A 72,089-nucleotide genomic window follows, 5' to 3' on the forward strand; every position below is an offset into this window, starting at 1 on the left:
TTTTCTTTTTATAGCATATCTTTTTATTTACTCTATTACTTCCAACCTTGTGCTCTATGTTGTAAATAATAATATATATATTTTTTTCTTTTTATTTTTAGGGCCACACCTGCAGCATATGGAAGTTCCCAGGCTAGGGATCAAATCAGAGCTGCAGCTAAAAGCCTATGCCACAGCCATGGCAACACCGGATCCAAGCCACATCTGCGACCCATACCACAGCTCATAGTAATTCTGGATCTTTAACCCACTTAGCAGGGTCAGGGATTGAACCTGCATCCTCATGGATCCTAGTTGGATTTGTTACAGCTGAGCCACAATGGAAACTCCTATAAATAATTATTTTATATATTTTACATAAATTTATTTCTGATCTGGTACTTTTTACCTTTTAATTGGAGCATTTAGCCCATTTATATTAAATTTACTACAGATGATTCATGTTAAACCTAGGTTCTCAGGTGTTTTCTGTTTTACTTGTTTTCTGTTCTTTTTCCTTTTTTGACTTTTATTTTTAAATGCTAATTTATTGAATTTCATATAGAATAAAAATTAATGTAAATGCAATGTATATCAATTAAATTTAAATAGAGCAAAACAAGTTTATTAATATTTTTAAAGGAAAGGGTAAAAAAGAAAAATCTTTTCACCTTATTATTCATATTTTAGGTGTACATTCCTTGAATTGTCACTTTTTTTCTTATACTTAAAGTAATGAATCCATTAAACTTAGGCTATGAATGATTAAATATTATTTGAAAAACACAAATGCAAACAGATTCTAAAACTTAAGAATTTACAAATAATCACAACTGGTTACTGAACTCTTCCCATATTTAACACATCTAAAAATGTGGAATATGAATTCTATCTGGAAATAACTACCCAAATACCAAGTATCTTAAATAATATTCGGCTTCTAAGATGGTATTATAAAGAATACATAGAATTTGAAGTAAAAAGTTTTTGTGCACAAATGAATTTTGTTAATTACTTTTCAAAACAAAGAAGCTGCAATTCCTCAGATTCTTCTTATTCAATACTGGAAGTTAAAAGAACTTTTAACACCATCAAGGACAAAAAACCCCAAAAAACAACAAACCAAACTTCTTTTAATATTAAAATTACAATTTTCTTTATGAATTTACAAAAATTTACATTCCAAAGCTTCTAGAGAAGAGCTAATATTTATACATTTGTTTTCATTGAAATGTAAATGTTTATATCTGGGGATTACTATTAACTGCTGAAAGAAAGTAATAGGCTCTGGGAAATTCCCAAAAGAACTCAAGCTTTAGCTTTTATAAACAAGCTCTTTAAAACCATTATTCTGAAGAAAAACCTACTCTGTTAAACTACTGTATTCACTTCCCTTGCTCATTCAAAGTAAGTTCTTTAAAATTTTATTTAATTTTTATTGAAGTATAGTTGATTTATAGTGTTGTTTCTGCTGTACAGCATAGTGATCCAGTCATTCAGACACACACACACACACACACACACACACACACAGACACACACACACACACACACACTAGGACTTCATTGGTTATCCATTCTAAATGTAATAGTTTTCGTTTGTAGTCACTTAGCAATGAACCATTTTAATTTGGATTGTATTTTCTAAACATATACAGATGCCAGGCAAAGGAGTAAATACCTATTTGTAGCTAAATAATTTCAAATTAGTGAATTAGGATTTTATTTATTTAACTTTTTAAAGTTAGCAATTGGCAATGTATACACTGTTTTTATAAAATTGTGTTCAAATTTCACATATCTCTCTCTTCACAAAGGGACTTTAATCTGACCTACATAAGCTATAACTGTAGTTAAACCTCAAACCTCAACTTTGAAAAATAATCATCCTATTAAAATAGTAACAAATTTCTTCATTTTTGATAAAAAGAAATTAGTCAGAAACATATGTGTGTATATGTGTGTGTGTATATATATATATATATAATACTTAGAATGACTTTCTAAAAAAAGTCACTAGGAAGTGCACAAAAATATGCTTTGGAAATATTTATTCTAAGAAACTAGCCACATTAAAAATAATGGTCTATATTTTTTACATCATTTCTTGTCAAAGACTTTCTGATGTGATACCCCTATTACAATTTCAACTGATAATCTGGAACATGGAAAGAATAAGTATTTTATCATTACTTAGTCACTTTTAGTTTCTTGTTTCCTTTCAAAACAAGAGACAGTAAAATTTTAAAGGCCATCTCACATGTAGAGCAAATAGAACAAAATTGCAGAATATTGAACACAAAAACAGACAACAAATTTCAAGGATATTTTGATAACTGAAGCATATAGTCCTGTAGTCACCATGAGCTGCTGATGAAAATTGAGATCTTTGGCCATAATCACAAAGGAAAACCCAGAATAAATATGGCAGAATAGAAAATACCTGAGGCGCCTTACGGAGTCCAGTCCTCTGTAAGGTTGAAAGATGCTCAAATCAGAGTCTGAATGCTTGATTTCATTTGCTGGTTTCCTTTAGCTTCCTGAGTTTTCTAAGAATGTAACAAAGTACTTAGGTGAATAGTCCTGCCACCAGATTTTGTGCACGTTGCCTCTTTGTGTCACTCTTGGTCATTAACACTTTAATCTCTTCAGGAATAACTTAATTTGCTGCTATTACTGGCTCCTATTTTCCATCTTTACTTTCTAAGAAGTTAAAATCAGGAGGAGTATTTCTAGGGTCTCCCTAAGAAGTCTGCCTATCTGCTATTCTTTTCCAGAATATAAGAATGTGATGTACTTGAATGTGATATGCTTATCATAGCAAGGTTTTTGAAATGATTCATGAAAAACTGGGACATTTCCCATATCATCAGAGCACCTATAGGTGGTATGTATTTGGGACTTTTCAAGGGACTTTTTGAATGCTTGTTTTCCCCAGCAAACTGACTTGGTATCACCTCTGATAGATGGAGACCATAGTGGCCTCAGATCCTTAACAGAGAATCTGAGAGTCCTGTGGTGTTGCAACTTTTGACCTTCTTGACTTCCAATATTGATTTTTAAAAATCGTTTTTTTGTGGTTTGTTTTCTTTTTGCTATATTTTAATTTATATTATGCTCTTTTCCATATTCTTTTAGCATTAATCCTAGAAATTAAAAAATGTAACATTAACTTATCAAGATCTGACATTAATGGATAATTTTACTCTCCTCCTGCTAATACAAGGAGCTTAGAACCCTTAACTTCATTTACATAGTTCTTAATGTACATATTACTATTTTTTAATGAGTCAGAATTTATTGAGATTTACTCACAAGTTTCCGACTTTCTTTTCTTTCTTTCTTTCTTTCTTTTTTTTCTTTTTTTCTTTTTTTCTTTTTAGGGCTATATCTGCAGCATGTGGAATTTCCCAGGCTAGGGGTCGAATTGGAGATGTCACTGCTGGCCTATGCCAGAGCCACAGCAATGCGGGATCCGAGCCTTGTCTGCAACCTACACCATAGGTCATGGCAGCACTGCTGGATCCTTGACCCACTGAGCGAAGCCAGGGGTTGAACCCGCATCCTCAAGTATCCTAGACAGGTTTATTAACTGGTGAGCCATGAAGGGAACCCCCCATGTTTCCAACTTTCTTTTTTCTTTATTCTTTTTGGATTTTTTGCCTCCTTCTCTTTTCTCTAGACAAATTCAATGAGAATTTAACAACATAATGAACAGTCGAAGAAATTAGTGAACTGAAAATATCTTTTGCACATTACTTTGGGTGCAGGTCCCCTGATGATGAACTCTTTCAAATTTTTATTCATCTAAAAATGACTTTTATTTTTGCTAGTTATGAAGTCTAGGGTAGCACTTTCTGACTCCTGTTGATGTTCATTAGAAATCACCTGTCAGTCAAATGTTATTCTCCTGAAGGTGAGTGGTTCTGGATGCACTGAAGTTTTCTTTGATTTTTATCCAGTTTCATTTTATCAGGTATGGAGTTCTTTTTATTCTGTTTGGGATGTATTTGTATGCCTAAATCTGAAGACAGATATTTTTCTTCCATCTTGGAAAATTCTAGGCTAAAATCTCCACAAAAATGACCAGTGTCCATTCTTTCTTTTTCTAGAAGTCACAATGTAAGGATTTATCATGGAATTATGGATCTTTTACATTCTCTTGCATGTTTTCCACCTTTTTGTTATATGCTGCATTCTGGAGAGTACCTTCTGACCTATTTTCAGTTCACTTACTGTCTCTTCCACTGTCCAATATATTGTTAAATTCCCAATGAATTCTTAATTTTCAAAATGGATTTTTCAGTCATAGAATTTCAATTTGTTTCTTTTTAAAATATGCTAAGTCATTTTTTTATAGTTAGTTCTTTCCCTTCTGAAATTTTCACAGCTTCCTTTTCTTCTCCTTGAAAATAGTAAGTATAGTTTTATTGTATCTAATAATGCCTGTGACTCACTTGGTTATTTTTATCACTCGCGGCTGGTTCTTGCTCATGGTGTATTTTTTCTTTGTGCTTTTGTGAGCTGGGTATTGTGTTTGAAAAAGTATTTTTTGAAATAATTTGAGATTTAGGATTATATTCTCTTCCTCCAAAAAGGAGTATTGATAATCTGGAGTGTACTTGCAATCTCACAGCCTGAGATTTAATGGGCTGTTGATTTTTTTAAAAAGAAATGAGACTAATTAGGAGTTTGAAATTACCTATACAGACTACTGTGTATAAAATATATAATCAACAAGGACCAACAATATAGTAGAGGAAGCTTACTCAGTATTCTATAATAACCTATGTAGGAAAAGAATCTGAAAAAGAATGGGTATATGTATGTATATATGTAACTGAATCACTTTGCTGTATACCTGAAACTAACACAACATTATATATCAACTAAACTCTAACATAAAATAAAAATTAGAAAGAGAAAGAGAAAGAAAGATCGAAAGGGAGAACAAAGTGAGTTTACTGTCTGGACAAGGGTTGGTTGATTTTTGTTTTATCATCTCAGGGTGTAGCCTTTTGGGGACCTAATTCTCAGTATTGGGTGGGTCCTGAACTGTGACTTTTCTCTTTTCCTCTAAGATGATATCAAAAGCACATATCAGCTAGCTCTTCCAGGTCAGCAAGTGCTCACAGGGCAAATCTTTTCCCAAGTCTTGAATTTCTGGCCTGGAATTCCTTATTATCTTATTATACCATGGATATTTGTAAGAAAATTTAAAAATAATATATGTAATCAATATTTGTATATTTTTTCCCAGAGTGTGGTTGTATTTGGTTAAACAATTTAGTCTCTCATTACCTAAAGCAGAAATCTTCTCATGCTTTTCATTCCATGTTCTTGGCTTCTCTTTCCCTTCCCTCCTTCCCTCCCTCCCTTCCTCTTTTAAAATATGACTGGAATACTTTACTCAAAATAGTACATGGAAGGTAAACCTTCAGAGTACTTGCAGGTCATTCTTTTGCTTTCATATTTGACTAGTAGTTTATGTATAGAATTATTGATGTAAAGTCATTTTATTTCAGAATCGTGTAGGTGTTATTTTACTCTTTTCAGAATGTATTGTTGCTAATGAGAAGACTAAGATCATTGTATATTTGGTTCCTTTATAGCTAAGGAAGCCTCTTGCTTCCTAAGAAAACTAGTACCAGAAAAGTCCACTTAATATAAATATATTTAAATTGGATTGTTTAGGGGGTACTATTTTCTGATAAAAATAAGTGATAGTATGACATGTTTTCCAAGTTCACATTTCACTTTCCTGCACAATCACAAAGATAGTAACTTCTGCAAAAATATTTCAAGATTTCTCAAAGGGCCTGTCTTAAATTCTTTGAATTTTAAATAAATCTCTTTTAAAGACCTTTTCTTGTCATTCTCCTGATTGGTTTTCTCTTCACCCACCCTTAGCTGATCTAACTTGGCTAGTTCTTATTTAGCAGTGGTTTTGTTGGTGACTGAAGCCACCAACAGTTTTATTAACTCTAGGAAATCTAATACCTTTTCAAGATGGGCAATTTTACTTTAAAACCAATTTATGCTATATATTTATTATTACATATTAATTAAATATTTGTTTACTTATTTTAATCATATATTTATTAAAATTCAATAAGAGATTGACCAAAATAGACTCTGATGTGATTGGTGAGGACAGACGGTGTGACATGCGGTGGATATTTGAGTCACAAGTGGCCAGTCCATTAGTGAATATTTTTGAGCCATGACTGCTTTCCTGTGCAATCTCATGGCTATAAAAACTCAGATAATGAATACATCAGACAACAAAGAACTTTCATAATTCTTTCCTGAAAGTTTCTAGGATATTGTCTTTATCTTTGGTGTGTTAGAAAATTTCATGGAGATAATTCTAGGCATTGGTCTTTCTGATTCATTCTGCTCAATGTTCACTTCTTTTCAGAGTGAAACCAGGTATCTTCAGTGCTGGAATATTGGCTTCTTTCCTTTTATTTTATCTGACAATGTGATTCATCTACTTACCATTTTCTAGAGGTTTTAATAAATCTCTGATCTGCTGATGGCTCTCTCTCCCCTTTTTAGTGCAGGTATATGTGCTTATTAGTTTCTGTATTTCTTGACTGTCATTTTTACAGAAATTTTGGAGGAGGAGAAAGTAAATATCTATGTAAATAGTCTGCTATGGAGAACCAGAAGCTTCAGGATTATTTATGTTAGATACAGAGTATTTTATTGAATGGAAATCTCAATATGTGTATGTGCGCATGTGTGTGTGTGTGTGTGTGTGTGTATCCTTATACCAAATCTCTACTGCTGGATATTTTAGGTTATTTATATTTAGGTTTTTTATGATATCTAAAAATTATTTTAAGTGCTTCCCATTAACTTTTGCTGTTTCTGATTTTAAAATCTCCGTTTTTTATGGATGCACATAAATATTTCCGTAAATACTGTTTTTACTTGCATAAATTTATGTTCTGTAAATAACAAATATTCCACTCTTGATGAGTGTGATAATAATTTGAGCACCAATTAGGAGAGATTGGCTCTTTCGGGGCCAAATAAGGAGAAGATTCAACATAAAGGGCTTTTGACAGCTGATCTGGAGAGGCACGAATACTAAGATAGAGGTCTCTATTTCCAGTACAGTGCAACCTAGCCCCAAAGGAGAGGATGATACAACTGCCGATGTTGAGAGGCTTACCTGCTAAAGCAACCAAATTTAACCTCCACCTTATAGGCTTAGGCAGTCATCCTCAGGAACAGTTGAAAATGGAGCAAAGAGTGGCAATCTCTATTAAGGGGAGTTGAAACCAAAGGTCAGTAGAAGGGGGTTTTGGCTGCATATTAGGAAATAGACACATTTAAAGATATCACGCATGGATAAAATATTTTGTGTGAGTCCCAAATCGGTTATGCTAAACAGTCTAACATTGGTTCAGGTTTTGAAGTTTTTCCTCATTGCTTGGCACAACACAAAGATGAGCCTGAAAGTATATGTTGTTCTAATGTTAAGGTATTGTTGGTGCTAATGAATAAACTGCTGAAATCTTTATTAGTGGAGTGAGGTTCAGAGCTCAGATATTTTAAAAATAGCACCGGAGCCTCTAAAAGGGCTTCTCCGTGGGATATGGAACATTAATCCTCCAGATAGCACCTGTTTGTTTAAATGCTCCACTGCTGCAAATTAATCAGAAGAGTAGATGTACTGAACCTAGAAGTTGTAGCTGAGGTTTTTCTCCCAGGAGGAGCATTAGATGGTGTGTTCCAGGACAAAAATTGGCCAAGATTTATTCCTTTGTGTCCACATATGGTCAAAACTGCCAAAGATGGTATATAAAGAAGTTTTGTGGGGTTTTTTTTTGGGGGGGGGGTTGCTATTTTTTTTAAGTTTTTGTTAACAAGTAAAAATTACTATTGTTCTAAATTAATAATTAAAATTATTGAAATTGAGCACAACTCTAGCTTTCATTTTCATTTTTTCCTTCAACCTTATTTACTTATTTTTTCATTTTTGGCCACCCCAAATCATATGGAGTTCTGGGCCAGAGACCCGATCTGAGCCACAGTCATGACCTAAGCTGCAACTGTGGCAACACTAGATCCTATACCCTCTGTGCCAGGCCAGGGATCGAACCTGCAACCGATTGCTCCCAGGAGGCCTCTGATCCAGTTGCGACACAGGGGGATCTCCCCTTTTTTATTAATAGCTAATGGTTCGCCTGACCAATGGCAGGTAATTTGCTTGTCTGTTAAGAGTCTAGTGCTTTGAATCCATGCTAGGCTTCTCAGAGATGTTTTAACTGTGGGAAAAGATCTCCAAAGCTACTCTGAGTCAGTTGGCATGAGGTGCAGTGAGAGATTTGGGCTGAGAATCAGAACATCTAGGTCTAATCTTGGCTTAGCCACATTCCAACACTTCTGTAAAATGAGACTAATAATACTAGTTCTGCCCAGCTACAAACTTGTAGAATAAGCAGGACTTTGTATTTGAACAGCATGCAAGATCTTTGTATTTTATATACATGGGGAAATTTCTGGGATCCCACTTTGAGAAAGAGGAAGAAAATGTGTTTTTGTTCTCTCCTTCATTGATGAGTTCCAGGGTGTGTTACTTGGCTCAGGCTGCTATAACAAACTACTGTAGTCTGAGTAGCTTAAACAACAGGAATTTATCTTTTTAAGTACTAGATGCTGAAAGTCTAAGATCAAGGTTCTGGCAAGTCAGTTTCTGATGAGAGTCTTCTTTCTAGCTTGCAGATGGCTGCCTTCTCAACATGTCTTCTTGTTGCCTTTAATTTTCCATGCTTTTTAGTGTCTCTACTTATAAGGACACTAATCCTATCAGATCAGGACTTCACCTTTATGACCTCATTTAACCTTAATTACTTGAGTCCAAATACAGCTGCACTAATGGTTAGGGTTTAAACATATGAATTTAGAGGTTTAGGGACACAAACATCCACTCCATAACATTAGGAAAGATTGTATTGATCCAGAATTTCTGGAATCTTTAGTCCTGGGCTCATAAGTGTCAGTGCCTCAGCTGAGGCATCAACAGAGAAAAAATGACCATGTGATAAAGATCTGCTTTCCAGAACCTCTCAATTAGATTTTCCATGAAGACTCTTTCATCTTGGCTGACACTTGAATAAAGAACAAAGTACGTAAATTTTAAGATGCCACTGCCAAATATTTTCATATAACTTTGGATGTTATCAAATCCTTTTGAGAAAGAGTGGATTCAGGACATCTGTACTGGAGTTAATTGTTTTTATTGATTGTCCCATTGTAAGTTTCTTAAATAACATTAATTACATATTTTATGGTTATGGAACCTATTCTCTAAGAACAGAAAGGAAAATGATAGTTTTAATTTTAATCAAAATAAGGCAGTTACTCCATGTCAGCTCTGTTAAACACTAGAGAAAGATTTATTCTTTTAAAACTAAGAAGATCATAAAGGAAATACTGTAAGCAATACATTTTGAAAAGATGAATCCTTTTAGCCCAGTAAGCACCATTTGGCATTCATATCAATATTTCACATGCTTTAAGATCCTGGGGTAGGTTAGGTGCTCTGATGAAGTGGCCCTGGACCCATGTCCTGTCTACAGTAAGGGAAAAACTAACATCTAACATCCTGAAATGGTGGGGTCGCTGAGAAGACAGTGGTTCCAGGAGCATAGGATATTCATGACACAAGTTGCTCACTTCGGAGAAGTCTGCCAGCACTGGTGTCCTCAGGGTTGGCTTAAATAAGACAAGAGTGGGTCCTTGTCTTTGGTAGGAGAATAGTCCTAGATGAACTTGTCTATTACCCCAGTTGACAAGGTGAGGAATTGGCAAAGAGAACAATGTAGAACTCAGTGATCAGAACTGGGACACAAGCTCAGATCTAGAATAGGAGTGACTTGTTTCTGAGTTTGGGAAGGTGAGAGTTTTATTTCCTTCTAGAGAGGTAGAGCACCATGTCAGGAATTTGGGCTTATTCTAAGGCAGTTCTCCAGCTGCTCTCTGGCTAATTTTTAGTTTTCTGCCTATTTTCTAGGCTAAGAAGATTGATGTATATGAGCCTCCTCTGACAGAGCTGTGTTTTCTTCAACTTTTCAACAAATTTTAAATAATTTTATAATTCTGTATAATTTTAGGTGAAGATACTGAGGACTACTGATTTACTCAGGTTCAGAAAGCATTTCTAGGAGCAGAGTCCGAATTAGAAGGCAAACCCATTTTCTTTAATGGAAAATACTTGAAAATAACCATATAGAGGCAGACAATTCTTGTTGTGCTGTACATCAGTCTGGTGAGCATCCTTCTTGGTGTTTCTGAAACAGAATGTTGTATGAGACTCTGTCCTTGTTTTGGCTGAGGCCTCAAAGACTGAGAATAAAACATTATTTGCTGAACATTCCTGTATTCCAAAGTGAGATGCTGGGGCACCTATGTTAGACACGCCGAGAACATGGTCAGCTGGGCATGAGAGCATTGAGTGTAAGAAATAGAATCTCTGGGTGTCTGAGCTGGGGTGTCCCATCCCCTCATGGAGAAGGATGGCCAAATGCTTCCTGATCCCTCAAGCCTGTGGGAGGCAGAGCTTAACAAGGAAGAATCAGGGGCTCAGGTTTAAGAGCTCTGAAGGTGAGAAGCCACTGGGCTGTGTTGGAAAACTGCACTTCCACCAGTGGCAGGATGGTGGCATTTCCTCTGAAGGTCAAGCAAAGGAAGGAAACATCATTTGAGCAAGTCTTCAAAGGGCCTGCAGAGAGTGGTGATGATGTGTGGCTGTTGATAGGATTTCAGCAAAAGTCTGTGTGGGATGGGTCACCAGAGCCTTGGGGCTGAGGCTGATGTTTGGAAGAGGCCAATGGAATTACAGGTATCACCTCTGTCCTGGGACATGCAATGAGAGGTTTCTTAAGGGATTCTGAATTTCTGAGCAACCCCTAGAAGCACCTGTGAGTGTTAATATCCATCAAGCCCAGAGAACAGTCCTCCCCTTGCTCCCAGGGATTCAGACACCATAGAGTGGGTGGGAGGAGTGGAGGGCAAGGCAAGGAACTGAAGCAGGTGCCAGCAACCACACTTGTCTCCCTCAGTGCATGCTTCCCAGTCTGCAGCTGGCTTGAGCTGGCAACCCTTTAAATTTGAGGGATGTTCAGGGTTTGATTATTGCTCTAAATTACACATTTCAGATATTGAAAGAGAAAGTTCTTTCGGCTAAAAGTAACCTGAGGAGTTTTTAATATTTGAAAGTAGTCAGGAAAAAGTTGTGAGATTTTCTTAAGATTTCATCTATTGGCAGAAGAAGAACTAGCCAAAAGAGCATTTCAAAGGTAGGTGTGTGTGTGTGTGTGTGTGTGTGTGTGTGTGTAAATGTAGGGAGAGGGCAAAGGATAGTAGTGGTGCAAATCTGTTTGTTTGTACCATATGAGGTGACGGTTAGTCAAGTAAATGACTATGCTTCTGTAGTGCCCTGGATAAAATCTGCCCAGTACCTATTAAGCTGTCTTGTTCTTATACATAAGATAACCACTGTCACTATAAAGTGAGCATCCTGAGAAATCAATTTGATGCTTTTTCTGTAACAAATCATATAAGATCTGTTATATAATAGGTGCTCAATGAGTATTTGTTGGATGCGCAGCTACTTGGAGGTAGTAGCAGTACTTAAGAGCTTAGGTTCTGGATTTAGAGAAAGTTGGGTTCAAACCCCAGCTCTACAATTTGCTAGCTCTGTCATTTTAGACAATTTCTGTATGTTACCTTGTGCCTCAGATTCTTGTGCTTAATATAGATATAATAGCAGCTCTACTTCCTTGGTCTTTTTTTCAGAATTAACACGGGATAGTGTAATAGGATATAAGAACATGGCCTGACTCGTTTGATGCTCTCAATATGTAAATAGAGCTTATCATATTCTTAAACTACTGCTGCATTTCAAACTTCTGCCATAGTTTATACTCTGCACAGATATTATGTATTTGAGCTAAATTTTAGCAAAACTAAACTTGTTATTTTTAAGAGCCAATTAAAATCCTTCCTCCCTCTTTTCCTCCCTTCCTTCCCTCCTTCCTGCTCCTTTTCTTTATCTCTCCCTCCCTTATTTAGAGCCATATTACCTTGAGTGAGGTATGGTGAGGCCAAAACAGATCAGTAGAGAGAAGTCAGAAAGGGTTTTATGGTTTGTTGGACTCAGAGTTCCCTGGGAGAACACAGCACATCATGTGGGGCCACTCAGGTGAGACCTGGGGTCAGTCACAAGGCAGAGGGAGAGGGGGAATTGTGGGGAACTTTATTAAGATTTCTGAGGAAAATAAAGGGCAAAACATGCAAGCAGGTTTAGGATAGGCTAATTTGAACAATTTCAACACACTGCAAGGCTTAGGGGCTGTCCCTAGTGGTGGTCTGCTACCTGGCCTTGGGGCAATTAGAGCAGGTGTAGAGTGGCCCAGCGTGTGAGAGTTGATTTTGGAGGTGATTTAGGTTGTGGATGTAATTGCCTGCTCAAGAGGCAGAAATGACCAAGCTCTAGACAGGGCCTCAAAACTGGGTCAAGACGGCATTTAGAAACCTATGTTACACTACTTAGAAGCTACTGTTAGCAGGAATTGAGGCCAAGATTTTTGCTAAGTAGGAGGATTCATCCTGTGCACACTGTAAATAGTGAGTGCTACAAATGCCTCACCAGGTCAAAGCTTGAGCAGCCTAATGTCTTTATCCTCAGTTCTCTTTTTAATGTGCGAAAATTTCTGCCTAAGGGGTGAGCAAAAGGATTATTGTTACTTAATGTTTGCTTAGCACACACATTTGGGAAATGTTTCAGAATATCTTATGAATGAATTCTGAAGTACTTAGAGGTTATAAGTATGTCTAAATATTCATGTATATTGCACATTTTCCCATTAAAACCATTAGGTTAGGGTAAACCATAGATTGGCTCATACATATGGAGCCTCTCAGTTTTTCAAGACAGAGTCTTCTTTCTGCTGTCCTGCTAGAATATATGTCACCAGGCAAAGGGGGCATTGAGGAAACATGGAGAGACTCTTATACACAGTTTTTCTTTTGTTTTCTTTTTTGTTTTTATTTTTTTGTAAAATTGAGACAACAAAGGAGGTGGGGACACGGAGTTCAAAGTTTGGAACAGTGTGTAGATTTGTGGTATTTACTGACTATGGCAGAAAATATAAGTCCTCTAGTTTATTATTTAAAAAAAGATCTTTGAGTGTGTCTCCCGTATTCCTATGATGACTACCTACCACTCTGATATTCCAAAGAAAATCCTGCTTATTGGGTTTTTATAGTAAAGACTTGTTTCAAAAGACCTTACTTTGCTTTTTAAGACTCTTTGCAATGTTGATACATTTTTATATTACTGGCCCTAAATTACTTTTATTACAACTGGCCACAGTTGAGAATAATCCTAGATTTGGTTTAAATATATATTCTATTTAAACATCTAATTATATAGCCAGTCCAAAGATATGGTCTATGGCTTTTTACATAAAATATAGTAAGAAGGAAATTCAAATATTATGAGACCTATTTTATAAGCTTCCTGTTACCAGAAAGATATATCAAGCTCATACATGTAAAAATGTATTTTACCTCAAAATTGAGTCACCAAGTACTGTTACAATATGCAAATAAAGATAAAATGTATACACTTAAAAATATTCTTACCTACCAAATGAAAACTTAGAATGAGCTACAGTAATAGGTGTAATAACAAATATAGACTGTATATTCGTGGAGAACTTTTTATTCTTCAGGTTTGAAACATTCAGAGAAGCATGAAGTAGAAAAAATATTGACAGGAGCCTTTTCTTAGTTGTGATCTTGGGCAGATTTACCTTTCCAGAGTTCAGGTTCCTCTTCTGCAAAAGGGGAGTATATTAAATAACCTCTATAATTTATTATAAATTTCCATGATTTTCTTTTTATAAATTATTTCTCATTTAGGAAAAATTAGGTAAAAATGTGTAATATAAAATATGCATTTCATTGTATACATAATGGACTTTGTCTTGGCATGAACTTTTTTTCAAATAAAATGTGCAATTAGAAAAGTTATGCACCTGTGAAATCAGCACCACAGACTTCATGTCTTTTGTATAGTTCCTCTCTTTCTCTCCTCATCCTTCTCCTGCCCCATATCCAGGCAACCATTGATCTACTTTCTATTGCTATAGTTTAGTTAGCATTTTATAGCATTTTATATAAATGGGATCATACAGTATTGCACCTGTCTTCTGTCACTCAGCATAATTATTTTGAGATTTGTTTGTAATTTTACGTCAGTAGTTTAATTCTTTATATTGCTAAATATTATTACATTGTAAAAAATGTCAGTTTGTTCACCTTGTTGATGGACAACCACATTTTTTCCAGTTTTTATCTATAACAAATAAAGCTGCTATGAATATTCCTATATGCCTTTGAATGGACATATGCTTTCTCCAAGGTAAATATGTAGGAGGGAATTGCTAGCTCATATGGTATATGTGTATTAAGAAACCACTAAACTTTTTTTCCAAAATGATTTTTACATTCCCACCAGTAGTATATGAGAGTTCCAATTCTTCCACATCCTCATGAACAACTGGTATGGTCAGTTGTTTATATTTTAGCCATCCTAGCAGGTATGAGGTGGTATCACATAGTGGTTTTAATTTGCATTTTCCTAATGGTAGATGATGTTGAACATCTTTTCAGGTACTCATTTGGCCTCTATGCATCGTCTTTGTTGAAGTGTCTGTTCTGATATTTTTTCGCACTTTTGATTGTTCTCTTACTGAGTTTTGAGGGTATATGATTTTTTATATGTTGTCAGTGTTCTTTTAAAACTTATTAGGTGTGACCACAGCAGTGCTCAGTCTAGGGCTAATTATCCTCCTATATTGAGGTATGATCCTTCCATGTTCTCTACCAAATGCTCTGTGAATTGTGAGGTTCCCTGGGATGGTTGGTGGGAACAGGCACCATCCCCAAGCCTGTGTGAAAACCAGGCACTGTTACTTTCAATTCTTTAGAGTTCTTTCCTCGGCCTTGGGTAATTTCCTTAAGAACATGTGTTAATCCATAGTCAGCTGAACTTTTGAGAGGAACTATCTGCAATTCCCTGGAGTTCCCTTTCTATGCACTTTTCTCCTCTCTGGTACTCTTCTTGAGACTTTTGGCAGCTTTGATCCTGCCAACTCAGGGGGTCTGCGGGAACTTTTTGATCCCTCTCCCTACTGCACTGTTGGAAACAAGACAGTAAGCTGGTGCAATTTGTGGGCTCACTTTGTTTGCTTCCTGTTTCTTAGACATCACTGTCCTTTATTATCTGATGTCTAGTGACTCAAAAAAACCCCTTTTTTTTACACGTTTCTGTTTTCTTGCTGCTTCAAACAGGAGAGTAAATTTGGTCTAGAACTGGAGGTATTTTTAGTTGCTTTTTTATTGAAGTTTGCATAAAGTATTTTTTTTTTTTTGGCAGCAGCCAATATTTATGAAGCACTCTAGTATCAACAATTGTCCTGAGAGCATGCAGTTTGCTTAAAGTCTTAACATGAGCCACTGGCCATATTTACTTACTCGCAATCTTTCTATCATTAACATTTTGGAATATGTTTCTCTGGCTCTCTCTCTTAAATAGGTTTATTGAAAAATAATTCACATACCATATAATTAACCAATTAAAGCCATACAGTTCAGTGGTTTAAAATACAGTCACAAATATATACAACCATCACAATTTTAAAATATTTTCATCACTGTAACAAGAAATCCTTTATTTATCGCCCTTTTTATCTTCCATCCCCCCACCCCAACAATGGCTCTAAGCAACCACCGATCTATTTTCTGTCTCTACAGGTTTACATATTCTGGATATATTATATAAGTAGAATCACACAATATCTAATCTTTTGTGATTTGACTTCTTTCACTTAGCATATTTTCAAGGTTTATCCATATTGTTCATGTATCAGTACTTCATTCCTTTTCATACCCAAATAATATTCTATTGTGTAGATATGTCAACTTTTGTTTAACCAGCCATCTATTGACATTTAGGTTGTTTCTTTTAGCTGTTATGAATGGTGCTGCAGTGAACATTCATGCACACATAATCATTTGAATACCTGTTTTTAATTACTTATGGTATATATATTGATGAGTGGAATTGCTGGTTTGTATGATAATTTTATGTTTAACTTTAACGGAACTGCCAAACTTGTTTCCACATTGGCCGCATCATTTTGCATTCATTCCAGCAATGTACAAGTGTTACAATTTCTCCATATTATTCTTATAAATACTTTATTTTCCATGTTAAAAAATTATAGCCATCCTGGTGCATGTGTAATGGTATTTCACTGCAGTTTTGATTAGCATTTCCCTAATTACTAATCATGTTATACATCTTTTCATATGCTTGTTGGTCATTGGCATATCATCTTTGGAAAAATGTTTAAGTGCTTTGTGCATATTTTAGTCAGGTTGTTTTTTGTTCAGTTATAAAAGCTCTTTATGTATTCTGGTTACTAAACCCTTATTACATATATGACTAGCAAAAATTTCCTCCCATCCTGTAGGTTGTCTTTTCACTTTCTTGTTAGTGTCATTATTATTATTATTATTTTTGTCTCTGTGGCATATGGAAATTCCCAGGCTAGGGGTTGAATAGGAGCTATAGCTGCTGGCCTATGCCATAGCCATAGCAATGCCAGATCCAAGCTGCATCTGCAAACTATACCACAGCTCATGGAAACGCCAGATCCTTAACCCACTGAGTGAGGCCACGGATGGAACCTGCATCCTCATGGATGCTAGTCAGATTCATTTCTTCTGAGCCATGATGGGAACTCCATTGTTAGTGTCATTATTTATTTTGGGCTGTGCCTGTGGCAAGTGGAGGGCCACCATCGATCTTCCCAGTAGTGTCCTTATTGATGCATGAAAGTTTGTTTTTTTTTTAATTTTGATGAAATCTGACGTCTCTATTTGTTATTTTATTACTTGTGCTTTTGGTGTCATATCTAAGAAACCATTGCCAAATCCGAGGCCATGAAGGTTTACTTCTGTGTTTTCTTCTAACAGTTTTATAGTTTTAGTGCTCACATTTAAGTCTTTGACTCATCTTGAATTCATTTTTGGAAGTGGTAGGGGTTAAAAATCCAACTTTCTTCTGTTTTGTGTGGCTAAATTGTCCCAGAACCATTTATTGAAAACATTCTTCTTTCTGTATTAAATGATTTTGGTACCCTTGTTGAAAGTTGGTTGATCACAGACATATGGTTTATTTTTGGACTCTAAATTCTATTCCATTGGTCTAAAGGTATGTCCTTATGCCAGTACCACACTATTTTGATTACTGTAGCTTTGTACTAAGTTTTCAAATTGAGAAGAATGAGTATTTCTATTTTATTCTCCCTTTTCAAACTTGTTTTGGCTATTCTGTTGTTTTTTTTTTTGTTTTTTTTTTTTTTGCCTTTTCTAGGGCTGCTCCTGTGGCATATGGAGGTTCCCAGGCTAGGGGTCTAATCAGAACTGTAGCCACTGGCCTATTCCACAGCTCTGCAACGCCACATCCTTAACCCACTGAGCAAGGCCAGCGACCAAACCTGCAACCTCATGGTTCCTAGTCAGATTCATTAATTGCTGTGCCATGACGGGAACTCCCTATTCTGGTTTTTTTTTAAATTCTTTATGAATATTAGAATCAACTTGTCTATTTCTATAAAGAAGTCAGCAACTGGCCTATTCCATAGCTGCATCTGCAACCTATACCACAGCTCATGGCAACGCCACATCCTTAACCCACTGAGCAAGGCCAGCGACCAAACCTGCAACCTCATGGTTCCTAGTCAGATTCATTAATTGCTGTGCCATGACGGGAACTCCCTATTCTGGTTTTTTTTTAAATTCTTTATGAATATTAGAATCAACTTGTCTATTTCTATAAAGAAGTCAGCTTAAACACTAATAGAGATTGCATTGAATCTGTAGGTGAATTTTAGGAATATTGTTATCGTAATAGTATTATGTCTTCTAACTTTTGAACATGGTTTGATTTTATTAATTTAAATATTCTTTAATTTTTTTTTAATTTTTTTTTTTTTGTCATTTTAGAGCAGTACCTGTGACTTATAGAAGTTCCCAGGCTAGGGGTTGAATTGGAGTTGCAGCTTCTTGCTTACACCACAGCCACATTAAAGCCAGATCTGAACTGTATCTGTGACCTTCACTACAACTCTTGGCAAAGCCAGATCATTAACCCACTGAGCATGACCAGGGATCAAACCCACGTCCTCATGTGTACCAGGTGGATTTGTTACCACTGAGTCACAGTGGGAACTCCATGATTGTAATTTTCAAAGCATAAGTTTTATACTTTTTTTTGCTAATTTATTCTGAAGCATTTTATTCTTTTTTGATGCTATTATAAATGGCATTTTAAAGTTACATTTTTAGATTGCTCATTGCAAATATATAGAAACATAATTGAGTTTTATATAATGATCTTAGACCTTGCAACCTTGCCGAGCTCATTAATTAGTTTTACTATTGTTTTACGGATTCCTTAGGATCTTCTACATAAAAGATGACGTCATCTGAAGTTTTATTTCTCTCTTTTCAATCTGGGCAACATTTTTTTTCTCCACTTCCCACCCCACGCTTTATTGCCTTCTCTAGAACTTCTAATAAAATGTTGAATAGAAGTAGCAAGAGCAGACACACTTATCTTGTTCCTGATCTTAGAGGGAAATCATCCAGTTTTTTACCATGAAGTATTATGTTAGCTGTGGGGTTTTTGTATGTGTCCTTTATCAGGTTGTGGAAGTTGCCTTTGATTCATAGTTTGTTTAGTGTTTCTATTATGAAAAGGTGTTGAGTTTAATCAAATTATTTTTCTACTTCTATTGAGATGACCATGTGTTGTTTTTTTTCCTGTTGATAGAGGCTATTACATTAATTGATTTTCAGATGTTAAATTAACCTTTCACAATTGGGATAAATTCCACTTGGCCATTGTATATAATTCTTTCTTTATGTTGCTGGAATCAGTCTGCTAATATTTTGCTGAGGGTTTTTACATCCATATTCATAACAGATATTAGTCTGTAGTTTTCTTTCCTCATGATGTCTTTGTCTGGTTTTGGTACTGGTTTGATAAAATGAGTTGAGAAGTATTCCCTCCTTGTCTAATTCTTGGAAGAGTCTGTGTAAAACTGGTATTCATTATTCTTTATTTTTTATTATTAATTTCTTTATTTTTTATTTTCCCAATACCTATTTTTTTTCCTACTGTACAGCATGGTGACCCAGTTAGACATGCATGTATACATTCTTTTTTCTCACATTATCATGCCTCATTATAAGTGACTAGACATAATTTCCAGGGCTACACAGCAGAATCTCATTGCTAAGCCATATCAAAGGCAATAGTGTGCATCTATTAACCCCAAGCTCCCACTCCATCCCACTCCCTCCCCTCCTCCTTGGCAACCACAAGTCTGTTTTCCAAGTCTGTGGAAAGGTTCTGTGCCATATATTAGTTTACAGATATAAGTGATATCATATGGTATTTGTATTTCTTTTTCTGACTTGCTTCACTCACTATGAGAGTCTCTAGGTCCATCCATGTTGCTGCAAATGGCATTATTGCATTCTTTTTTATGGCTGAGTAGTATTCCATTGTGTATATATACCACATCTTCCTAATCCAATCATTTGTCAATGGACATTTGGGTTGTTACCATGTCTTGGCTATTGTGAATAGTGCTGCAGTGAACATGTGGGTACATGTGTCTTTTTAAAAAAAACATTCTTCTTTAAATGTTTAATAGAATTCAGCAGTAAAGCCATCTGGGACTGGGTTTTCCTTCTTGGGTAGCTTTTTGATTATTAATTCAATCTCTTTATTTGTTATAGGTCTATTCAGATTGTCTATTTTTCTTGAATTGGTTTCAGTAGTTTGAAATGTCACTTAAATATAAATATCTTTTTACATATGTTATGGATTACTTGAGGCTTTCTATTCTTTTATATAATGACCAATCTACCAATTATTAAGGCAAATATCACACTGCTTTTATTTCTTATTATGTTGGAATTTTAAAAACCTCTACCAACTGGAAAAGCAAATTCCTGCTTGTTATTCCTTAAACTTTTCTTGTTGGCTACTTCTGTCAATTTATAGTCCAGCTGATCATTAGATCACTTTGTCATGTTGCATCTATTCCTTCTGCACCTCCTCCCCAAATTTCTTTTTAGGAATTTATTTGATATGATATATATTCATATACTATTCTGTGAAGGATTAATAGTTTTCAATGTATTTTTTGTCTTTTAAGGGCTGTACCCATGGCATATGGAAGTTCCTAGGCTAGGGGTCCAATCAGAGCTGCAGCTGCCGGCCTACACCACAGCCATAGCAATGCCAGATCCTTAACCCACTGACCAAGGCCAGGGATCAGACCTATGTCCTCATGGATACTAGGCAGATTTGTTTCCACTGAGCCACAATGGGAACTCTCGCTTTTTAACTTACTTTAGACGTTGCTGGTCACTAGACTCCTGGGCTTCTTGAGGTGTAACTGTGTAATGATTCTTGACTCTTTCCTTATTGCAGCATTTCCTTAGCTCCTCTCTTTCTCCTTCCCATCCTCTTCCACTTGGACTTTAAACAGTCTGTTGTCAATCTCTCTCCTTCCCCTTTAAGCTTCTCGTAGAATAATTATTTTTGTCTGTTTTCTTCCTAGAACCATAGTGACTACTGGTTGCTGAATTCAATCAAATAGGGCTTTACTCTGATTCCAAAAATTTCTTCAACTGTTATCTAGGATCTCTGGCTCACTCCTACTCTGAACCCATATACTATTCCTCAAAATTTGTATTTCTCTCCTATTACCTATTGGTTTATAATTTCTACTTTAGCAAAGCATATCTATTCACATTTCTTTATTTTATAAAAGTGAAATCAACAATTTTTACCTACAGAAGATCATGCAGACATACTACCTTGTAGTGTGTTACTTAATCTCTTCCACAAAAATGCATATTCGCTCCATTGTCCAACCTCTGCTCAAAACACCCTTGAGATAGGAAGTGTGTTCATTTTAATGCTACTGTAGTCATTCTAACAGTTTTTTGTGATGTTATTTATTTAACTGTGATTGCACAGAGATGCCTCATTTAAGAAAATACAATTTACAAGCATGTATAATATATATAAGATTATGATTGCTTTCATAAATATGATTCAGCACTGGATTCATTTAAATGTTAGCTTATATTTCTGGAAGCTATAAAAATTTAAACAGGTAACTTTTGTTTCCAAGAGTGTGAAATCTCTATGTTCTTATGAATTAATACTTACAAATAAATAAAATGAATTTCTTCAAAGACATGGAAGAATATAAACCAGTATAATTTAAAATGTACAAAAACGTGGTATTTTATGCTTTGGTATTATATCTTCCTTATAAAGCTATTATTGGGTATTCATGTTTGCAAAGACTGCTGGGGTAGTTTTTTTTTTTTTTTTTTTTTTTTTGTCTTTTTGCCATTTCTTGGGCTGCTCTCGCGGCATATGGAGGTTCCCAGGCTAGGGGTCAAATCGGAGCTGTAGCCACCGGCCTACGCCAGAGCCACAGCAACGCGGGATCTGAGCCGCGTCTGCAACCTACACCACAGCTCACGGCAACGCCGGATCGTTAACCCACTGAGCAAAGGTAGGGATCGAACCCGCAACCTCATCATTCCTAGTTGGATTCGTTAACCACTGCGCTATGATGGGAACTCCAGCTGTGGTAGGTTTTTTTAAAAAATTTTTTTAATTTTTATTTTTCTGTAAATTCAGTCCTTGAGGGATTAAGATCATTGTGCCCTTAGAGGACTATCTCACCTCAATTCATCCAATGTGGGTGTTGAAATAGTGCAGAGGACAATAAGAACCAAGAGGGACCTGCTCCATCCTATGGAAATGGAGAAGGCTTCCAAAAGATGTCACTTATTCTGAGTCTTGAAGGAGGAGCTAGACAGAGGGGTAGGAGAGGGGAGCATTTCAAAAATAGAAAGGGACATGGGTGTGTGTGTGTGTGTGTGTGTGTATGCAAAGACTTGAGAGAAAGTGCCAAATAGGAGAAACACCAATAATTAGCACTGCTGGAAAAAGGATGCCTGTGAGGTCATAGGGGAGATATGACCAGGAGGCCAAGCTGGGGTCATGTCACAGAGAGGTTTGCCAACCATACCTGGGAGTTTGGCGATTAACCTACAGGCAATGGGAACTTGCTTGCTGTGTAATTTCTGTTGGTGTGTTATGAAGGGAAAAACTAAAATTCTACTTCTTATATAATGGGCAAGACAACCTTTTACTAAAAAGTAAAAAAAAGCATTGGCCCCTTCTTAGGAGAAGAGTGTCAGCAAATCAGGTTCACGATTGACTTCAATTTTTCTGAGTTCCTTAGATTTTGTTCCTTCACAAAGTACTTTTATCTTGTTTTCAAAGATCCAAAGTATAGAATTGTTTACTTGTTTCGAGCAGCTAGGTTTTTTTCCCTTTGCAGATTGTTCCTGTCTTTGAATGTGTCTTTCGAAAATGGTGTTTTCCAATTTGATTCTCAGGAGTAAGGCCCCGAGCATGAAAAACATAAATTTTTTTCATAGAAGCAAGTGAGCTTTTTTCTATCCTCATGTACACAGATGGTTTCAGGATGTATCAATGCTGTGAGGCATTTACAGTCAAAAGTTTTTTTGATCTTCTGTAAACCCTAGAGGGAAGAGGAGATTAATGTTGCATGTCATTCCTAGCATCAGATTGGAGGAAGGATGTGTAACTATGATGAATGTTTTAGTCTCAAATTTAAGAGAAACTTAATACCTCTGGCCACATCTGTGCACTGAGACCATGATGGCTGAGAAAGCCCTCAGGGCCTCAAGGAGGGGCCGGGAAGCACACTGCTTGCATTGCGATGATGCAGTGGCAAAGGAGTGGTGAGTGAGTGTTCCTGAGTGTTTTAAATTCATGAAACCTTTAAAAGTTACTTTGTATAATTGTAGAGTTATTTTGGAAGGGTTTGTTTATCTGTTCTTGGATTTGGTGCAAAGTCAGGGAGACTGATAATGAAAATATGAGGAAGGAGGAGTTCTGTTGCAAAGCAGAAAAGGAATCTCACTAGGAACCATGAGGTTGTGGGTTTGATCCCTGACCTCCCTCAGCTGGTTAAGGATCCGGCATTGCCATGAGCTGTGGTGTAGGTCGCAGAGGTGGCTCAGATCCCAAGTTGCTGTGGCTGTGGTAGAGGCCGGCAGCTATGACTCTGATTGGACCCCTAGCTTGGGAACCTCCATATGCCATGGGTGCTGCCCTAAAAAGAAAAAAAAAAATGAGGAAGGAGCTCCACTGAGGAGCGAGGGATGGAAACTTATTAGGCTCCGGGGTCTTCACTGGCAAGGATGTATGTGCTCTTGGTGGGTATAACATGACAGTCACATTGCACATCAAAATCACTGGCTATTCGTTTCCTGAGAAGGTCTGCATGATTGACATTCCTACCCCACACTGTGACTTGGGAAAGTGACCAAGATGAGAATGGAAAGAAGAGTTAAGCCTGCAGGTTCAAAGGGTGATTTTATGCTTCCAGCTGATGTAAAATGGAACAAATGAATGAATTAGCTAGTTCAGGAGTGGAAATGCACTTTTTGTAAAATGGGCCGTGCCCCTTGATTTTTTCCTTTGGATTGTTTCTTTTAAGTTTCACATAAAGACTAGCTCAAAATAAGCAGCTTAATATATCCAAAAGAAGATAAGGGAAGAAATTTTGTTTGAATTGAAACCTGGGCCAGAGTTTTCAAAGGAGAATGGTATATCCTGGGGGTCCTGGCAAAATAATGGTCTCACCACAGTGAGAAAATTCTGCAAAGGTAGTGACGTTTTGGAAGTGAGTAAGGATTACTTATACAGTCATCCTTGTGCCCAGAGGTTCTCCCCCTGAGCTCTTCTCTGCTCAAAACTAGAAGGGATTTGTATGAATAGGGGAGGCTATTTCCTTGGAAGAGCCTCTTAGACCTTAAGCAACTTGCAAGAGACTTGTTTTGACAAGGTTCATGAAAGTAGTGTCAGGAAAAGGAAATTACTTGCTTTAATAACTCTGACATTATTGGTGTTAAGGATTTTGCATTCTCATTGGTGCTTTGCATACAGATGGGGCTGTGTGGACGCAGAACTCTATTCCTTGGTGTTTATTTCCATTTCTACCACTACAAGAAAATGAGTCAGATATGCAGATCCAGTTGCTCTAAAAGAGCCAGTGATTTTAATTAGTTTGGAGAGAGAAGTTAACCTAAATACAGCACTGGGATTAAAGTTCAAAGGTTAGTGTTCTGCCTACGTCATTATTCTGGCCTTGCAAAGCTTTTGCATTGCCATGGATTTTAGAGCCGATAGAGGCTAGAAATCATGTAGTCTAGGTGGATCAGGACTTCAGGGTCCTGGCTTGGAGTGAGGTTTTCCCACTATATTGGACTTCATCTCTTCTTTACATAATGTAAAATACAGTGGCTGTGAGTCAAATTTAGGGAACCTAAAAAGCGGATGGCCATGGCAAAGAAACTCATCCCTTCTAATATAGAATATTTCAGTTCTCTCAATGCTGCAGTAAATTCATGTGTTATTACTATCTGAATCTGGAAGTTATTGTGTTGGACATCTCTGAACCTGTCATATAGACATGAGGACCCTTGAATCTTTGAAGCCTTTAGGAACACATCTTAACATTTCAAACATGCAGATACAGGATCATACCAGTGTCAGCTTTTCTGAGGCTCAAACTTCTCTTTTTGAAATGGAATATTCAAAACTGTCCTTTCCTCTTTTAAGAGTCTGAGCTTTTTGTTCATTATTCCACCTGTGTAGAATGCCCTCTGCTTCTTTGCTTCACCTTTTGTTCCTTGAAAACTCAGCTCAAATCCCAGTTCCTCGAACTTTACTCATTTCCTCAGCTTTGTTTATATGATTATTCAATTCTTTTTTATAATTCAGTATTTTTGTAGATTTTACTCCATACAAAGTTATTATAAAATATTGACTCTATTCTCTGTGCTGTACATTATTTATTTTATGCCTGGTAGTTTATACCTCTTAATCCCCTTCACCTATTTCACGTGTCTCTCCACCTCTCTCTTCTCTGATAAGCATTGGTTTGTTCTCTGTATCTGTGAGTCTGTTTCTGTTTTATTTGTTAATTCATTTTGTTTTTAGATTCCACATAGAAACACACAGTATTTGTCTTTTTCCTTCTGACTTATTTCACTAAATATAATATCTTTTAGATCCATCCATGTTGTATTCAATTCTTTTGGCAAGTAATGTCAGTACGTTTGTTTGTTTTTTTTTTTGTTTGTTTTTTTTCCACTGTGATCATTTACTGTTAGGTAATGTTTAACATTTTAATACCTTATTTAAGCTCCAGATTGCAAGCTTTTAGAGAGTGGGAACTATGACCTCTCCTACTTTGCATTTAATTTAATGTATCTCAGAGTGCTTAGTACATACTGTATTTTAAATAAATAATTGTAATTTTGATTCTATATGGTGATAGGACTTTTTTAACAAAAAATACTTTAATAAAATCTTAGAAAATGGAAGTATACATTAAGACATTTCAAAGTGCAGCACATTATTTTCTCATCTGGATCTTTTTTATTTCTTAGTTTGAAAGTATATAATATACATATATAGAATTAGTATCTATAATATTTATTTTGTGTCTTAAGCTTTAACATTATAGAAATACAGTTAATTATTTTTGGTGACAGTTTCTAAGTTCAAAATTTTAAAAATTCTTGAATCTTTTCAAATATGATAATTTTGCACTAAAATTAAAATTCTGACAATAAAATATGAACATAAGAAATAATTGTATTTTTATTGAAGAGACTCTAGAAAACAAGTCACTTCAAAAGAGATCAAAATCAGAGAATATTTTGTTCTATACCTACTGGATAAAATAAGTACTATAATCAATACAAAGGTACATAGTACCTTTGAGGACTTAGACTCACCTGAAACTTTGTGAGGTGATGTGTCCTGAATTTTTTGGGATTTATCACCCAGCCTCTGGTTCACATATGTTTCATTAAGGCATCTAAAGTACTTGGCATTTTTTGCTCATTAGATTCATTCAGCATAATGTCATCAATGTAATGGACCAGTGTATTCATTTCCTATTGCTACTATAACAAATTACTACACACTTAGTGTACTCATAGCATACAAATCTATTTCAGTGGCTTGAAATCCTTAAATCAAGGTGTTGGCAGGACTACATTCCTTCTGGAGGCTTTAGGGGGAAATCTACTTCCTTATTTTTTCCCCAGCTTCTTTAGGACGCCTCCATTCCTTCACCTTCTGTCTGCTTCCTCCACCTTCAAAACCAGCAGGACAGCATCTTCAAATCTCTCTCCCTCTCTTAGATCTCTCTCTCTGACCTTTTATTCCATCATTTTATCTTGACCCTCCTGCCTCCTCTTAAAATGACCTTGTGATTACATTGATCCCACATAGTTAATCCTGGTTCAACTCCCTTCTCAATATCCTTAATCACATCTGCAAAGTGTCTCCTGTCACATAGGAATAATATTCACAGGTTTAGGGGATTAGGATATGTTACTGCAACCAGTGTGACATTGCATGGAATGTCAAGAGACCACATTAGGACAGTGAATAGATTTGACATAGTTCTGAGGTATACTGGTGTCCCTTCTAAGCAGCAAATTATTTTTCATGACTCTTAATTGGTATAGAGAAATAAAGCATGTGCTAGGCTAAGAGCTGCATACCAGGTACCAGAGTTGGTGTAATTTGCCCCAATATGAATATTGTATTTGGAGTAACCACTGCAATAGAGCTAACACCTGTTTAAGTTTATAATAATCCATATTAATTCTCCAAAGTTTATGCATCTTTTGTCCCAAATGGACTAAATTAAATGAAGATGCCCTTTTTCCCACATAGAAATCTAGATATGCGTCTAGTGACAATAAGGGGTTGTTGGGATAATAGGCATTTGACACTGGGGGATAAGCCTTGAAGATAATGGGAGCCCTGCCTAGGCAGTGTTTCTAGGTGAGGTTATTACAGTGTTTTTTTCTTTGTTTGTTTTTGTTTTTTATGTCTTTTCTAGGGCCACACCCACAGCATATGGAGGTTCCCAGGCTAGGGGTCTAATCAGAGCTGTAGCCACCAGCCTACACCAGAGCCACAGCAACGTGGGATCCCAGTTGTGTCTGTGACCTACACCACAGCTCACGGTAACGCTGGATCCTTAACCCACTGAGCAAGGCCAGGGATGGAACCAGCAACCTCATGGTTCCTAGTCAGATTCGTTAAGCACTGAGCCACAACGGGAACTCAATTACAGTGTTTTTAAGCAAGGGAAGGCTACTTTCCCCAAACATAGGAGAGCAGGCTTCTTACTCTGGCAAAAGAGGGTTTACGTGACTTGAGGTTTCAAAGTTCTCAATTTCCTCCAAGTCCAAAGAGATGTTCCTTCCCTGAGCCGCCAGCATCACATTTAAAGACTCAAGCTTTTCATTTGCTTTATTTAAGAGAATTGAGCTTACATCACTGTCCTTGCCGTTGTCTCTATTGATCTCATGCTCAAGTGCAGGAACCTCTGGGACCCCTGAGGAACAATCATCCAGATGTGATAATTTAACTGTAATGCCACTGTATGTCTTGCATTACCCACATCCCATTTACCTTTAGCCAGGAACTCAAGTATTACATTCAAGTCTAAAGACAATATCCAAACTGAATTCAAGACCAGAAGCCTTCTCTTTGTGGGAACTTGTTAGGCAAATTCTTGGGGCCTGACCCAGACATGCTGAATCTGGTAGGAGGGCCCAGAGATCTGTGATTTATAAGCTCTCCAGGGGATTCTAAGGCATATTAAAGTTTGAGGAGGAGGAACCACTTCTAGGTTTGCTGAAAGAGCAAAGGGAAAAAGTTGTAAGAAGAAAGAGGACAGAAATGGCCCTGCCCTTAAGAGAAGATGTTTTACTAGGGAGGCATTTTAATTAACATGTATCATGTTATTGCACCCCAAATCTTATCACCTATACTGTTCTTTTGTGTGAATGGTGATTTTAAAAAACCATGTAGTGAAATAAAATGCAAAAATACCTTGGAAGCAGAAGCTGGTGAAATACTATAACTGATTTGATTTCAACTCTTCGTGATTATCAAAAAAAGTTTCCTTGTTCGTAGTGATTTTAATAAGCAAATGTCATAAATCTATAAATATGAATAAATTTAATAGTAAAATACTAAGAATACATCAAATGGATGTGCTATAGAAGCTTTGTGACTTCAACGGTAATTTCCCAGTACACATATCCCTTAAGTTCTTGTATGAGGTCTTGCATGAAGAACCAAAAACACACTTGGAAATAAAGATTTCAGCATTCACAGTCCCTTTATAAGGAAACTAAATAATCAATAAACTAATTGTATTCCTACATCCAGTTCCCTGGGGAGGAAGATGAGATTGGCGAAGGGGTCGCTGTGGGTGCAGGAGGTGATTTCTTACATTTTGTTTCTAAGTGGCTCCAAGGATTTGCCTTGAATTTACAATACATGTTTAACTGAAACCCCCAAAGACAGATGTATATGAACGTTTTTCTATCATTTTGTAATCAAGGGGGAAATGAGCTGCAGATTTTCTGATTTCTTTGCCAGAGGCAGTAACGTTACTCTAGCAACATAAACACAGATGCAAGGAACCATTCCATCTAAACCTCTTCAAAAGTTTGTGGATATTTTCCCTTGAGATGACTAGTTCTGGTGCTTAGTTTGGGTTTAAAATAAGTTATTTTTATATCTATTTCAAGACAGTGAACTTAGTTTAAGAGTAAAGCCATCATGGGTAATAAAAAATGGACTTTAACCTTCAGCTCCAATAAACTATAGTACTGTTCCCTTAAAATGATAAAGCATTGTGATATTCAAAGCACATTTTATGCATTAACTTTTTTGATTATTAAGGTAATCCTGTAAAATAGAAAGGACACCACTATCACCATCATTTTACAGATGAAGAAACTGAGTCTGCAATAGGTTAAGTAATTTCCTAAGGACATAAACTGATAAGTGATGGATTTAAAACTGGGTCACAGAGCCAAGTTTTTAAATACAATTTCTGAGTATTTTGCAATGTAATTTTAATAAAAATAAAGAAAAACTGAATGTGTTCTTTACTCAGTATAGAATGAAATCAGCAAGAACACTGAACCAGTGACCTGGATCCAGTCCTAGGTTTGCCACTGACAGATTTTGGGGCAAACTACTAATCTTTCAGGACCTCAGTTTTATCACCTATTCAAAGACAGTATTGAACTAAATTACCTCTAATGTCTTTTAGACCTAACGTTATATGATGTCATTGCTGATAAACTAAGTTCTAGATTTTTTTTTCTAACTGATTATCATCTCCCTAACTGAAGAGATAATTTCAGACATATGAATTGGGCAGACCTCCGAAGTCTAGCTACCAAACATATGTCCCTACAAGCTTATCACTGTACCCCTGTCTTATCTAACTTGGCCTGAGTTTCCCCCCAAATAGAGCCTCTTTTAAGTTGGCAGATACAATGCATTAGTCTGCTAGGACTGCTGTAACAAAATACCACAGACTAAGTAGCTTATTTTCTAGTAGACACTAGTACCAAATTCAGGCACATTCTGAGGTACCAAGAATTAGCTCTTCAGCATTTGAGTTATGGGTGGCACAATGCAGCATATAACATACTGACTCTAGAAAGGCTTCCTTAAAACTTTTTCTTGGAGCAGGGGAGGAAAGCCATAGGATAAACTACCAAAGTGGGAAGTGGATATGTTTGAGGAAAAAGGTATGAAATACAGAACAGAGTTGCTAATGAAGTGGATAAGGGGCACCCAGAATACCTTTGCTGAAAGGAGGTCTTGCCCACTGTAGTCCTTGTATAGGTGATAACTTGGATGGAAAGAAATGATCTTGTCTTACTAGTGTATCTTAAGAATTATGACCCTCTGTGTCATTGCTTTAGAGGGACCAGTCAGTAAAATGAGGCAGTTTTCTGTGTTTTTAGTTTCAGAATTACCTGTTTTCCCTCATCCAAAAGACCTTTACTTGTGTTAAGTTTAGGACCACAAGCAATCTTTCAGCTGAAGATTTCTCTCTGGCAATAGAAACAATCTTAAAACTACTAAAATAATTTGGCTACTTTTTTTTTTTGCAGTTTTTGGAAGATTGCTGTACTTTTTTCTATGCTCATGCTGAATAAGAGATAATTCACTTGCTTCAAGGAGGTTTATGCAAGTTTCAGTTTCTCATCCCAAACACAGGCTTGACATGTATGTCACAACCCACAAAATGTCTAGATTGCACTGTCCAGTATGATAGCCACTAGCTACTTATGTTTAAAATTGAATCAAAGAAAATTCAATAAATTTAGTGCCTCAGTTGCACTAACCACATTTCAAGTGCTCGCTTGTCATACATGGCTACCATTTGTACAGCACAGATATGAAACTTCTCCATTATCCCAGGAATCCTGTTGGACAGTATTGATCTAGATTATTCTTCAGATGACACCTTTTGCTAAAATACTATCTCATTTAAAGGACCCAAACTTGTACTATAAAATGTTTTGTTCTTGCATTGGTTAGCAATGCATTCTGCTATAAATAAAAAGAAAACAGAGGGAGGTTAAACACAGCCTTCTGTGGCTTAAACAGAAATCCTGTAGATTCAGCTGCTCAACAATGTCAGGACCTCATGTCATCATGATTTTCTTGGCCTTTTCTTCCTGGTTAAAGGTGGCAACTTTGGCTCCAGTCATTACATCCATATTTAAGGTAAGAAGTAGAGAAGAGGAGTTCCCGTCGTGGCGCAGTGGTTAACGAATCCGACTAGGAACCATGAGGTTGCGGGTTCGGTCCCTGGCCTTGCTCAGTGGGTTAACGATCCGGCGTTGCCGTGAGCTGTGGTGTAGGTTGCAGACGCAGCTCGGATCCCGTGTTGCTGTGGCTCTGGCATAGGCCAGTGGCTACAGCTCCGGTTCAACCCCTGGCCTGGGAACCTCCATATGCCGCCGGAGCGGCCCAAAAGAAATAGCAACAACAACAACAACAAAAAGACAAAAGACAAAAAAAAAAAAAAAAAAAGAAGTAGAGAAGAAATGTGTAGCATCTGTCAAGAAAGCCAAAGTTTCTCCAGAAATCCCTTAGCCAACTCTGGCATGTATCTTATCCACAGGATTTTTGGTTCCCACTCATGGAAGATGGTTAGAAAGAGTGGATTGGGAATCATGGTTGGGGCAGCCAACCAACAAACAGCATCTTCCATAGCTTTCTAATAGGATTTATGAAAAATATTTTCTGATATCACAGGGATATTAGCAGGAATCAAGAGATTATATTTCATGGTTTCTCTGCAGAGGAGAAGATCTGGGTTTTCTGCCTATTCAACAATCCATATTCCTAATATTGACAAAGTAGGAAGGAGTGGCTACTTCTGAGTTATGTGTGCTGACTGTGATAATAACTTTGAGCATGCAGTTATGAAAATATGTCACTGAGAAGCAGTGTGATAAGATGGAAAGTGGGTAGATTTTCTTTTGCCTGGGGTTGTAATTAGTAAGTTGAGCAGGTCACTTACACTAAGTGATCATCTGTAGGATAGAAGTTGTGAAAATCAAATGAGCCAACATATGTGAAGTATGTTTGGTGTGAAAAAGCTACTTTACAAATATTACTTCTGCTTCCTACCTCTTTTTATATGTTGTGCAGAGTGGTCCCCAACTCTGGTCTCAGAAATTATCAGTGTCATGAAGTGTGAAGCAGTAACATGAAGTATTCGTTTGATCGTATACTCATAAAAATATGTTGCAAGTCCTTTGTTTAAATCTAGTGATGTCAAACTGAGCATGGTGTGCTCTTTGTTTCCCTGAAGTTAAAAATTACTAAGGAGGATTAAAGTCTTAATTTTTCCCCTTAAATTACTTTTACTTAGTTAACTTGCAAATCACATAATTTACAATAAAGTTGGACTGTGATTAGTGAGCTTCAGAAACTAAATTGCCTCAGAAAGGAAGCAAATGAGGAAGGAGGAACAAATACAGGGCATGATGACAGGCAGGCTTTTCTGTATCCTGAGCAACTTTAGAAAAGGAAGATGGTTGTCAAAAGAAACCAGCTAGGTCCCAGAAGAAGCCTTGCTGGAGAAAAAGGAAAGGGATAATGATTTACAAAAGAATAAAACCTTGTCCAGTATTAACGGCAACAACCTTGAAGCCCTATAGCCATCTTTAGGGTGAATGGTAGAGAGAAAAGTATATGGTTAGAGCAATCATTTTAAATTGATACTGGATTTTTTTCCCTTGGGTATAGTGGCCAGCTGGGGTTACAATCAGCTTAATCATACCTACATCAAAAAGAGTAGCACAAAGAAACAGGTCTGTCTGAGGAAAATCTCCTGTAAATAGTTGCTCTGATGGAGAGGAATCTGAGAATTCTAGGTTTCCCCTGTGAAATTATAGCTTATAAATGCTCCTGGCTCTTGCAATGCAGCACGGATTTGAAAGATGGTGGAAAATGAGCTATTTCTTTTTTTGTAGCTATTGTTCAAATTGAAGTCTTCCTGAAGCCTGTCTTAGGCACCCTGCTTCTGAGATAAGACTCTTTACTTGGAATCTTTGGTATATATGGACAGCAAGAAGGAATTCACAGAAGGGTAATCAGAATGACTGAATGATATGAGATTAAGAGGAGTGATGAGTAAGTTTGGCTAGATAGCAAGGAAGAAAATGGTAAGCACATTATTCTATATTTGGAAAGCAATAAACAGCAAGGGCCAAAGGGAATTATTTGCTGCGTTACTTGGAGCATAATGAAGCATAACGAGGTAAAATGAGAGTAAGGAGAATTCAGTGAGTATTTGAGATGCCTCCTGCCAGGAGCAACTACAGGTTAGCCTTCTTAGAACAAGCCTCATTTAGCACAATGGGCTTCCTCTAGGATTGAATGCCACCTGCCACACTGTAGAATCCTTTTGTCTAGAGAGGTACCATGAACACTTTTATCAGAGATTTAAGATTATTTTAGGCTGCCACTAGAAATAATGTTGCAAGAAGCAATTCTCCATCGCTTTGCATACTCAACAGTTTAAATTGCTTACTTTTTCTTCTTTGTTAACAAACATTGCTTTGGTTTAGATACCTGCAAAACCAGAGCTTGAAATAAGGATTTAATTGCATATAATTTATTTGGGAAGTGATGTCATGAAGAGGAGGGAGGAGAGTTAGATGGGAGAAGGGAGAGTGAGATGCTGCATTATAAATGTACTCTGCTACTGTAGACAATGGGGGTTTAACTCATAGAATGCCTTCCAGAATTCTCTCTGTTAGGTACAGGAGGCTGGAGCATTTGCCCCCTGGCTCCCATTGCCATTGGTTGAAAGTTACTGTCAGAGATGTTAACTTCCCAGCATTTCCAGGGGCTGGCTTCCCATAGCTTTAATCAAAAGATCCAATGCAGAAAAACAAAGGTTACGTGGGGTGGGAATCTGTCAAGGTACATGGAACTGTCCAGCACAGATGTGGCTATAATCAGAGGTGGGCCAAGGAGATGGGACTCAAGGCACCAGCAACATCTGCTACAAGCCCAGTTTACCTGTTTCTAGCTCATTGGCTTCAGACTTGGCTAGAAGGAGGACAAAGCACTTTATATGGAAACTTTAACTGTGCAATGTCAGAGATTGTTCCCTTCTGCAAAGCCTACCTTTCCCCATTCTTGTGGCATCTACATACTCATTATGACCCTTTGGGACTTCATTAACTGCCTGACCATTTTTCCAGTTTTGTGCAGAAATTATAATTCTATGTGTTGCCGCTATCTTATCTGAATCAATGCCAGACAAGCAGTTACTCCATGATTTTTCATACAACTGTGTACCTAGGAAAGTGATTTGCATTCAGTATATACCCTGCAAAAGTGGGTTGATTAGTTTGTTTTTCATTTCTATTCATTTTGTTTTAAATGGAAAAGGCATTATATGCACATGATAAAAATTCAAGCAATGAAGTTTAAGCAATGAAAGGTCATTCTTCTTTCTCTGGCCTTCTAATCTTTCTTCCCTGATATAGTAATTGTTCATAGTTCTTTATTCATTCCAGAACTTGTCTGTGGATATGCAATCTATTAAACATGAAAATGGGATTATGTTTTCTATATGATCTGTACCTTAGTTTTCACTGAACAAATATGTCAGAGGTGGTTCAGTAACAGCACACACAGACTTACCACATTCATTTTAAAGGCTAACTGGTATTCCATTGTGCAGATGTACCATTCATCAATCTGAGTTTTCTCCTTTCCAAAATATTTCCAGCACTATAATAATCACAGCATAGTAATTAATTTTCCCACTTTATCAACTAGGATAGGCTCAGTTGTGTGGGGGTATATTAATTTTTCTATTATGATAACAAATTACCACAAACTCGGCAGCTTAAAACAATACAAGTTGATTAGCTCCCAGTTTCTGTGGGTCAGAATTCTGGGTATGGATTTGGAGGGCCATGTGTTCTGTGTCTCACCACACTAAAAAGATGTCAGCTGAGGCTTAAGGTTCCCTTCCACATGAACTGGCTGTTGGCAGAGATTATTTTCTTGAAGCTGAAGAACTTAGATTGGCCATTTTCTTGTTAGTTATCAGCTGGGGACAGCTCTAAGCTCCTGGAAGCTTCTCTTGTCCACAGGCAGTTAATAACATGGCTGTTTGCTTCTTCCAGGCCAATAGGAGTGTCTGCTTCTGCTTTCTGTTTTTTCATTTATTCATTTGTTTGTTTTTTAAGGGCTCACCTGATGAGGTCAAGCTCACCGTGAATAATCTTTCTTTTCATTAACTCAAAGTCAATTGATTAAGGATCTCGAAAATACCTGCTTTCTTTTTTTTGCCATATCATGGAAGGGATATCCCACCACATTCACAGATCTTGCCCACACTCAAGAAGACAAGATCGTGGAGGTCATTTAAAAAACCTGCCTACCTTAGGTAGTAAGCACCTTCAAAATATGAGTGGTTAAGGAGTTCCTGTTGTGGCTCAGTGGGTTAAGAAATTGACTAATATCCATGAGGATATGGGTTTGATCCCTGGTCTTGCTCAGTGGGTTAAAGGATCTGTCATTGATGCAAGCCACCATGTAGGTTACAGACACTGCTTGGATCTGGCATTGCTGTGGCTGTTCTATAGGTCTGCAGCTGCAGCTCTGATTTGACCCCAAGCCTGGGAATTTCCATACGCCACAGGTATGGCCATAAAAAAAGCAAAAAAAAAAAAAAAAAAAAAAAAAAAAAAAATCACTGCTTTGAAATAGTGGAGGCTTGTTCTGCACTTAAGCTGTATATCCTTCATGAGATCTCAAGGGAATTTTACTCATTGTCATCATACAGGGACCTATAGATATGGAACACTTGCCCTTTGAACATTGCTGTTGGCCATGCTAGTGGGAAAATAGAGATTGGGGTGGGTCTTGCCTTATTCACTGGCCAGAATTACATGACCCACCCCAGCCACATGAACCAGGAAGTGCAGTATTTTGATATGCTTAAGAAACTAAAATGTCCACCCAATCATTTTCATCTATTTGTGTGCCTAAGTTGTCATAGATGGGCTAATGCGATCTTTAAATAGCTTCCTCAGAAAAGTCAAGTACGCACATTTGAGCCCTTGTGCTCCATTTTGAGACCTCTCGTGATTAACTAGTGGTAGATTTCAAAGGGTAGCTTTAAGGAACGTGAAATATTTTGATTCTCTGATGAACTATTTTTATATGTGAAAGTTTGATGTGCGAAAGAATTGAGAGCTGTTTGAGAGCTTTGGGTTTCTCAGCTATAGGCTTACTATGTGCGTTTCTACTGTGTAGTAATTGACCTTGACAGCATCCAAATCTTGAGGGAGGAGGTAAATGATACAGAGGCCAAAAGAAGGTAGCAGGTAGGAGTAGGACTTTCAGGCAGCAAAAATCTCTCAGTAACAAAGGGCTGGGTAGGGGTTAGCTTCTTCTCTGAATTACTTTACAAAATATTGCTGGCTACCTTTGCAGAATCAGAATCTTAGACTCTTAAAGGCCAGCACTCTGTTTACTCCGTGATATCCTTTCTAAGTGAACACCCATTCTCTGTCCACAAAATATCTAAAAACAGGGACCTCACTACTGGAGGCAATGTATTCTTTTTTGGCTAAGTAAACATTTCAGTTACATACAAATGTAGAAAGAATGATACAAGTGATCCCTGAGTATTCATCATCTAGCTTAAGCAGTCATCCATGTTTTGCTATTCTTGTCCCAGCTATCTCCCTTCCACATTTTCTTGTTCTATTTTTAAGCAAATCCAACACATACCATATTTAACTCGTAGATACTCCAGTCAGTGTGTCTGGTATGCAAGGACTTCTTTTACCCATTACTTACCAACCATTTAACTTTTGGGTAATTCTCCTTTTGAGAAATTTCATCCTTGAACATTGTGCAAAAAGTTGGCTTCCTGTGAATTTGACTCATTGATCTGGATGTGTCTTTTTGGAACAATGCAAAATAGCCACTCTCTCTTGCAATCAGCAAATATTTAAATTCAGTTTGTGTGGATTATGATATCTACCTTTCCTCCCCACCCATTCTAAAATATATGTTTGTATGTCACCAAACTTAGTACGTTTTTTTTTAACCATCAGGCCTATGATGAGAATTCTTTATTAACTTAGCCAGGCTTTTCTGAAGATATCTTAATATGAGATATTAGAGCATAACTCAATCCTATAGAGACGGTCTGGCCACTGAAAAGTGCAGTCTCATTTCCCTTGGTTTGGAAACACGTGCAGGGTACATTTCTTTTTTTAATGATTTTTATTTTTTCCATTGTAGTTGAATTACAATATTTGTCAATTTCTACTGTACAGCAAAGTGATCCAGTCATATGTGTATGTGTATATATATATATATATATTCTTTCACATTATCCTCTATCATGCTTCATCACAAGTTACTAGATACAGGGTACCCTTCTTAGTAGGATCATTGTTGACTCACATTAAGCTTTTAGTCCTCTGAAACAATTCAGTATGTTTTACATACATTTTTTTACCAAAGGACTTCTTTTTACTTTATGGAATTGATTTTGCTGACTCTAAATGCAGGCTTAATATTTCTTCCCTGTTTGAATTTTACCTTATTAGTTTCCACTTGCCTCAGTTCTGTTTTTCAACAAATTAGCCAGTTCTCTTAGTTTTATGTCATACACAAACTTAACAAGCCTGACTTCTAGATCTGTGCATAGATGGTAGAGGGGCAGGGGAGTGGAGTAGAAATAATCCTGGGCTAGAGTCAGACAGCCTGGAAAAAAAATCCTGGCTCTAGGCATTATCTGTGTATCATGAATGGGTGCCCTTGTCTTTCACCATCAATTCCTCATCTTTACAATGGAGGATATAATAGTACCTACTTCATGCAAGGTTTGCAAGTTATTAAATCATTAATATAGAAAGTGCTTGAAATTCCTAACCCTGGCCCAGAGTAAAATTTAATATATGTTACTTAGTATTATTATTATTTTTTTTCTTGTCTTCTGTCCTCTTAGGGCTGCACCTGCAGCATGCAGAGGTTCCAAGGCCAGTGGTGTAATTGGAGCTACAGCCGCAGGCCCACGCCAGAACCACAGCAACGCCAGATCCAAGCTGCGTCTGCGACCTACACCATAGCTCACGGCAATGCCAGAGCCCCAACCCACTGAGCAAAGCCAGGGATCGAACCCACAACCTCATGGTTCCTAGTCAGATTCATTTCCACTGAGCAATGACGGGAACTCCTGTTACTTAGTATTATTAAACATGTTAACAGACCTGAGTCGGGGGTACAACCCGGAGGTCAACACTTGGGAAGTCATTCAATGAGCTAAGAATTCACTTAAATGTTTTGATCTAAGTCTTGCTTCCTGTAAATTTGACTCAGTGATCCTGATGTGTCTTTTTGGAACAATGCAAAAGCTGTCTTTTACCATACAAGCTTTTGTAAAAATGCCTGTTGACATTGATACACTATTTTTTCAGCCTCTTGACTGATTTTCACATTAGTTAAATAATTATTGCTTAACCAATATGTCAGCCATAACAAAAAAAGTCAGTTTACTTCCTTTCTTTTGAAAATGAGATTGTAGCGATCATATTGATCCTGAAATAAAGACAGATAGCTCTTTAGCCACTATGCTAGGCCTGAGCAGCAACACTGGGGCACAGAGTGAGGATGGTTTGCTTTGCGAGTTTATGCAGAAATGTCCTGAAATCAATTGAGAGACATTAGTTGGAAAAACAGTGGCTTAGATGAGTTCATAAGCTGAGGTTGGTGGTGCTGGGAAGGGAAAACTTTCCCCCATCTCTTTTGGTTCTTCTGACTAGTCTAGTAATTAAATTGGCACAAGGCAGATGAACAAGAGAAAAGAAATTAAATTCATATGCATGGAGGTCTCATAGATATAGGACCCAAAGAAGTGACCAAAGCAGGCAGCTTTTATACTTCTTAGACAAATAATAAATTTATGAATTGACAAGACAAAGGGATTTGGGCTTGGGATAGTAAATTAGTTAAGAAGTAACAAGTTTTGTTTATACAGCCTTCTTGGCCTTGAATTCCCTATCTCTGGTGATAAAGATGTCTCTTTACTTCCTGGTACAGGGAGGGTAGATTTCGCATGGGAGATTTATTTCCTCCTTTCAGGAGGACAAAGGAGGGTCAGACTGTCCTTCTTGCATTGGCTGTTTCTTAAGTAACTTTTAATTCAGAGTAATCAATAATATGCCAGAGCAGCATATTTGGGGGCAGCCTGCCCTGACCCCCATCAGTGAGTTTCCCTGAAAAGCAATGCTCATCCTACACTTAAGAAAGTAATATCCTAGGACAGATGGTTTGAAAAAAGAGCAGCATAGTGTGGACAATAAATGTCTCCTGCCAAATCAGTAAACAAAGGCTATTTTGGCCATCAAGCCATCTGCAACTGCAGCCCCTCCCCCACCCCACCTCCATTGTGCTCCCTGGGTAGATTTAAGGTGGAGAAAAACCGGATACTGGTCCTAGATAGCTAAGTTGCATATCAAAGCAGTGATTTCAGTGAGCCCAGACTCTTGCATCTTCCCAAAATAGAAAGGCGCTAAATGCATTAACTTAAAATGTTTTTTCTTCTTTAATTAATAGTAATTTCTTGATGTTCTGACTACCTGGTTTTTGCTACAAAAACTTGTATATATCCAGGACGCTCCCTTACCTCTTGGGAGCAGTTCCTCAGAGCTATCTGAGAGGGTGCCTCCCAGGCTTAAGTCCTTAGCAAGTCTGCTGAATAATACCTAATTCTCACCTTTTAGGTTGTGCATCTTTTTCAGTTGCTATAGGACACATGGAAGAAAATCTGTAGAACATGCTCAATAAAAAGAAAATCCAAACTATCCCAGAAAAGTGAGACTGTTAAAGGTTATTCCTGTGTCCTTTGAGAGGACGAATTGTACATTTATACCAGAATTCTTATCATATATATTTTGCAATTGGATATAAGGTTAGGTGTCTGTTGTCTCTTTCCACAGAGTAACAAAAGATGTGGGTGGCTTTTCACAAAATAGGGAAGGTAACCATAGAGGAGCCCTTGTAAATATTGGAATGGTTTGGCTTAAAAGAGAGCCAAATAGTGTGCCAGAATTCACTTTTTGGAGAAGCTGGGGGTGAGAAGAAGTTGGTAACTGATAATTAAGAGAGGCGTGATTTTTTTATTTTGCAGAGGCAGGTGTAATAAAGTCTAGTTAGAGAGGTGTTTGGCTGCCAGGTGATAAAGACACATTGTATCTACTGAAAACTATTGAAAAGGAAAACAAATGGTGAGCCCTACATTGATTATGCCATTCAGTTTCTGTGCTTTTTTCCCCCCACTGATGAGGTTTGAAAAGCAAAGCTGGGCCTAAATGAACATACTGTTCTACTGGTAAAATCACATTTGGAATACAGTGATACATTGGAATATAGTATACTGGAGATAATGACAGGCTACAGAAATCATTGGGTGTAACATCTAGAATCCAGACAACTTAAAAAAAAACGAAGCAAAACAAACCCCCCAATGATAGTATATAGCCCTCTTCATTTCAGTGAGTTTTGGTGATAGCTTGGCTTTGAAGAACATCAACTGCAAATATTTGCAGATCCTAGAGAATGACCTCTTACAGGTATGTAGTGTGGCCAAAACAAGGAAGCAGCATGAGTTTATTCATTTATACTCTTGACATAGAGTGACAAATGAGGTGACCAAATAATTTATTATAAAACTGAAAAATATTCCAACCCTATAATAATTAATTACAACTACAGGAAATAACTGAAATGGCAACATTGTTTTAATTTTTTCTATTAAACTTTATTTAAAAGTGGTTAATGATTCCTTTAATCATGACTGGTAATAGGTCTAATATATATATATAATATCCCACATATATATATAATGAAATGCATACAGTTCTTATATTTTAGTAAAAGATTACACATTTTCAATTAACTTTTATAGCATCTTAAATTTAAGGAACTCTCTAGGTAATGCTATATAGTTAGATGGAGTATGAATTCTTTGCTGCTTAAGACAACATTCTGTTGCAGAGTGAGCAAGCCAGGTAAGCAGAACCTTTTCATGAATTAACAATGCTTTTTCTAATTGTTATGTAGTTTAAGGGCAACTCATCTTCTAATACGCTTCTCATTTCCCATGATTTCAAAAATTGCCATCAGACCTTCTGTAATTCTATTTTTTATTACCCTGTGTAAATCATTCACTAGAACCCAGGTATTTTGCTTCATTATTAGCCTTCAAATGCAATAGGTGGAAAGAGCATTAAATTAGGCGGGAATAGTTCTACCCAAGAATTGTATTTGTGACTGAGCAAGACACTTAATCCCATCTGTAAATCAAGGACATTGAACTGTATGATTTTTTGATGTTTCTCCCAGTATCAAAATTCAATTTCACTTTTTGGTTTTCCCTTAATAGAACTTATTTTACTCTTTCCAGTGTAACAATTCTTCTTCTTCTTGGTATAAAAGGAAGCAAAATTATTGAATATATTTTTCTGTCAGCAGTCATTATGCAGTTTGCTTTAAGGTTTAGGCTAAGCTCTGCTCTTTTTTTTTTTTTTTCCTTTTTGCCCTCAGTCTACCTTTAAAAAGGGGAGGGGGGATTCTTTCGTGGCTGCAGAAAATTTTGCTAAGCCTTGCTCATAGGTTTTATGGAGTCAGATTAAACCAAGGCTTGGATCTCAGTCCTGCTTTATGCTAGTTGTGTGCAGTTGGCAGGGCTATCGAATTCTCTAGAATTGAGCTATTATTAAACTGGGGTAGCGTTAATGTTTACTTCATGTGATTGTTGTGGGGATTACATGAAAGAAACGATAAGAAGTGCTTAGAACAATAGCACAAATTCCTAGAGAAACATTATTTTCTAATTTTGGCTTCTTGTAGCCGTCATCATTATCATCATCATTTTTATTATTGCTTGAGAAGTTATTTTTGAAATATTACTACTCATTTTTCATTGCTTCTTTCTACTAAACAGCAACATCAATAATACCTCATATGTGTAGATAGTTTTATAGTTTAGGAGGTATTTTTACATGTCTTACCTGATCTTTATAATAATGCTCTGAATTGACAAGGATTAATTTCTCCTGGTTATAGATCAGAGTCTCAGAGAGGTTGAGTGACTTGTCCAAAGAAAGAACTCAGGAGAGTCGTGATGTTACTTGCTTAGCAAAGGAAGAGATTGAGGTAACCCACGTGGTACTAGCAGGACAGTGGTAAACATTGGGTGGCTTGTGACAGAGTTGTCTGTGATGAACATCAGCATTGGGAAGAAAACTTTTTGTGGCTTGTAGAGTTCCCATCATGGCACAGTGGTAATGAACCCAACGAGTATCCATGAGGATGTGGGTTCAATCTCTGGGTTTGTTCAGTGGGTTAAGGATCTGGTGTTGCCATGAGCTGTGGTACAGGTCACAGACACTGCTCATATCCCTCATTGCCGTGGTAAAGGCCGGCAGCTGCAGGTCCAACTCGAACCCCTAGCCTGGGAACTTCCATGTGCCACCGGGGTGGCTCTAAAAAGAAAAAAAAAAAAACTTTATGTGATTTTAGAGAACATTGTTATTTTATTATAGAGTGTGAGCGTCTTAAAATAGAAACGGTATGTTTTTTTTCTCTTGTATACATTGGCTTGTAAATAAGGTATTTCTCTTGAAGTTTGTTTTTAATTTTAAATATCATAATTATGATACTTATTAAGAAGACAGTAGAATGTGGGGCCCTAAAGGCATTCAGAAAGGGTCTGAGGTGGGAGTTGGAGACAGTGAGTGGTTATTGGACATAGAAAAAGTTCATAGCTGTGCCTGGGTGTGTTTGATGGAGGACACAGGCCAGTGTGACATATCACACTCTGATTCATTTGTCACATGTCCTTCCTTATTTGGTTCTTCTTGTCTTTTAGAGCACTTTACTTTGAGAAAGTTTCCACCAATTTGAAGAAAATGGAAAAACAAAGGACAGCAAAATGAGCTTTTCATACTGCTATTTTTATGCTTCGATTAAAAAAGATTCTTAGTTAAGAATTTCCTGTTGTTTTGCTGTTTAAAGATGTCCTTTTCTGCAATGAGAGCCACAGTAGTTGGCAGTTGATTTTCCCCAATTTGCTAATCAGGCCAAATAAAAAGGTAATAAATGTACATTGGCTTTTGAAACTGTATTGGTTTGTGGTTTCTGTGCAGGAAGCTCTTGGATTGGCCACCTCCCTCCACTGACCCAGCTCCTGGGCTGCTGCACTCTGAATAAATAGCCATCCCAGTGAATGGAATGTGATTTAGTTGAGGTCCTCCTGTAAAACTATCTAAGGAACTGTGAAATGTGACTGCTTTGATTGACACTCCCATTTTTCTCTCCCTCAAAATAAGTCAGAGTGACAGGATTCAAAGGAGACATGAAATTAGTTCTTATTGGCTGATTCAGCAACAAAGCCAGGAAGCAGAATCTGCTAAGTGGAAAAAATTCTAAGACGAGGAATGAGAGATGTGAGTGTAAGGCAAACCTTAAGAAGCTGAGGAAGTTTCTCTGGGCCTGCAGCTGATAAACCACTTTTGTAACTGGATGAGATATTGGTCCCAGCCAGGACCCCATTGCCGCAGCCACTTTCACACTGACTGCCATGTGTGTGAGCAGATAGCATTCAGCCAGGACTCATGCATGTACCCTTATTAAAAGAATTTTCCGGGTAGCTACTGAGGCATCAGCCATTAGGGGAGAATGTAATACTAGTTTATCCTTAATGACACAATAACCACTTCCATTACGTATTTATTTCAGACTGAAAAACAAAAATCAGGTGAGATAAAACTGTCTGAAAGGGAACGTCCAGGTTCTTCTCCATTTCCTTATGGTACTGCTATGCCAGTCTGACTCTACTAACGCCAAGTCTATTCTGAAGATGTACAGAATGAGGCATTGGGATGATGTTCTCTTAATATGAATACAGATTCATTTGGGGGCATCTGCCCAAATGTTCCCTGCTGCCGTTGAGCCTTTTTCATTAAATGAAAGGGAAAACTTGGATCTGCTTTTTCCTCTGGTAACTGGAAAGGAGAGGAGAAGATGGAAGGAAGGTTACAGGCATTACTGAAAGGAAGTGAATGGGCACCTATTCTGTCCTACTCCATGCCAAATTGCAGGCACTTGCCCTCCCACCCCATCACCTAATAATGAAGTCAGGCAGTACATCAAGGCCTCAGATGAAAGACTCATTAGGCATGCCTATGATTAAAGTTGATTAGCTACAAGTCACTGGGAATTTTGAGTCCAAGATGAGTGGTGAATCAGATCCAATTTGCATAAACTACGAGGTGCCTCATTAAAGCTAATCATTTTCTTCTGTCCTTTGGTAATAAATCACCCTTCTTTGGTGTTCATTTAGATTGAGCTTGGGGATTTTGCCTTTAGATTCCTCAACTTCACTAAGATCACTTTAGCTATATGCTCTTTGGCCTCATTTTCTAGGATGCTACCTGTTTGGAGCCCTGTCTCAGAGCTGCATCTTTGAAAAAGCTTCCTAGAAATGTAAGCAATGATTCATTAGGGTCCATGTGCCAGCAGCCAAGATTCATATGCTAGAGAAGTATGCATCTTTTAAAGTACCAATCAAACAAATCATAGTTGTTTAAACTGATAAAGTACTCAGGCCACATGGTGCATTGTTTGAGCCAACTGATTATTAAACAATTTTACATAACCTCTCTTGAAATGAGTCTATTTAATTCTATGAAAACTGACCAGGTTTAACCTTACAGAGCTCATGTGAGCGTCTTTCTTTTTTTGCAATCACTTGTGAGAATGGTGCGATGCTGCTTGTCTTGCCTCAAAGGATTATTTCTTTGTATCTCCTGTTGTTTGTACACTCTGCTCCCTGTGCCTGAAGCACCCTTCCTGTCCCCTCCCACAGTCCCTTGTGTTTGTGACTCTTGAAACATTTATCACACTGCAGTACAATTTCTTTTTTGTTTATCTCTTCTACTCTTGAGAAACAGGAATTTCATGCGTAGCCCACAGCTGATAGTAACTATATATTGAATAAAATGCTGCGAATTATGAGATGGGAGCTGTAGTAGATCATTACTCAGTCTATTAAAAGAATGTGGTTGATCTCTGTATGTTGGTAAGTAAAGATACCTATGTATTTCCTAATATAGTTAGTGAAAAAAGAAAGCTGAAAAATATTATGCCTAAGATGATCCCATTTTTATAGGTGCTATGGGTACGTGTATGCTTCATAAAAAAGGTAAAAAGTGTGACTGTGCAGAGGTGGACTCTGGGATGGAAAGGTAGGGTTTTACTTCCAAATTTCCATATTTGAATTTGGAAGACTGAGTCGTATTACTATCATAGGTTAAAAACTGAATAATTTTAAAAATTATGAAATTATGGGTTCAGATTGCTTATTATTTTTTTAAAATGTTATATAATTTTCTAGGGTTGCTGTAACAAATTTACCGCTAACTGGGTAGTTTAGTACAACAGAAATTTATTCTTTCATGGTTTTGGAGATTAGAAATCCAAAATGAAGGTAGAGACATTCTCCCTCCAAAGGTTCTAGAAGAGAATTGCTCTTTGCTTCTTCTAGCTTCTTATAGTTATCAGTAATCCTTGACATTCCTAGGCTTTTGGACACATCATTCCAATCTCTGCCTCTGTTTTCATGTGGCCCCCTTCCCTGCGTGTCTCTATACTTTCATACAACCTTCTTATGAAGACACCAGTCAGTGGATTTAGGTGATGTGATGGTAAATTTTATGTGTCAGTTTGGTTAGGCCATGGTAACTGAGTAGTCGACCAAACATTATTCCACATGTTTCAGTGAATTTGTAGGCAACAGTAAAATTTAAATTGGTAGTCATCGAGTGAAGCAGACTACCCTCCATGATGTGAGAAGGTCTCATCTAATCAGTCGAAGATCTTAGTAGGAAAAGGACTGACATCCCTGAAAGAAGGCATTCTACCAACAGACTACCTTCAGACTTGAAGTGCAATATTGGTTCTTCACCAGGTTGCCAGCCTGCTGGCCCACCCTGCAGACTGGGGACTTGTCAGCCTCTACAATCACACAAACCAACTCCTTAAAATAAATATCTACTTATCTATCTCTCTATTTACTTAGCTATATCTATTATTTATTCATCCTATTTGTTCATCTTCTCTGTGATGATTCTTTGGTTAAGGAAAGTTGGGGGGAAACTTCTGAGGGGCAAATGGGTCTTCCTCTAGATTCCTAAGCTACTGCTAACAGAATTGCACATTCCCCCAATTTCCCCAAATATGAGCCATTTGTTAGTGTTAGTCGTGAAACTTGGGTTGTTAGTACAGATTTTACATTATACTTGCTAAGATGTCCTAGTGTTTAAGAGGGGAAGGCCCCATCGCAATAATGTAAACAAACAAATATAATGGCCCATATTGTCTCTCCCCAAAGGTAGGACAACATCACTACCTCAAAAAAAGGAAGTTTTGGCCCAAAGCTGATGGGAGAAGGAGACAGAGAGTGGCTGGCTCTTCAACTAGGTCTTCTGCCTTTCCTCACACAACCCTTCTCACCTGATTTAGCTCAAGCAGAATCTATGAGGCTTCTTAAATTTGAATGGATTTTCCTTTCTACTCCAGGTGCCCCTTAGAGACTAGCTCTTTCTACTCTCACAGCAAAACTTCTTGAGTCAGCATCTCCACATCCTCACCTCACTTTCTTCCGTACCTGGCTCCATTCAGGCTTTTGTCCTCATCACACTGCAGAGACTATCCTAATCAAGGTCCCTGGTTACCTCCACATTGCCAGATTCAAAGGCAATGTTCTATGTTCTTATATTCCTTCATGTCTCAGTGGTGCAAACAACTTGTATATGTACATACATATATATTTGTTTATTAATTTTTGGTATCAATCCTGCTTGGTGTCCAAGCTTCCTGGATCTGCGGTTTGTTATCATTGATTTTGGAATTCTTAGCAAATATTACTTTCAGTATTTATCCTGATCTATTTTAACTTTCTTCTTCTGATACTACAATTACTACACTCTATACTTTTCAAAAGTATCCTGTAGTTCTTGGATATTCTATTTTCTTTTTTCGTCCTCTTTTCTCTTTATATTTCAGTTTTAGAAGTTTCTATTGACCTATCTTCAAACTTATGGATTCTTTCTTCAGCTGTGTCCAGTCTACTAATTAGCCCATCAAAGGCATGTTCTTTTACAGTGTTTATTTCTAGCATTTCTCTTGATTATTTCTTAGTTTCCACCTTTCTGCTTATATTACCCATTTGTTCTTCTTGAGTGTTATCTTTTTTTTTTACATTAGCACCCTTAGCTAATTAATCATAATTACTTAAAATTACAGCCCAGACCTGATAAAACCAACATCTATGTCATATTGGAGTCCGATTCTGATGCCTGTTTTGTCTCTTCAGACTGTGTTCTTTTTTACTTTGTATTTTTGTTGTTGAAAGCTGGATATGATGCATTGAGTAATAGGAACTGAAATAAGCAGGCCTTTAGTGTGAATTTTTATGTTGATTTGGCTAGCAGTTGGGGTGTTTTTAACATTGTAGCTATAGATACCAGAGGCTTCAAGTCTTATAGTATATTTGTTTTTGTCTCCCATGCTCTCCATGGGTTTCATTAAAAATTTCTTCTTAAACAGAATCTGAGTCTTACATTTTTTTCAGCTGAACTCACTGTTATTATATTGGAACCCTGTTGGTGGCATGGTATGGTATGAGGAATGGAGGAGGAGAGGCATTATATAATATTACTATTAAAGCTCAGTCTTTTAGTGGCCCTGTTCCTCTAGGCTATGACCTTCATGTGTGTTTCTGAGCTTCTCCCCTCCTTTGAATGAGATGTTGACTAGAGGGGGATATAGTGGGAAAAACACTCTTCTTCCAGGTGGGATACAGCTCTGGAAGTACAGGTGTTTCTTATGGAGAACACACTGGCATATTTCACAGTGATGACACTTGCCTATCACTTGCCATAGCTACAAGGTAATTTACTTGGCCCTTCTCTGTTGGGAAGAAACTTGTAGGGCTCTTTGAGGTGAAATCATGAAAGTATGAGGGCCCCCTAAGACCCTGCAGTCCCAGGATTTTCTCATTCTCAAGCTAGTCCTTAGTCAGCCTATATCAATTTATCAAAATTACCATTTAAATGTTCCTATCAGCTTATGGTCCCAGTGACATCTTCTCCAGATGAACAGATCCCAGCTGTGGCTCTCTAGGATCTGCCCTGCAACCTCAGCTCTCTGATATTTCCCAGAAAAGTCATTCATTTTAAGTTTCTTTAACATTTTCATTTCCTAAAGACAGAAGTGATGATTTCCAAGCTTTTAACATATTGAATTCCAAGTCAAAGTCTAAGAATCTTTTACAGTGCCTAGTTGTGTGCTAAACAGGAATTGGCACACCATGTCTTGACTTGTATTTCTACCAATGCTACTCAGCCCATTTCCCCCACCACTTCCAACAGCTGCACAGGACAGACTTTCTGCCAAGGGAAGAGAGTTGGAGCTATGACATATTGTGTTTTAATGGCTGCCAATCCCTTAAATATAGGCACTAATTTCATACTTAGAGGGATGGGTAACAGCCAAGATCAAGTGGGATTGTCCCACTCAGCCTCTTGTTTCCTTAGTCCAGATGTGTATATTTGCATTACTGCCAAAAAAGAAAAAGAAAAAAAAATCCACCCTTCTTTGGTGGTATGTACTCTTAGCCTACTCAGGAAAGGTCATTTCTGGTGTCTCAGATGTATAGGATCTTCCATGAGACTTGATTTCTGAGATTTAGAGACTCTCTGAAGATTTTAATTTTCTTATTTATGGTTTTGATTTTTGTTCAGTGGTAATGCCTTTCTCTCTCCCCTTCCTTCCTTCTTTTGTCCTTCACCTTCCTCCTTCCTTTTTCTTTTTAGTATTAGTACTTACCATGTTTGTGTTAAGTTAAATGTTTCCCTCATTAATGTTAGCTTTTAGCAGAATAGGACAATTTAGCTGAAGACAACTGCTTGGTGAATCTTTTCAATACTGATTTGAAATGCAAATTAATATAAGCAATTACCAGATACTATACATAGTCTTAATGGAAGGCTTTAAATGACATTTTACTGGCAATCTGTGTAAATCTCAAAGATTAGACATTCTCTTTATTCATAAAACTAAATAGGCATCCAAAGTCCAATTTGAGGTTGGTATCCCATAATCATTCTTAATTGTAGCCAGCTCTGAAATAAAGAAGATCTTATCAAATAACAGTTACCTAAAGAATTACTTTCTACTTAGGAATATATGTTTGGAAAGAGAGAGAACTTTTATGTCAGAGTTGGGTTCTGATAGCCTCAGAGGATAAAGACGAACATTATATTTTAGGGAAATAAGTCCCTCAGTCATAAAGAGGGGAACTAATATTTATTGAGGATTTTTTTTGGTCAGAAACTTTATATTAATTCAATATTCTATGAATATTCATGGAATGATACCATATTTTGACCAAATATTTTAATTCCTGGGGATGCAGTAGGAATAGGACAGACAAGACCCCTTTTCTCATGAATCTTATATTCTGGTTAGGAAAATAAAATTAATCCAGAGAATGATGAATACCTTGATGTAGTTTTGAGAATGGCTGGGTGAGTGGGTGAGGAGAGAGTGCCCATTAGATAGGGTGGAATAAGCAAGGACTTTTTGCAACAATGTCATGTGTATCGAGCTATTCAAGAGTCAGTCAACCGTATGGTAGATCTATGTATAGTTTTCTAAGATACCTCCATATTGTTCTCCATAGTGGTTGTACCAGCTTATATTCCCACCAACAGAGCAGGAGGGTTCCCTTTTCACCACACCCCCTCCAGCATTTGTTATTTGTGGACTTATTAATGATGGCCATTCTGACTGGTGTGAGATGGTATCTCGTGGTAGTTTTGATTTGCATTTCTCTAATAATCAGGGATGTTGAGCATTTTTTCATGTGCTTCTTGGCCATCTGTATATCTTCCTTAGAGAAATGTCTATTCAGGTCTTTTGCCCATTTTTCAATTGGGTTGTTGGCTTTTTTGCTGTTGAGTTGTATAAATTGCTTTTATATTCTAGAGATTAAGCCCTTGTCAGTTGCATCATTTGAAACTATTTTCTCCCACTCTGTAAGTTATCTTTTTGTTTTCTTTTTGGTTTCCTTTGCTGTAAAAGTCTTGTCAGTTTGATTAGATCCCAGTGGTTTAGTTTTGTTTTTATTTCTGTTGCTTTGGGAGACTGACCTGAGAAAACATTTGTAAGGCTGATATCAGAGAATGTTTTGCCTATGTTCTCTTCCAGGAGTTTGATGGTGTCTTGTCTTATATTTAAGTCTTTAAGCCATTTTGAGTTTATTTTTGTGCATGGTGTGAGGGTGTGGTTTAGTTTCATTGATTTGCATGCAGCTGTCCAGGTTTCCCAGCAATACTTGATGAAAAGACTCTCTTTTTCCCATTTTATATTCTTGCCTCCTTTGTCAAAGATTAATTGACCATAGGTGTCAGGGTTTATTTTTAGGTTCTCAGTTCTGTTCGGTTGGTCTGTATGTCTATTTTGATACTAGTACCACACTGTCTTGATTACTGTGACCCAGGAATCCCACTCTTGGGCATATATCTGGACAAAACTTTTCTTGAAAAAGACACGTGCACTCACATGTTCATTGCAGCGCTATTCACAATAGCCAAGACATAGAACCAACCCAAATGTCCATCAACAGATGATTGGATTAGGAAGATGTGGTATTTATACACAATAGAATACTACTCAGCCATAAAAAAGAACAAAATAATGCCATTTGCAGCAACATGGATGGAACTAGAGACTCTCATACTGAGTGAGGTCAGAAAAAGAAAGATAAATACCATATGATATCACTTATATTTAGAATCTAATAAATGATACAAATGACCCTTTCCACAGAAAAGAAAATCATGGACTTGGAGAATAGACTTGTGGTTGCCAAGGGGAGGAGGAGGGAGTGGGATGGATTGGGAGCTTGGGGTTAATAGATGTGGACTGTTGCCTTTGGAACGGATTAGCAATGAGATCCTGCTGTGTAGTACTGGGAACTATGTCTAGTCACTAATGGTGGAGCATGATAATGGGAGAAAAAATAATGTATACATATATGTTTAACTGGGTCGCCATGCTGTGCAGTAGAAAACTGGCAGAACACTGTAAACCAGGCATAATGGAAAAAAATAAAAATCATTATATTAAAAAAAGAGTCAGCCAACCACTCATTTTATAGTTTGCACAACAACTTGAGACAAAGGTTTTGTTCAGCTGCTACAGACAAAGAAATGAATTACTTAATTAGTTTAAGTAATTTCTTTGAAGTTACACACACTTCAATTCCTGTTCCATTTGCCTCCAAAGCTCCCTGCTCATCATGGCACACAGGTCCTTGCTTAACAGCTGCCTCAGGCTTTGTTTACCTGTTCTTGGACTCAGGTTTTCATAGAACAGGGAATTTTCTAATAAAACTGATCCCTAATCATCTATTTTTTCAAAAAGTCTATTAAGCAAAGAAGACAGCCACTTAATTTTATTAAAAAAGGTATTTTAATACCAAAAATGCTAAAATAATATTTTTTGAGATTAAAGGACATGCCTTTGAATTGAATACAGTTAGCTTTATGAGGTACACATTATTTTGTCTCTATTTTTACTTATTTCACAGAGATTCACTAGACCACAACACAAAAGGACCCATTTGAGAACTGATGGAGTCAATGACCTGTGAGTTTACTTCCAACCTTGAGAATCTTAGGTTGAAGCAAACTCCCTAATCTTGATGTGTAGAGGTGCAACTCAGGGAGCTGCTCTGCACTGAGGGTATAAACTTCCCTTTAATTGAATCAGTCCAGCGAAGGGCAGGTCATCTTGACCTAAATATTTCCAGTTTGAGTCTTTTCCTTTCAAATGTTTATCTGTTTAGGGAAGAAGAGATGATACATTCTCTGTTCATTAAAAAGTTCAAATACAACTTAAAGCTCTTTACAAAATAACTTATAAAGGGTTTTTCTCTAGACAGTTGCTCATGATGGCTTGAACAAATTGAGGTTAGATTCATTGCTTTTCCTATTATTAAATATATGGTTAGAAATGATCATTTGGACTTCTAGTAATAAAAGTGCATGTGTGTGACTGTTAGAAAGATCTTTGTTGTGAATATTCAAATATTGATCAATTATGATAGTGGCATATCTGTATTTCTTTTCCTAACCATGAAGCATAAGTGCAACTAGGAAATGTAACAGCATAAATACCATTTAAAATTATTTGAAAACAATAATTACAGAGGAAATGATTGTGTACAAAAGCAGTAATGGCGTCCTTGAGGCCATTTCCACAGTGTTTCAAGTACCTAAATATATCTGTTGTACCAGAGTTCATCTCGTAGAGAGACAAGATAAGAAGTGTTGGGCTAAAACCTCAAGGATCAATTGAAATTTCGATTTGGTACATAGGTAAAAATAGCAAAGATACAAGCTGTTTGAGTGCCTGGCTCTTTTCTCTTTTTTGTCAATATAACTGTTATTACCTTCACACAATTTTATCTCCTTCTCTTAGGCTTAATAGCATGAGCTAAAAGTAATTGATTTCATAAAACAATTGAAGGGATAAAGAAAAATACAAATTATGAAAAATGTACCAGACATAGGTGAATGCATTCTAAAATATTAATAAATTCCTAAAAGGCTTAGAATTAGTTTTAAGTCTTTCCTATGATTAATGTTTAATACTTTTTTTAAATTTCAAAAGAACTTAAGAACGGTAGAAGGAAGAAGTAGGAAGCATACAAAGAAGCTAAAACACCTATAATCTCCACTACCAGGATGAGCACTATTAGTGTTTTCCTAAATTTCTTCAGTCTTTAATATGAATATTTATTAAAACAGAATTATAATGTACACAATTTTCTACCATTTAATTAACTAATATTATGAGGCATTTTATCTGACAGTTTTTTTTTTTTTTTTTCGGATTTTGGGCCAGCACACCTCCCTTGATGACTTTTTATTTTATTTTTTGCTTTTTAGGGCCACACTCATGGCACATGGAGGTTCCAAGGATAGGGATCTAATCAGAGCTACCAACACCGCAGCCACAGCAACACCAGATCCAAGCCGCATCTGCGACCTACACCACAGCTCACGGCAACATTGGATCCTTAACCCACTGAGTGAGGCAGGGATCGAACCCGCAACCTCATGGTTCCCAGTTGGATTCTTTTCCACTGTGCCACGATGGGAACTTCAACATGACAAATATTTCATATACATGCTCTGTATGGTGGCCTAATATTTTATCACATATAAATATTAAACATTTTCTAATTAGTCTGCCACTCTTTGGCATTAAGTTTGTTTCCAATTCTTCTTTCTTAAAAATAATATTGCAGGAGTTCCTGTGGTGGCTCAGAGGAAATGAACCCAATTAGGATCCATGAGGATGCAGGTTCAATCCCTGGCCTTGCTCAGTGGGTTAAGAATCGGTGTTGCCGTGAGTTGTGGTGTAGGTTGCAGACATGGCTCAGGTCTGGTGTTGCTGTGGCTGTGGCATAGGCCTTCAGGTACACCTCTGATTTGACTCTGTAGCTTGGGAACTTCCATGTGCTGTGGGTGCCGCCCTAAAAAAGACACACAAAAAATCATACTGCAATGAACATGATCAAATATGAATCTGTTTGAAATTTTGAAATATTTCCTTAGGTTGGATTTCCATAAGTAGAAGTGCTCTGTTGAAGAATGTGAGCCCCACTTAGAATCTTTACAGTAGAAACGTAGAAACACTGCCAGTGTAGTCTAACAATTCCCAGTTCACTGTACCTTCCCATCTTCTTGTATTATCTTTGAAAAATATGTTTTATAACTTGATAGATTTTAAAAAACTCATTATTAATTTTTAAGGAAAGTTTTGTCTGGATAATACGCCCAAGAGAGAGGGATTGCTGGGTCATATGGTAGTTCTATGTACAGATTTCTAAGGTACCTTCATACTGTTCTCCATAGTGGTTGTGCCAGCTTACATTCCCACCAACAATGCAGGAGGGTTCCCTCTTCTCCATACCCCCTCCAGCAATTGTTATTTGTGGACTTAATAATGATGGCCATTCTGACTGGTGTGAGGTGGTATCTCATGGTGGTTTTGATTTGCATTTCTCTAATAATCAGGGATGTTGAGCATTTTTTCATGTGCTTGTTGGTCATCTGTATATCTTCTTTGGAGAAATGTCTATTCAGGTCTTTTGCCCATTTTTCCATTTGGTTGGTTTTTTTCCTGCTGAGTTGTATAAGTTATTAATTTGAATTTCCTCTCTTTCTTTTTTAGTGAGATTCATTTGTGCATTTACTCATTGAAACTTGCACAAAACATCATGTTGGCAGGGCTGGCTTCAGTGGAGTGTGACCGGTATAGTTGTGTGAGGCTCCAAAGCTCAGAAGGACCTTGTTCTTAGTTTAATGCTCTGCTGTCACCATCTTGGAATTTTACTTTTGAACTTGTGTTTTGTCCATGAAGCCTGAAGGGACAATGGAATGAATGTATGTATGAGCAGAGCAGAAGAAATTCATGCAATATTTGTGTCCACTGTTGCTCATCACTATGTTTGCACATAGTTTGTGATGTTCCATGAGTACTGAGTTCTGATGGACCCAGGATGCATCGAAGTTCAGTGAAACTCAGAGCGAGTACAAGGTAAGCATAATGCATCCATCCATAACTTATACAGTAAGTGTGGGATGGTGCTGACAACTCCAAGTGACCATCCTTTATGTTTGTATCAGAACTTGCTTTGAATGCAGAAAGAAGGTAATAGTTTTCTAAGAAACATAAACAGCCAAGGAACCCTGTTATATCCTTTTTCACTCATGTTAACTTTCTTGTATTATCCAACCACTTATACTGAAAATAATGTCATGAAGAAAAGCAAAAAATAAGACAACCCATAATTCCTTTTCCCTTTAGTCCTTTCATGCTCATGATAAGGAAGAGAATATTATGACCAAAATCAGGAGAGTAAACAGAACCCTGGAATGAAATTGAATGCATGGTATTGTTCATCCAATGTCCATAACATTTGTTTCTGATTCTCCTACCTGATGGATCTAAAACAGAACATATCTGTGAGTTCAGTTGGGACATACCAGAGGCTGTGTTAAGAATCGGTTCTAGGGAGTTCCCCTTGTGGCTCAGCACATTATAAACCCAACTAGTATCCATGAGGATGTATGTTCAATCCCTGGCTTCATTTAGTGGGTTAAGGATCCAATGTGAGCTGTGGTGTAGGTCGAAGATACAGCTCGGATCCCGTGTTACTGTGGCTGTGGCATAGGCTGGCAGCTGCAGCTCCAATTCAACCCCTAGCCTGGGAACTTCCATATGCTGCACCTGTGGTGCTGGAAAAAACAAAACAAACAAAAAACCTGTTCTAGTATGATACACATCTGGTAAATTAACTGCAATTGAGGCTTATACTTGGTTAATTGTTGTACACTATGATCCAGACTGATATTGGGGACAGACTGATGAATTTGATGGGACTGTCACCCCTGCATCCCTTAAGTCTTTACGAGTAATGCTAGTGTCTGCTGTTCTGCAAAGGATGCAATGTATTTTTTATTTGTTAACTTAGAGTGTGGCCATTTCAAGGGTCTCTGCTTTACCTTCACTAGTGTGGTAGTTTTATTCATTAGGTTCCAAGAAGCCTACATTAGAGTAATGTCAGTGTCTGAGATGGGAATTGGGAAAATACCGCAAGTTATGTCTATGGATCCAGTGGCCTCACTGAAGGATGACCTTGGGACAGAAATCCATTTATTGGCAAATTTCCATATACTCTAATAAGGAGCCCATAGGGGAGCTTCAGATATTAGTGTTTGGTTTTAATATTTAGGAAATATTCTTTCATCTTCAGTTTTCTAGAAAAGTTTATGTAAAATTGATACTTTTTCTCCTTTAATGGTTTGGTAGAATTTGCTAGTGAAGCCACTGGTGAATGAAAATATTTTAAACAGTAAGTTTAACTCATTTAATTGATATGGGATTATTCAGATAATGCAAAAGAGCTGGGTGTCCCCTTTCTCCAATGTACACGGCCATAAGTCTCTTGCGCAGAAAGTCTGGGGGAATCACTGCTTCTGATATTGGCTGTGATGTTGGAGGGCCTTCCTCAAGGGGAACCAACTCTCTTTCAGTGGAACGGTTCTGGGTTAGAACCGCTTATGTTGGAAATGGGGTTTATAATGGGGAAAGGGATTGTGACTTTTCTTGGAGGCCTGATCTCATCCTTTCTTTTTTTCTTTATCTTTTTTCCTGGTCATCCTTTCTTTTTTCTTTTTTTTTTTTAATCAAAGTATAGTTGATTTACAATGTTGTGTCAGTTTCTACTGCACAGCAAAGTGACTCAGTTGTGTATATATATGTATACATACACACATATATGTATATATGTACATATATACACACATTCTTTTGGTCATCCTTCTTTTTAAATCAAGTTTATTTTTATTATAAAAATAATGCCTGCTTATTATAGAGAGTTTACTACATAAATAATGGGCAAAAAGTCATGTTTCTGTCACTCAAAGCCAAGGCACTCTGATGTGTGTTTCTTTAGAGATTTCCTGTGAAAATGTGTAGTTTGTTTTATATAGTTGTGATCGTACATTCAATTCATGTTGAATTCTGACTTTTTCATTTAACATTGTAACATAAGGATATTCTTTCTTTTTTTTCCCCGTTTTTCTTTTCTTTTTTTGTGAAGTGACCCAATCATACACAGATCCCTGTGCTGTACATTAGGGCCCACTGCCCATCCATTCCAGTTTGCTTCAAAAAACCCAAAACTATCTGTTCACCCCCACCTCTGGAACCACAAGTCTGCTCTCTTAGCTGTGATCTGTTTCTATTTTGCAGATAGTATCATCTCTGCCATATTTTAGATTCCACAAATAAGTGATATCATATGGCATTTTTCTTTTTATTTCTGGCTTCACTTAGTATGAGGATCTCTGGTTCCATCCATGTTGCTGCAGATGGCATTCGTTTATCTTTTTCATGGCTGAGTAGTATTCCATTGTATATATGTACCACATCTTCTCGATGCATTCATCTGTTGATGAACATTTAGGTTGTTTCCATGTCTTGGCTATTGTGAATAGTGCTGCAATGAACATAGAGGTACATGTATCTTTTTGAATGAAAGTTTTGTCTGGATATAGGTCCAGGGGTGGGATTGCTGACCATCCTTTCTTGACCTCTGTTGGTTATATGCAGTACTCTTGTTGGATATTAAACTGTCTTGCCTTTAGGGATACATAAGAAGTATGTATGAGCCACATCCATAGACCCCTTTAAGTCAGGCTTTCCTGGCTGCTGTTCCAGCTTGTTCCCCATTTTGAATAATTATGTCTTCCTTGTCTACAATGGTTAAGTGGCACCTTTTGACTTTTTCTTCTTTGGGTTCCCTACTGCTGATGAGGAGCCCAGTTCTGCGGTAGTTACTCTGTCAGTACTGATCTCCAAAGAACCACCACACCTGAACTTTTCAATGATGCTGATGGCCCCTCACCTGAGCTTTCCTTATTGCCTTGGCAAAGAGAATGTTCCCTGGATGTTTCTAGAAATATTGATAACTGGTGGATTTTATGATCTTATATTTATAGTTCTAGTCTAGCATGCCTACTTCTCTGAGCCATTGATTTCTTCCTCCACAGCCTATCACATAAATTCTGGCATGCATTTAATATGGGCCACTACTTTTTTCAAGCTTCTAAGAGCCACCTCATCAGTATATTTAGGCCAAGTCAAGAATCCCTTACCATAGTATTAAATTGAGAAATAGGGAGAGAGTCCCACTACTAAAAAATTCTCCCTTATCCAACTTTATATTGTTCATCCCCAGTGTAGAACCAACTGTGGTATCAGCTGTCTTGGGTAAGACTTCTAGAAGCATGAGGTTCTTGAGGAAGTTTTTTACATAGGGAGTATTCTCTAGAGAACCTTGTAAGGGAATGAGGAAGCATAACAAAGCAGAAGCTAAGCAAAGATATGTTTCAGAAGAAATCTGGCCTTAGACTGTTTCCATGTGGAACTCTGGAGTGTGAATGTTGCTACAGAAATTGTCCTTCCCAAAGGCAAGCGGAGCTTTTTTTACACCCTACATCAGCTAGCTGTCCTGACTTGCAGGGGTGTGTAACCCGCATAGTGTAACCTCCTATGCATCTTAAGTCAAAGTGACTCTCATCAGCTAAGGACAGTCCTGCTGCAAAGGGTACCAGCAGCTGGCAGATGGGTACACTGACCCAGTAGAGAGAATCTAGGTGGTATACCAAAAGCAGACTTTTGTGGATATGTTCTGTGTGCTAGGAAGGAATCTGTATTCCATCACAGTGATACCTACATTGTAAGCATTTGGTGTCTAAGACTAGGTCTTTAAAGATAATTTCTGTTAATATTTTCTACTTTGATTTATTAGGCATTTCACTGGATGCATAAGGACCCAAATGGATATTACCTACTTGGTAAACATCTGAGGCACATGAGAAAAACCATCATGCAGATTTGTGAGGTTAGTAATGAATTTTGTGCATCTAAAAATGAAATGATTCAAGGATGGCTTTGTCTTTTTTTTTTAAATGAGATGTTGAATTGCGCAAACATGGAGTATTATGTATGTTTTCTTACTGAACATAGTCTGAGGGCAAAACGTCTAAGCTTGGAAAAAGCCCAAGGACAGCAGGTAAATAATTATATTCTACACTAATTATTGCTTTATTTCCATGTTTATAATCCATACTTTTTGTGTATAACTCTAATCCATTCATATGCCTTACCCTGCAGTATTTTATTGTATGAATATGTCAAATTTTATTCTTTTGTAGATGGACATTTGGGTTGTTTCCAATTTTAGGTTAATACAAAAATACTGCTGTGCACATTTTCTCTCTATATATATGCTGATGTGCACATGTGTATCTAGAGTATAATATATCTAGGAGAGGGATTGTTGGGACATAGGGTAAAGTGTCTTTGATTTTCTAGATAATGCCAATTTTTTTTCCAAAATAGTCATGTCTATTCCTCAGCAACACTTGGTATTGTCAGAATTTTTAATTTTTTCTACTTTGAATGTACAGCGACATCTGATTTTTAAAGTTTATTGGTATTAAATATGGTTATTCCTAATTTGGGTTTCTTTTTTCATGAAGTATTTAAATCTTTTGCCTGAATATATTGTTAATTAACCAAGTAATACTAAGCAGGCCAAGTCTCATTTTCCTCAGCTGTAGAATGGGGTGGTAAAATCAGTCATTGACGTCTGAACACAATAGTACCAACCTGGCATTGCTGCTTCTGTCCAAGGTGAACTCCATTTCCCCGGGATCACCTCTTCTCCATATTTTTAAGTTACTGTGAATCAAAAGAGGATCCCATATAAGATTTGGAATGTAGAGTGATGCAGGGTTATCTTGGAAAATTAGGGGAGACCAACACAGTGATGGACAGACATAGAGGTATCTGATGGTTACCAGGCTGTACCCACTCTGCTTTGCATTCAGCTAATTTTTTTGACTGCTGGTCCTGCTAATCAACAGCGGTCCTAAGTGCCCCACCAGGCACTTCATTCCAGGCCCACAAATGTGGTAATTTCCACAGAGGCAGAAACATCCCCAGAGTACAAGTTTCCATTGAAGAGGTAGAATTGGTTGCTAACTTTCCCTAAAGTTCCCCCCAAATCTAACTGAGCTGGCTCTTCCAGATGACCTGGTTAGTGATTATTTTCTATTTGATCCTCTTATTGCCCCTTGCAGACCTTCATTTGCCCGGCTCATACCATATCTGCATAAACTTTCATTCCAATATAAAACCCCTTATTTCTGTAATACCTTTAGTGGCTCTATATCCTGATTTAACTCTGATTTATACAGTAGTTTTGACAGCAAAATAAAATAGACATGCACACGTTCTTCCAAAGCTCTAAATTGCTATTCAAATGTAATTATTGGGTTGAGCTAAATAATGTATTGCCAATCTTCTTACATAGAAGAAGAGATTAGGTGATATTTAGAGTAAGCTAGCATAGGCTGGTATGGGCAGTGTGCTTCATGAAAATATTTTATTCTGTCATTTGTGTAACTAGAGCATTTATTTGTTATCAGGTTGATGCCAAAATACTCTATCTAGCTTTCCTTTTCAACTAGATTGCTTGGTAAGTAAGAGGCTATAAAATAGACTTTAGAGACATAGAATCTCTGAAACATGTCAAGGGTTCTCAATTAATATTTGAAGTGTAGAATATAGTGAAATATCTAGAGACACATATCAGGAACACCTGAAAAGATATAGGGATAATGTAAAAGTGAATTTTAAAAATATGTAAAAATCCTCTGCTACAAATTGCCCATTTCTCTCTGCCTCTGTGACATATTAAAACTGAGCCTGGCAGCGGGTCGTTTGCAAAGTTTGTCAAAGACTCAGACATTTTTGATATTATTTGTGACAGATTTTCCCAAGTCTACTGAGCTAATGTATAGTTTTATAACGATCACAGTTTTCTACTTAATAGAGCAATAATTGGTTAGCCAAATAGTGGATTTCAGCAGCTATTTTCTTATTTAATGGCCAGAATAATAGTCATAGGGCTATTCAACCATTCAAGATTTCAAAACTGACACTTCTGTGATTATGAGGTACCTTAGAGAAGCATAGAAAAGACTGTATGAACAGAATTATTATAGTCAAAATGTAGTTGGGGTGAGAGTAGGGGGAGGAAGGTGCTAAATGGCATATCACTCTGGGTAGGACTCATTAAAAATCTTTCAATATCACTTACAAGCAATAGTGTCTTTAAGTTTCTCTCTTCTCTTAATGATGTGCTTCTCAGCTAATTTAGTTCTCTATGTAACAAGACCCTAGTCTATGCCCTCTGGGTGATTCCAGTATAATTTCTGTTACCAAAAAGCCTGTGATAATGTCAGAGAATAAAGATTGACTCACTTATAATAACTTATAAAAGACTTATAGACCCAAACTATAAGAAAGCAGATCAATAAGGTTAAAATAAATAAATAAATAAATAAATAAATAAATAAATAAAAAGACTTAGAGACTGACATGATTTGGAGACAAATTGAATGTTGAGAACAAAGGAGTCAAAAATGGCTTTGAACTTGCTGGTTTGCTTTATTTAGACAAGAATAATGGCCACTAATTGAATTATATTACCTAGGAGTTGAGAAATGAGTTTCAAGTATGGGTGATAAGTCTGACTTTGAGTATGCTAGGACTGCAATGAATATTTGCTCAAGGAGGTATATGGGAATATCCAAGTAGTTGCAAAATTGTGCACCAAATTCAGGAGAAAGGACAAGGTGAAAGATAACCACTCAAGTAATTGATTTTTATATAGAATTTGCAATTAACATTAGCACCAGTTTTGAGATTAGTAGAAAATATCTCATGATGGATCAGATAATAATTTTTAATTGAAGCAAAAATACATCTGTGATCTTTCATTTTGTACCTGAAATTTGATACTGCTTTGCTATTAAAGAAAAAAAATTCTCATATGGCTAATCAGAAACTGTAGAAGCTGAAGAAAATGTGAAGAAGCGTAGGCTAATGATCATTAGCTGTGATGATTAGAAACATTTCCAGTAGGAAGTGGAAAAATTAAATAAAAAGTGGACTTGGAAAGAAGTCAATATACCAGCATTCAGAATTGTTTCCCAAAATTTTCTAAGCAATATTTTTGTTCTGCTTATTTTCTTGTTGTGAGTAGAGAGTTATGTCCTCCTCCCAATATGTTGAAGTCCTAACTCCCTGTGCTTATGAATGTGACCTTCAATAGAAGGTCTTAGAGATGTAATCAAGTTATGCTGAGGTCATTAATATGGACCCTGGGTCCTTATGAAAAGAGGAAAATACAATATGAAGACAGACTTACGGGGAGAACACTGTATGATGGTGGAGGAAGAGATGGGGAGGGAATTGAACCTGCAAGCAAGGGACACCAAGGGAGGATGCTAAGAGTATGTTCTACCCAGTTTCTGATACTTTTTTATGGCAGCCCTGCGAAACAAATACCTCTTGTTTCTCTCTCTCTTACTTAATATCATATCTTTACTTTATCAGCAAATATTTGTAAAACATCTGCTCTGCTTCGGTTACCCTGTTCCTCCATTTCTCAGCTTTGTCAATTGCCCTCTTAAGACAACTTTTGGCATTTGGAAGATTAATAATTAGGAAGAGATGTGAACAGGGCTACTTTGCTTGATCTTTTTTCCTCAGTACTATTGAAGATGTTCCCAGTAGTGTCATCTATTGACAAGGAATGACACCTGTAGATGAATATTTTCTGGCATTTATGGGTTCTTGGCTCCAAAGGTGTGCTAAATGTGTCAAGTTTATCTACAGAACCCTGAGATAAATGACATGCTTGATGCTAGGCTTGGAAGGCTTGTTTATATGAGAAGTGGTAAGTCCGATGCTGCAAGTTACCACTAACTGGAGATCAGCATCAGAAGGTATAAAAGACTTCTCAGGAGAATGGCACAATCTGAGAAGACCTCAGGTTCTTTAAAAAAAAATCTTATAAGTGAATTGTATTTGTGTTACAAGGAGTAATGTACCACTACTAGACAATGAGTATGCTCACTGGATGACTAAAGGTGACTATAAAAGCTGCTGCTGTTGATCAGGCAGTAAAGATACACACCATGTATGGTTTGTTAGCTTCTTGGATTAGTGATGTCAGACATACTTGCCACAATTTCCTCCAGTAACTTAATTCTTATCCTGAATTTGTTGGCTGTGAGCATACCCCACATTAGGGCTAACAAACTGGGTAGAATGTAGAAAATGCTATCTTGAAAACATTTCCTCTGAAATCCGAGAGGAATAGGAATCAGTCTCTGAAGTGATCCTATAATGAATCGATCAGAAAATTTAGAAATGAATTAAATGTTATGCTTTTTGGTTAAGTCTTTCTGTGAATGCCATTAAGTACTCCTACTTTTCAATTTATGACAACATGGGTCAATTATTATGGCTTATTAGAAGGATGGAAAACCAAGTGAATACAGAGATAGATTATTATCTAGGCATTGGGAATCCAAATGTTGTAAGACTTACCTTTGGAAATCACTTCATTGAAAGCTTATTTGATATCTACTCAAGTCTATATATTTAGACAATTCAATAATACACTGTTTCTTTCTGACAGCATTTTGATGAGTCAAGTCTGCCTAGTACAATTTACTTGACATACAAGTCTTCTCAGACCTAAAATTACAAAGATATGCACCAGTACTTCATTACACTGAAGGAAATATGAACTATGAAACATTTTTTACATTTCTGACTTTTGAGTCTATTGTAATTCCTTAGAGTTGAATACTGTAGGAACATTTTGGTATAACAAACCAGATAGTATTAAATAATCTATTTTCTACGAGAAAGTAGAAGATGTCAGTCTTGAAGGCAGATAAAAATTCTAAGTTCATTTTCTTTTTTCATTATTATAGTTGATTTGCAATGTTCTATCAATTTCTGCTGTACAGCAAATTGACATAATATATATGTATACACACACACACACACATATGCATTTTCTCAGATTATCATCCATCATGTTCCATCACAAATGATTAGATATAGTTCCCTATGCCATACAGTAGGGTTTCATTGCTTATCCACTCCAAGTGCAATACTTTGCGTCTACTAACCCCAAACTTCCAATCCATCCCACTCCCTCCCCTTTCCTCCTTGGGAACCCCAAGTCTGCTCTTCTTGTCCATGATCTGTTTCTGTTTTTTGTTTCTGTTTTCTTTAGATAGGATCATCTGTTCCATATTTTAGATTCCACAAGTAAGCGATATCATATAGTATTTGTCCTTTTCTTTCTGGCTTACTTCACTTAGTATGATAGTCTCTAGGTCCATCCATGTTGCTGCAAATGGCATTAGTTTGACTTTTTTATGGCTGAGTAATATTCCATTGTATATATGTACCACATCTTCTTAATCCATTCATTTGTTGATGGACATGACAACTGTATGTAAGAGAATGAAATTAGAACATTTTCTAACACTATACACAAAAATAAACTCGAAATGGATTAAAGACCTAAATATAAGGCCAGATACTATAAAACTCCTAGAGGAAAACATAGGCAGAATGCTCTTTGACATAAATCACAGCAACATCTTGTTTGACTCATCTCCTAGAATAAAGCCAGTAAAAACACAAATAAACCAATGGGACCTAATTAAACTCAAAAGCTTCTGCACAGCAAAGGAAACCATTAAAAAATGAAAAGACAAACCACAGAATGGGAGAAACCCTTTGCAGATGACTCAACCAAAGAAGGTTTTATCTCCAAAATATGCAAACAACTCATATAATTCAACAGCAAAAAAAAAAAAACCCAATCAAAAAATGGGTGGAAGACCTAGATAGACATTTCTCCAAAGAAGACATACAGTTAGCCAGCAGACACATGAAAAAATGCTCAACATCACTAATTATTAGAGAAATGTAAATCAAAACTACAATGAGGTACCATTTCATACCAGTTAGAGTGGCTGGAGAGGATGTAGAGAAAAGGGAACCCTGCTTTACTATTGGTGGGAATGTAAATTGGTACAACCACTATGGAAAACAGTGAGGAAATACCTCATAAAACTAAATATAGAACTATGTTCACCTTCAAAAAAAAGTCAAGTGATGGTCAATCAAGTCTGCTTTAAAAAAAACCCTGATTTCTGAAGACAGAAACTATTCATAATAGTTCCAGTTAGGGCACAGTGAAACAAGATCTAGAAATGACAAGTTTTGAATCATACTCCAGGTCTATACTGTGTTAGGTACTTACAGAGAAATACTTTTTAAAGATTTGGCTGGACTGTCTTTGAAATGGTCCATACAATGTAGCACAGACATTGAACAATGATGCAGTGATGGGTCAGGTTATATAAAGCTTTGTATTTTCTACTAGAAAGTAAAATGTTAAGTAACAAATAGGAGAAACTTGGGGATTGTTAAGACCAGTGTTAGTTATTCATGTAATTCCTTCCCTGGTGTATCTTGACCTTGGCATTGACCATGAACCTAGTGAGAAGCATCTGTTTTAAGTGATGTAGGTAGAAAAGTCCTAATGAGAAAGGGAACTGGAGAAGACATTGGAGGTGGGAACATGTGTTGGCCAAGGTCAAAGCCTAGCAAATGCCTAGCATGAAAATTTCTAGAGTGATGATGGCCAATTAGCTGGCCTCCAGTGTGCTGAGGATTGCACAGAGGTTATTAATACAGTTGAATCTTGAACCTACATGTCTAATACTTGACTGGAGCTTTGACTATTGAGAACATATAGGTATAAAGGACATTTGGAAGCATGAGGCAATACAGATAGGCAAAAAGAGAGTGCTGTATCCAGAGCAGACATTAATCATCTATCATGAAAATTTTCCTAGTAAACCTGGTGTGGCTTCATAGGCTTCTGATACCAACCTGCTATCACATATGATAAAACAATTTTCCATTTTGTCTTAAGGTATTCCTAGGCTACGCATGTGTGGAGCTACAAAAGGGTTAAATCTATGGTGCAGAGATATTTAATTCTTCATACACCAAATTGGAGTTAGACTGACCTTATGTATAATTGATGCTTCTTTGACAAAGAGCTAAACTTTTGTCAGTCAAAACCCATGAGAAGGGAATAATGGCACATGGGCACATGGGCCATAGATTTGCCATTCTTGAATTAGAGTGTAAGCTCTTAGAGGAGGGGAGGATATGATTTATTCATCTTTGAACCCTCTGTAGCTAGCGCAGGGCCCTGAATGATGTAGATGCATAATAAATATTTGTTGATTGATTATTTTAGCTAACAGTTTACGCAAATGAAGGAGCTAGTGTCAGTGAAAAATGTTGAACACTTAAGAATCCTTTTATTCCTTTGGCTTTCTTCTTTGAAACATTCTTTGACATTACAGGGTGAAATCAGAGTTAGAGAATGTGCAGCTAAAGGTTGAATCTGCTTTCAAAATATCATCTTTGTAGTAGTAAAATAAAGCACGGATACTGAGGTCAGAAGAGCAAAGCAGAATAAAATGATGGCTGAGTACTACTAAGGGAGATGACTATGAGTGGCTCATTATCATAGGCTGCTTCTAAAAGCTGGCTCATTGATTTAATGATCATGCTATACATTGAGCTGCTGAGTGTTCACTGCAGTTAAAAAGAGATTTGTCCTCATTAAAGAATGGGGAAATGCAATTCCAGCATAGAGTTTGTAGGCCGAATTTTAAGTTGTAAAATTCAAAATGATTCAATATTTATGTCCTAATGCTTTTGTCCTGGTCTTTCCATAAAACAGAAACCCCATGTATTCTTTTTAGAAATCTCTTTGTCGTTATTCAATCTTATCTTCTTGCTGCATGAATTACTCACTAGAATTTAGCTTCTTACAGAGCCCTGACAACATATTTTGCTTACTGGAATGTTATTAAGAGTGATATTTTGTGGTCAGCAATAATTACTATCTATGAGTAGTTTATTAATAGAATAGATCGTGCCTGAATCAAGGGATTTGTTGTTATTTTATTGGCATTGGAGTTGGAAGTTGAATACCTCAGGGATTTGCATATCTAGTCCTTGACCAAATAAAGTGACATAAACTGGGTCTTAGTGGATTCAAGGGAGAATGTAATCTGCGTTTATTTTCTTGAAGAGCAGGTGTCTAGGGCCAAGGGACATTGCTATAGGATTAAGAATGTTGTTTATGTTACAGTGACAATTGCTGTGTTTTTAATGCTTTCCCAAAATGATTTATTTTTAAGTAAAAATTGCTGAGAAGAATTCAGAAAGCTTGAATAGCCAAATGCCTGAGGGAGAGTCCAAAATACCATTTGTGTGTGTGTGTGTGTGTGTGTGTGTGTGTGTGTGTGTATGTGTAAACGTGCATTCCACGTTAGCTGCTTCTATCAATGACTACTATGGGGCTGGACTGTTCGCCACAATCAAAATTAAAAACATAGAACTCTTGACACTTCTCATCAATTTGATCTTTCCAATTTCCTCAAGCTAATGAGGGTTATGGTTTTATCTGACACTAAAATATTTAGAAAATGCCTTAATCTAACAATGTGACAAGATAAATTGGGTTTAAATAGAAAAAGAACATGGTCCTTTTATGGAAGCAAATGTTTTTCTAAGACAGCTAAACACAGTTCATCTTGTTCTCCTGTGTATTTCTATATGACTGCCCTGTAATAATTAATGTTTAAGAGCAAAAAATGAGAAAATTTGCACTCTAAACCCTTAAGGAATTGTATGTTTCTCTGAAATATTTCCTTATGTTTCTCATATCTTGATTTGAATGTGAAACTGATTTCAGTATTCTAAACCGAGGTATTTTCTAACCTCACTAGGGTGGATTGAGCATATAAAAATTATTAAGAAAAGCCATAAGCAATGCAATGTGCAACTTGCAAAGATCTGTGCAATTCATCTATAATACACCCTCATATTACTATCATCTGATTATTTTTTGGTGGCCAACACCTGATTCTGGTCCTTGGGAATGAACTTACTGTATAACTTTAGTCTAAATCTGTAGAACTAGACCTTGAGTGTTCATATTTAGCTGAGACAACAATTTGAGATATTTTGTATTGGGAGATAAGGGTGTAAATTGATTTCTTTAGTAGCCTTGAGACAGGAAACATCATATCAAGGAGTAAGTTACTAATCCTAAATAATGATTCCTGGATAGTTCCTTAGCTTAGTCAGAAATCTAATATTTTACATCATATTGTGGGAGTTCCTTTCCTGATTCAGCAATTAATGAACCCAACTAGAATCCATGAGGATGAGGGTTTCATCGCTGGCCTCGCTCAGTGGGTTAAGGATCCTGCATTGCTGTGGCTGTGGTGTAGGCCGGCAGCTATAGCTCTGATTTGATTCCTAGCCTGGGAATTTCTATATGGGTGTGGCCCTAAAAAGCAAATAAATAAATAAACCATATTTTTGCCTCTTGAGCATGTATAGTTAGAATAATGTTCGATAGCATCTGAATGACTTGGGAATAAAATAAATTGCTTGTGTCAGCATTTTAATCTGACATTTTCCTGTTTGGAAAGCATAATTTACATTAAAATTAGGAAATAGCATATCATTGTTTATAAACATTCATTAATTTTTCAAATAGTTATTCAGAGCCTTCTTCATGCTAGTTATTATGTGGCATTAAAGAAGAATAAGTTATATTACTACCTTTACAGATCTTATTAACTGATAGAGAAATAAAGATATTTATGTATATTTCTATACACACATATTCATACACACATGGCCAAAAGAAATAAGTTATAATGTGCTATAGTTATGAAAAGGAAGAATTATTTATACCCATGACAGATACTTTATTAAAATACTACCATGCGTTAATGTTTGTTCTTCAGTTCCCTAAGAAAACCAGATCTTTTAGCAATTCTTTGCCCTGGCGAAGGCCTTTGTGTAGGGCTGGCTATTGGGCAGTGCCTTCCTGACTTGTTTTGTCCTAAAGCATGAGCTTGTTGATGAGGTGATGCTAAGTGTCTGTGTCAATGAGGAAAGAGTAATTCCTTTGTAACAAAAACAAGCAGTTGGAAGGTGGAGCAGAATAGAATCTTGAGTCCATACTTAGTGTGAGTCCCTCTAGGGAGTGGTAGGTTCTCAGAAGGGTTATCTCTGGGTGTGAATCATTTAAAAGACAGGAACCCAGGACTGAGGTTCTGACTTGAGTAACGATTTCTGGATTCTACACAGGCACAGAAGCAGGACCATCTGCTTCAAGGGAACCATGTGGGATTGCCAATGGTCAAGAAAGTATAAGTTAGCATGAACCGATGACATAAGTGGAAGCATCTCTTTGGCCCATATCCTTGAAACAATCTAGCAGGGGAGCTCCAGTAATATCTGAGAGAGATGGGTGCTCAAGACCTGATTTGATTTAATTTAAAGGAAATAAAATAATGTATTATTTTTTTATCGTCTGAGCTTGTGGACTGAATTTTCTGTCTGCTACATAGAGATTTACTAGGCTTTACTATCAATCTCTGCACAGACCAAATCTACTGAGTGGGACTGACTTCGGTTTCTTAGAATGAGGGCCAGCATATTTTGAGACAGCTGCTGAATACTTGATTGTTATTCAGGGAAGAATGTGGGCTCTCAGGAGCCACCAATTTGGGATACATCAATGCATTGAGATAAGAATGACTTTGAAAACCTTTGGAAAATTGTAAGCTCTTGACAAGAGGAAGGAAAAGAGGGAAATATACCTTCTAACACCTTGTTTATAGGATCCATGTCTCTTTTTTCACAAAACAATAATTTCAAAGGAAGGATCATAAAAGATAGACTTATAGTCCCTATGTTGACTTTGATTTTTTTAAGGTGGGAAAGGGTACCTGGCAGCCACAGTTGCAGTAGCACACTTAACACAACACCCACCGATGTGTGGTACCTGAATCATAAACAGGTGGTGGGGAAGGCCGTTTCACTAGAGAAGGCAATATGACCTTCAGAAGTAGAATTTATAGACATGAAGATGTCACCTAGAAGAAAACTTCTGATTCTAGTGCATACTTTAGAGATTCCATAGCCATGGCAGGTGGTTCTGAGGTCCAGATGGGGAACTCTGGAGGATATCTGAGTCTATGACCCAGATTAGAGACCATCATACCCTCAAAGGTGGCAATGCTTCCAAGACTGTGTTTGAATACATGTGCACTTTGAAATAGGATGAGTTTGAGAACATGCAAGATACATGTTCAAAATACCCATCAGGTTAAGCTTAAAGACTAGGCATCTCAGTGAACTCTTAAGAGGTCTACAGACAGCCTCTCTCAGGTATGAATCTCAGTCGGGGATTGGGGGGCCCTGTTCCAAGTGTTTTCCTTTCTTGGGTCTCTTTCTTAGCCTTAGATATAGTAGCTTCTCCCCACATTTTTTTCATTTAGAGATCTCCTTTACCCTGTCTAGTTGTTAATCCCCTTTTACTAGTTAATAATTTTTATATTAAATTTTCCCTATGTTGTTACTGTCTCTTGATTGGACCCTAACTGATATATTTAATAAAATTATTATTTTGTCATTAGAATTGGGTAGAGAGAATTTCACATTAGAATCATCAGACTTGGATGTGTGTATCAAGACTATTTAAAGTAGGAGAGGACAGGTGCAAAATTGAAGGGCATATTTTACTCCAAAATTAACATTACTGGATATTAACTTCTCTTTGAATTTCTTCTATAAAAGCTGCTAAAGGAGAACCTGGAGGTCTTAGCTCATCTTGATGGTATGGAGGAGCCAGACAGAAACTGCTTGATTCCAGCACCCTTACTCATGCCTCGCCAGTTGAGACTGATAAAAACTTCTTGAAATAGTAAATGCTGCAACAGCCACTTGATGGTGTTTTTTGGGGGAAATCAGGTTAGAATCCTAGACAGAATCTTCAGGGAGCCAGATGGCCAGGGGAAAGGAGCAGGGAATATCAAAGTTATTTGCCTTCATATCAGATACTAATATGACGTCTTAAGTCTGAGAGAATGGGGCTTACAATTGGAGACAAGACTTCAAAAGTAAAATCAAAAGATGGAGCCTTAGTCTTGAGGGTGACTATTTCCAAGATAGCCTCCAAGAGTTTAGGATAGTGAAAAATCCCCCCGGGTTTTGTTTTGCTTATAGGGAATAAGGATAATCATCCCATCTAATTGATGGATGAAACTACACTGGGATGACTATGGGGTTTTTTTGGATATATTTTTTTGTTTATTTATTTTAGGTATTTTATTTATTTATTTATTATTCTATTTTTTAAAATTTCTCAATACATTATTTTTCCCCTACTGTACAGCATGATGACCCAGTTACACATACATGTGTATTTTTTAAATGATTTTTATTTTTTCCATCATAGTTGGTTTACAGTGTTCTGTCAATTTCTACCATAGAGCAAAGTGACCCAGTCACACACATATATACATTCTTTTTCTCACATTATTCTCCTCATATTCCATCATAAGTGTGATTATGTTTTCCTTCTTCTTATTCCTCAGATTTTCCAGTGTCTTAAGTTATGGGGTCAGAAGCAAAAGGTGATTATGAAACATCTTCTCAGCATTTTTTTTCTTTTTAGGGCCACACCTACAGAATATGGAAATTCCCAAGCTAGGGGTTGAATCAGAGCTACAGTTGCTGGCCCACGCCACAGCAAAGTGAGATCTGAGCTGTGTCTGTGACCTACACCACAGCTCAGGGCAGTGCCAGATCCCCAACCCACTGAGCAAGGCCAGGGATCAAACTCACATCCTCATGATACTAGTTGGATTCATTTCCCTCATCATCACAATGGGAACTCCCCAGCTTTGCTTTCTTAAAATGTGGATTAATTGAGATCATGCCAGGGACCCTTGAGGACCATGCAAAAGAGAGGGAACAATTTAACTGACATTAATACAAAATATGGGGGGTAATGAGGGTTCAGAGAAAAGGGGACCCTCAAATCATTTGGTGGAAGTACCCTGAGGATATTGATAAACATTATAGAAAATGTCTACATAGTATGCATAGGGAGGATGGGTCTCTGTGAGTGTCTAGGTTTCTAAGGTACAGGAGCTGAGCTGCCCTAACTGAGCAGTGATGTAGTAGCCACTGAGGACTGAGGTCCAGAGATGCCCCTTCCTACCTTGGTATACAGTTTCAAGGAACAGGGATGCCTGGATAGAGGGCACAGCACATGAAGTTGGCTTTTCAGGATAAATCATATTTAGATACATAGAAAGGGAAAAGAGAATAGGATGCACAAAACCACAAAGGAGGAAATCTCATGATGTAAAAGAATAATGGTCAGATGGTTTAAATTGCTTCACAAGTCCTGCGTGACTGACTACTGATTGACTCCATACGTAACTGGTGATGCTCTGCTCAATTGTACCAAGCACCTCCCTACCACAGGACATTTGGACATGCCATCCATCAGCTTGGAATATTCCTTCTGCCCATTCTACTTTAACTTGACTAATACCTACTGAATCTTAAAGTCCAGATTACACATAATTTTCACAAAGTTTAATGTCCAGAGGCTTGGACGAACAAATGCATTAGGCTGAAACATGAGGTATGCTATAGGAGGTTCTGGGAGATTAGACTCAGGTGATAGAGTGTAATAAAATTTTGTAGTGTTCTGAATACAATCCAGGGGAGCTGGACCTTTTTCTAGGCCCTGAAGACCTTTTGAGAGTTTTCAGGGCAGAGTGTTCTACCCACTTTCAAAAAATTGGTGGGAAAATTGCTCTTGGTAAACAATTGCGAACTGTGCACAAAATACCCAGGAGATGCTGATAGCCATATGTTTATAAGGCATGGGGAGTGGAGG

At 37.1% G+C, this 72,089-nt stretch overlaps 1 long non-coding RNA gene across 1 annotated transcript; it reads left to right on the plus strand.

Annotated features, from left to right (window-relative positions):
• On the plus strand, window positions 44,682–58,259 carry LOC102159018. Its single transcript, XR_002346182.1, has 3 exons — window positions 44,682–44,765; window positions 53,996–54,361; window positions 58,143–58,259. It is a non-coding gene; the product is annotated as an uncharacterized LOC102159018 (long non-coding RNA).

This window comes from Sus scrofa, chromosome 7 (assembly GCF_000003025.6).
Source record: "Sus scrofa isolate TJ Tabasco breed Duroc chromosome 7, Sscrofa11.1, whole genome shotgun sequence".
Taxonomy (NCBI): Eukaryota; Metazoa; Chordata; class Mammalia; order Artiodactyla; family Suidae; genus Sus; species Sus scrofa.